This window comes from Myzus persicae, unplaced genomic scaffold (assembly GCF_001856785.1).
Source record: "Myzus persicae strain clone G006 unplaced genomic scaffold, MPER_G0061.0, whole genome shotgun sequence".
Taxonomy (NCBI): domain Eukaryota; kingdom Metazoa; phylum Arthropoda; class Insecta; order Hemiptera; family Aphididae; genus Myzus; species Myzus persicae.
Window position 1 is genome coordinate 5,229 of NW_019104074.1, and position 72,089 is coordinate 77,317.

The 72,089-nt window shown below is 33.2% G+C and overlaps 1 protein-coding gene across 1 annotated transcript; it reads left to right on the forward strand.

Annotated features, from left to right (window-relative positions):
• The first annotated feature begins 4,589 nt into the window (after window positions 1–4,589).
• LOC111038365 (protein doublesex-like) lies at window positions 4,590–21,437 on the forward strand. The gene is made up of 3 exons (XM_022321431.1): window positions 4,590–5,053; window positions 14,454–14,531; window positions 19,084–21,437. The coding sequence occupies exons 2-3, from the start codon at window positions 14,454–14,456 to the stop codon at window positions 20,467–20,469; spliced, it is 1,464 nt and encodes a 487-aa protein (XP_022177123.1). The 5' UTR covers window positions 4,590–5,053; the 3' UTR covers window positions 20,470–21,437.
• The last annotated feature ends 50,652 nt before the right edge of the window (window positions 21,438–72,089 follow it).

Below are 72,089 nucleotides of genomic sequence, written 5' to 3' on the forward strand. Positions count from 1 at the left end.
ATTAAATAAATAGTATTGGTAGGTAGTTCAAATCGGCAAGTGCTTACTATAAAGTATAATTTAGAAAAGTATTTCAAATCTATAGGTGAAAGATTTGCATTAATTGTATTACTGGAATATTTTATTATATTATAGTACAGGTACATATAATTATACCTAGTGTGATATCAATATATGTGCAACATGAGTATAATATGATGGAAGATTTATTAATAGACATAGTAGTATAATATACTATACTCATCTACATACATAGTATGACGCTGCTTACAACTCTGAATTAGATTGGTAATGACTAATGATATAATATAGGACATGAATAGTAAATCTAAAATATTTTTGACAATTTGTTTAAAAATGATTATAATTTAAACGAGTTCGTAAATTATTTTAATTTAATTTTACCCTGGTACTGGTAGCTGGTATATTATTAGTGTTACGACTTTGTGTATGATATGATAATTTAAAAAAAAACTCGTTAAAATATATAAATTTTACGATTTTAAAATGTAAATAATAACCATTATTTAGAATGGAATAATAGAATTCTCATTTATCATTACCTGTTACGACCTCCCAAAATAAGAATAATATGCCAAGATAAATAGATTTAAGGCTTTGGTTTAATCTTTTAATCTAGAATAATGTATAATCTCGTTGACTTGCAAACTAGATTCGTGTAGTTCCATTTTTTTTTGCAAACACGATTTTAACAACCGCAGACAGTAATAATATTTTATATTGATAATAATAATTCGTATATATACTTACTAACGGTAAACAAACTCATCAGGCAGAATCCAATTAACCGGGCTAATAACATTGTGTACGTCGATTAGGCTCTACAGGGCAAGAACAATGTAAGTCAATTATAATCTGAAATTAGAGTGGGAAAACGCAACATTATAAATCGATTTTTACTTTACGTCGTTGACTGTATATTTATGTGGTTCAAGACAAAAAAGTAATCAATGGGTTTTCATTTTAAATTACAATAATAATGTTTATATTTGTGCAGTAGATGCACATTATAAAATAAACGAAACCAATGCATACAAAATTAAGCGTAAGGCATAAAATATTTACAGCTGTACCTACAAGATACCTACCTAAACATTTTCCATAAGTCATTAGGTACATATATATACGTGCGCATATTATATACTCTTCACCAGTTTGGAGTCACCAAACGGCTGACCGTGAACAATTTTTTTACGGACCCTGATGGTAACCTCTAAATACAATTTAAACGCTGCATATGTTCGAAAACCATTCTGTCATTTTTTCGTATTTATTATAAGATAAGTAAAAAATAAAACGATTTGGTCTGCCATTTGGCGACCCACGCACCTGCTTTACACCAATATAATACACCGCATGTCTGTATAGTTTAGTTCTATATCATGACGTTCTAAATGGTAAATTTATTTTATACACCTCTATTCCATGTATATTGTATACTATATGAATATAATATAGTATAATATTATAAGCCTACCTATATAAAATAGTTATGGTTTAAAATTTTAAATATTACTTGTATACCTATATACCTATATGTATGTAGGTACTACACTCGAAGGTTAACCTTTAAACGACAATAATGCCTTTTTATTAACATGCTCGCTCTAGAAATGACGGTAGGGTAAAAGCGTCGAGAACTTCTTTCGGTTCGAGACTAATCTAGTTAATGTGGACCATAATTTATATTGTCCCACTATATAGGTATAACCCAGTATACACCTATTCAATTTATTTATAACAACATCCACATTTTATGTATAACGCACACACCATATTTTTACAGATTAAACAAGACTGTCAAGTATATGAAAATAAAAATAATAAAAAGTCTGTATATACAGGCATAATCGAATGCAAATGTATCCATTTGTACATGACAATAATTTAATCTATATTATTATGTTGTCCAATAAACATGAAAAAAAAATACACCTCTGCACAATAATCGTATTAAGAATATATTGTACATAATAATGCGTGAAATATTATAAAATAATGGTAGGTACTTACATTAGGCCATCAGGGAATCTATATATTCTTCTTTTCTTTTTTTAGTAGCTAATTCATACTTATACAAATGCAAAGAAATCGGTTTTCATAAATAAGATCCAGTACCGGAATAGTTTTAGTTTTCAGGTGTGGTTTTTTAAATTAGAACTGCGATCAAAACATAGAGGTATTGTTACATAATAATCATAATATTATTTGGGGGACATGTCATTTGTTAGTAATTTGGGACAATGCTATTAATTTTTAAACTTGCCTACAACTTTTAAGAGTGTTTACATCACTTGCTTACGAATATTGTAATAATTTCCAAGTTGAATTCGGGTACATGACTTAATTTCAAATTAACTAAATTGCCGTAACACAATTTTAGGTAGTTACGTACGTATAGACTTAATATACCTAGCTATACTCAATGATGATTAAAATAACGGTTCACGAAAAGGTTAAGTTTGGTATATACATAGGTAGGTACATATTATAGTTACATTCAACATAAACGTTTAAATCGTGTACAACGACTACAGCGTAACATATACACACGTATACAAATATATTTATAGATAAATATAAATATATATATATTATATAGCTCTATTAGAATTGCAGTCGTCGTTATTGCTAATAGTGTACATGCGCGTCTACCTACATCTCTCATTAAATTGTTTTGCTCGAAAATGTCCTCGAAAAAAACATTAAAATTAGTTCTACTTGTATTTTTATTACAAATAGCGACGTTGAGACCGAATATATGTTATTAATAAAATAATAGAAGGTACCTACCTAAATGGAATTAAAGTAAGATAATATAAATAGTTTTTATTGTGTCCACAGCGGTCAAATTGAAATACTCGTTACCGTTAAAGCTATACGTGTTCATCGAAGCATAATCCAAAAGTTTCGGTAAGTTTGAATCTTAGGTTGTGGGTAGACTGAATGACTGATATAATAAAATGCCACATTTGGTTTTACATCTGCATGGTTTAAAATGAATGAATATCAACATAATTTCGACAAGAACTAGATTGAAATATTTATAGTAACATATAATTAGGTACAAATTAATCATACTATTTTGCTGTTTTTAATAACTTTATTATGTACTTATATTTAACACAATAATGTTGATGAATAATCTAATATTACTTACACCTCCACACTGACCGCACCTACACCAGAGGAAATCTATCACTATATATTGTGTCTATATAGTATGAGATGAGATAAGTGCCAACCTGCCTACGACTTTCAAGTAATATTTTAAGACAGATATAACCATACTTAAATTATAATTATTGTTCTTTCAGTTATACTATGTGATTGAATAATTGTGTACAATATGTATTTTTAGGTACGTTTAATTTGATCTATGCAACCTTCGGGTATAATACCTATATTATATTATTATTATTCATTACATATGTATATATTATTATGTTTCAAAAATGTATATTATGCCACATGCGTTGTTAATAAAAAAAATTACTCGCAATAATAACAATTTTCCAACGGAGTTTAAGATATAATATAAATCCATATATTATCTATTATAATTTATACATAATATACCTACCTAGATATATTTTCGTACACGTTTAACTACACGCAAAAAACATTACTCGCATATACACCTATAATTATCAATCCGACTGCGCGCGCGCACACACACAACCACACACATATACATGCAACGCCTTAACGTAATAAATGTCTACATATAAACCTATATAACCGATACAAATGCAAACCGATTGGTTTTGCGTTGATTGGTTTCTTATATTATATTATATAGGTACATATATAAACATAATATGTTATATCTGTATACCGCGGTAAACACGGTAATTTGACGGCCGCGTTTGCGTTTTGGCTCGACGGATAATAATTAGTCCGGTGATAAATTCGTGGGAAAATCGTAAGCCATTAGCCGCGGGTATACCTAAATACACCTATTATACAGGTATATATTATTAGGTATATCACGGTATAGGTACCTTATTAGTATTCTTATATAATAGCAACGATAATAATATTATATCGTACTCGGACAATATTTTGGCGATTTTTAGTATTTTTTTTTTTTACAGTTTCCGGTCCAAAACCCGGCGATCGATATTATGCTTATCGAACCTAGGTATATATATTTATGATTACAATTATTTGTATTATAATTCGGGGACCACGATAACGATGACGTTTAATAATATTACACTCGAATATCATAACATAATTAAAAAACAGAGGGCGGCGGCGATTATCAAAGACGTTATAAAAAAACGAAAATTTCGGACGACGGTAAGCCACCGCAGCCGCCGCGCGCATCAGTCCGACGCGCGCGCCGTACAGCAGGTGTGAACCGTCGAGCTGATGTGTCGGCTAGACGGGCGGCGGCGGTGAAAAAAGGGGCGAGTTTCGCGCGACGGCCCGGGCGGTGGGGCCGACACGGCATTGGTGCATTTCGGGCACGCCCCGCGCTGCTCCCACCGCGGCCACGACGCCGGCCCGGTACCCCCACCGCGGAGCCGGTGCGGCCACGTCGCGGCCCCCCGGAACGAGACCACGGCCCGGGCCAGTACAAGCCGGCAGGCGATCCGGACCAGTTCGTGTTTTCCCGTCGTACCGCGAATCGCCGTGGCCCGTCGTGGTCGTCAATCGTCACTCGTCGTCGTCGTCGTCGTAGTTACTAGTTATTGCGCCGCTGCGACAGCGTCGTCATCGCCGCGAAACGATATTGTCATATCATTTACACGTAAATAATCGCATCACGCCGCCAACGATATTACTTTTGCTATTTTGTATTTTATTTCGCGTTCGCCAATCGTATGTTTTGATTTTTTTTTCCGAGTTTTTGGTGATTTTTCGTCGAATAGTTAAGACCGTTTTTTTATCTTTAAACTCTTTCCTGTGCGCCATGAAAACCAGACGGTGACACTGAAAAAAGCCGAGAGCGACCGAAAAGTATATTTCGGCAGATTTCCATTGGATATGCTGCTCGCCTACTCGTCGATTTAAAATTATAAACGTAAGTAAATCAACATTTGTATTAATGTTATTATCATTTACGATTTACGATGAACAATATTTCTCAGTAATAGCTTTTTTCCCCATTTAATAATTATTAAGGTTAAAATAAACTCATACAATCCACATATATATCATAGCCATTTATAATAATTGCATATAGGTATCTATACGTTTTCCAATCGTAATAAAATGATTTATCTTTGCAATTATTATTATAATATTATTTATGGTAATTGAAAAACTATAGGAGACTTCAACGCCTGAACAGGTATGTTAATCCGAGATTTGTAGGTTTTGCCGTTTTCGATATAAAACTAATTACTTTATACATACATTTTACCATACAAAATAACATACTTATGTAGCATATAATATTATCTATGCATGGTTTATAATACGATAAATTGATAAATATTCATCATCTCAAAAAAACATTTTTTTATCTAATAAGTTATTATATTTTTTTTCAATTTTTAAATTACGAAATAGGTATTTATAGATTATAAATGAGATTTTTATTATGTATTGACGTTAAGGTTACCTATACATATATATAGGTACATATACTTACAGCTGAAATCATGCGTATAGTTAAAAATCTCTTCCATATTGAAAAAAAAAATAATAATAGACATAATTATCGACGTACATTTTGTTGTTATTGTAACTGGCTTATTTTGCAACGATTGGAACGGACTCATCGGAAATGTACGTGAATAATCGCCGGGTGATCTGGTGTGGGCGAATGGGTCACGAAAAGTCCGTGCGAACACGGAATGGGCGTAAAGTGTTTTTTTTCTATGAACGGAAAGTAATAGACTAATAACAATATATCGATTCATAGGCTCGATAGCGGCAATAATAACGATTATATATTAATATCGGTTTTTTTTTTAATTAATTTAGTTATAAACCCGCGTTGCGTTTGTACCGAGCACGACCCAAGAGACGGACGAGACGGGTATATAGAATATACCTATATATTCGTACACGCCCACGCTCGATCATCGATTAATCGGTTTAAAATGAAAACACAAATCCTATATACATATAATGTATACATACATAGGTAGTATAATATTTATATATATTATACACATATGTTTACGTATTACCTGTACATAACGAACACATCGATTATTAATTAATTATTTATTAAATTATAGAGTATTATATGCCCCGTCCCCTAAATTCCAAAATCGGTGTCCGACGCATCGTGTGAGGTTTCTCATGAACTTTCTCCGGTATGTCTCGCAGATATTAATTAATCTAATTGTAACAAGCAATATTATAATTATTGTCCACAATTTAGTCGAAAAAAAAAATGAATATACGTACAAAAAAATGTGTTTATTAATAGTCAACCACACTTCCTTACCTACCACCATTACAACTATATATGTAGCCATTACATAATTTAAACGTTCAATTTTTGAAAAAAAATCTATAAGCTAAAAGATTTATAAAATACAAATGTTTTATTGGGTATACCTCTATATATACCCACCTATTTACACAGTGTATAATGTTTAATTTTAAGGTAATTTGAACATAAATTTACTATATAGTAAACAAAAATAAAGGCATATGAACATCATGATATTACGTATAATATGTTAAATAATAATTAATAACTACGAACACACGCGGTATTCTTACTTGCCTTTTTTATAATATATTGTAGTCTAAATTAAAACCTTGTCAGTTGTGTATATTATGTTTATGTTGATGTGTACATAACATTCAACTTGGTATATTTCCCATGGTTCAATGTAGATATATAATGCTAATTTGTCGACTGAGTACAAAATCACTACTAATTATTTAATACACGTTGTTACAAGAAACCAAACCGCCTTTATTATAATTTAATTTACAACTTTTAAATTTATAATTGCTATTAGTATTATTCGCTATTATATTAGAGATTTATTTTTAATCTCAAAAGAATGAAATGATCATGTGTGAGAGCTACGAGCGATTATAAATAAACTCATTCATTAGAATAATTATTATCTGCGAATTGTTGTTCTAGGTTGCGATACTCTAATCAAATGAGTCGAGAAAAATAATGATCGAAATCTTTTTTTTTGCTTTGCAATTTTCATTTCGCAGGAGTTGCACGACGTGTTCGTTAAAATTCTAGTTAAAATCATGTTTTTTAAACATGTTATACAGTTGCAGTCGAGATTCCTATGCATATATGCCTTAATATCGTCTTCCAGTGATGACTATTATTATTTATAGACATGCGTAATATATAATTCACACGATAGTAGTCCTGTATTAATACAATTTACGTTTGGGAATCTAGTTGTTTGTATTTAACATTAATTCCTTCTTTAATCTTCGGCCGGAGCGGTCCATTTGATGACACATGAAGACGCGGAAGAGAGATCTCGTACTGCCACCGAAAGAGGAGCAGCTGACTACAAAAAATATACTAGTAGAAAAAAAATTATGTGTAGCGTATACACACTCTAATAATAATAGTCAAGTCTAATGAATACCGGATATTTCACAATTACTCGCTAATGGACATCACGATATCCGACCATTAGACCCCGACACTATCACACCCACTTTTGCTGTGCCGTCAGTGCACATATATATATATAGCAGCAGTGGTGGTAGTGGTACTATATAGTAGCAGTTGTAGCAGTGTGTTTCAAGGTGACCCACATTGATGATGATCCGCGATGAGCGAATACCTAATGTGTGTGAAAAAAATGATAAAATCACGAAAGAAACAAAAAAAATTGCATAACTTTATTCATATAATATACAACGATCGCAATAATATTCGGTTTTCCCGGACATCAGCTGAGCAAAATAACCAGTTTTACCAAGTACATCATCGTATAGGTGCATGCATATGTAGATTTTTTTTATAATTTCCCAATATAATAATGAACGAAAATTACATAGTCACGGACTCGCGGACAAGGAAAAAAACAAATCAATGAGAGTATATAATAAGATAATATATAATATGCATAATATTCCTTCTCAGCGCACAAAATGCTTGTATAATATAGGTAATACAATATATGAGTGTGTGTGTGTGTGTGCATTACTTATACTTATCTGACAAACAAGCTGTATTTTGTTATTTTAGAGCCGTTTAGAAAAAATAAACCACTGATTTGCATAAACGGCACGGTCCGTATACGATCAGTTTAACGTCACAATGCTCCATTGATATGGCTGTTGGCACAATAGGCAAGTTTCATTAACAGGCTTGTTTTATGTAGACCATCAGAACGGCATTGTTTCCCGTGAACGTCCTCTAGTTTGCTTTCGGTACATATTGTGTCATTTATATTTTATGTGTAAATATATGGTATATAATACACATGGATTATATATACATGTGTTTATACTATACAATGAAGCTTTTACATAAAAAAAATGAAACACAGGCTCGTTATGACCGGAGCGCCGTGAGCCGTAAACCGACGCCCATCATACATATAGACATATTAAAGTACATCCATATCATATATTGCCGTGTAAATGTGGATTCTGAAGCGAGCCAAGTATAAAAAGACAAAAAAAAAAAATGTCGGAAATTTGTTTGTTAAATTTTTTTTGTTTTGTGATTTGTAGTCGCTGCAAAAACAAGAGACGAGAATTAGCGACAACGTTGTTAGCACGTGTATATACGCGCGGGCTATTAATTTAATTATATCTATCTAATCTAAAACATGCAACAATTTTAGCCAGTATTACGTATCCGCGAGTATATACCTATATATTGCAGTATATAATATGTATTATATATGTTTTTATTTTAATCTTAAAATTTATTTTCATTTTTTTTCCTTATTCATATTTTATCTAACGTCAACAACGACTATATATGATTTTTTTGTTGGGATGGTTAGAAAAAAACACGATCCTTTCGTCGTGTTAAATACATAATGTGCGCGTTCCGATGTTTATCTGTTTCTGTCGACGGTCGTCGTCGTCGTTGGCAGCAGCATTTTCTACACGCATATAGTTACTTATGTGATATATATAATAAAAAGTGCTTGGGAGTTGCGGTGGTTCCCGATGCACTTATATACATATATATTTGCGCATATTATGTATACGTTTATAGGTATAGGTATATAATATTATCTATCTGTATAATATGTAGGTACTTATATATGCTTACAGCATTATTGTATATAATATGAATAATAATATTAAATAATATATTGTATTATAAGCGTATACATCCTGCGCGCACTTACCCTAAATATGTTTTGAAACGTTATATCCATTTATATCTCGAGGTGTCTAATTTAAATGCGACACGGTAGACGGTCCCGGAGCGACCCCCAAAAAGGAGAACAAAATACATCAAATCATTAATCACCGAGCGGCATTTCACGGTATATTGGTAGGTACGATAGATATATTTTTTTATACGTCCTTATTCTTATAATATAAATGCGTGTACCGGAGCTACCGCCGTTTTGACGGAAATCTAAATGCTCCGCGTGGCTATTGTGCTCTCCGCGCAGCGCCTAATGATGCAAAAGAATAATACACTTCTGAATATAATCGGCCTCGTTATATATATTATGTGTATATATCCTTTTCATGATTTTAAAACCGTTTATCGCGAGTATACACGCGACGTATAATGCGTATGATAGGTATAGGTAGGTATAATCCGAAAAGGGATTTTTTTTTCCCAAAACGTTTAAATGATCTACACCGTCGTCGTGCATTCACCATCGATCATCGTCATACACAGAATCGATTTTGACGATCGTCGACTGCAGTGACAGAACCCATGTGCACAGACGACGCTGTCACAATACGACTTTACTGCATATAATATTATACTACACACGCGTACACCGTTATTTTTTTACTAGGAAACTTAAAAACGCACAATATAATCGATTCAGTCGCTAAACGCTTAGTCATCTCGGATTTCGTTTGTTTATATAAAATATCAAATCGCATGATTGATCCATCACGTCTGCTGCAGTGTATGCACATAATATGTTTCCTTATATCTACTATTCGACTGTCGCATGCACTACAGATAGAATCACACTAACATAACTCACGCGAGTACGTGACAAATTATATTAACGGATATTCAGCTACGACGACTGCTGACTTTCGTGTATATACGTATTATTATATTTAATGACCGATATAAAATATAATGAGTAATAGCCAATTCAAGCATAATTTGATTTTAAAGAGCGTGCGAGGTTCCCGGTATACTGCATAATAGTGCGAGTTTAGATGTATGAAATAAAAAACACACAGGTTGACAAAATTGATAAAAAAATAAATAAATGTACTAAAAAATTCTCAAATTACTTTTTTACTTTGCAAAAAAAACGAACAATCATCAATTTGTTCAATTTGTTCGTGGTACGTACTAGTTTTATTTTCTCTGGGAAATATAATTTACAACACGATGACGAAGAGTAATGGATAATATATTACTTATATATATATATATATATTATGCGTGATCGCCTCTTGACGGCCTTCGGTTGATATTTTTCACCGACCATCATCGTCAAAAGCTGTATAGAACAACGATGGCGGTCTTTTTTTCTATGTGAGCAGTTCTCTCGGTATAGAACTCTATGCCACTATAATAGTATATACATAAGTATGGAGGTGCATATTATGTGGACAACGCTTGAGTGTTTAATGGACGAACAAAAATAGAAAAAAACAAACACGTAGATCCTATGTGTACGCACATAACGGTTTTGTCGAGGCGATAACAACGACACTGCAGAATAGCATAGTATTATATTATTATGTACCGTTCACAAGGATAATATTATAACGTTCTCACCGGTCACGGGCGCTTAGGATAATAATATTATTAATAACAATAATAATCATAAAAGCCGAGACTGGCCGACGACGACACTTTATATCCCTTCGTATTTTCTTCTCGCCGCTAGTGACAGATTGTTTATGTACACGCACTGCAATATAGGTACCTATACCGTAGCTCTTTCGCACATTCGAGTACCGTAATTTTTTTTTGTATACACATAACAATAATAATAATATGGTCCGTGTTACCTTATATATACGCGTCGGAGAACAATAGACGGGCGACACGCATCCCTTTCACACTCGAAAAAAATAATAATAATAAAGAAGAAGAAGAATGAAGAATATAAACGACGACGATGACGACTGAAGTGGTTTTGCAAAACACGTCTACAATATTAATGATGATCGGGTGCTCATAATAATATGTATATAGGGGACGGCGGTGGCAAAGGAGTTTCGAGGATCTCGCGGTATAGGGTCAACTCGCGTATATATTTACGGTTAATTTGTCAATGACAAAAAGACGCGATGCATCGAAAAAAAAACAGAAGACCGAGAGAGAAAGAGCGAGTTAATATTGTTCCGGGGGATTAGGCGGATGACTTTGATTAAGTTTCGGCAGCTGCCGTTCGAGAAAACCGTTTGGTATGTTGCCAAATCACGCGCTCGTGTGTTTTGATAATGCCAAAAACCACTGTTTGCAGCAAGGAAGAGCCTCCGTCTGCGCTGGCTTGCTCTCATTTTTATCGCGTTGTGCAATAGTCGGAATCTGATCGTTGGCCAAAACTCATAATATACCGTGGTCATCATCAATGTATGCTGCAGAATGGGTACCCGTGTATTATATTTTATTTTATTACAACTGCAGCGTGGAATATAGGTTAAAATAATAATAATATGTGAAAATCGCTTTCACAGAAAAAAAATAATCAATAATCGTCGTCGTCGTCGTTGAATAATATTCAAGAGGGATGTACATACTGCAGTTTCATTTGACATTGTCCATTATAATGTTTGGTTCTATATAAATGGGGAGAAACGATTTCCCCCAAACCGACTGCAATAGTGGTTTTACAGAGAAAAACTACACAAGATTTTGGAGTTGGATAATATTTAAATAACTATTTGGGTGTGTGTATCTAATATATTATACTTATGAGAAATATTCTTAAACGATTGAAGATGAGTCTCCGTCCCCTAGGAATAATAGAAGTAGATATACACTTATTAGATTTGCCATATTATATATTATATATAAAAAAATAAAAAATAGAACACGTTATATTAATATTGTGTTGGTCGAACGATAGTTTTTATCTCAGATCCGATCTGCCAGTGACTGCATACATATGAGTATTATATCATTTAATATTATATGTGTATTGAATAGGTAGGTACCTTGCGTGTGGCCCGACTATGCGTTAAGTAAAAATAGCGTAGTTCGTTGTTCCGAAAGAAAAACGCACACGCGGCAAATAAATAATTAATTGATCTACTATTTGAATAATAATAATATGAACGTTGGACAACGATATAATAATATTATGTGCGCAGGCGATTAATAATAAAAAAAATAAGTATAAATAAGCGTCTCCGAGACCACCGCTGCCGTTGACGTTGTCGTCGTTGTGCGAGCTGTAGAGACGCGCAAGAGATTGTCGTGTCGAAGACGGCATTCGGGCGAGGGTGTGTGTGTGTGTGTGTGTGTGTGTGTGGAGTATTATATACGCATATATACTTATATATATTATATATATATATGTTATATGTATATAATATCGTAAGCCCGCTTCTGAATTAGGAAGCCGGCCAATTCGTGCGACGAACGAAACCGGTCGCGGCCGGTGTCATCTTTTTAAACGTGTGTAATATATAATAATATAATATACATAAAAATTCACTGTCCGCGCGGTAAATGATCTTATACGCGTGTATATTATACAATAGAACCTGAGAGCAACCGAATTAATATCACAACGATAATAATATTGTATTATGTAGGACCTAATATATATACAATATACATTATATATACTCTGTTATATAGCTACAAATATATATATATATATATAGGGGAAGGGGAGCCGGATAACTGGCTTGATATTTTTATAATATATTATTATTGTCCTCTGCACCCGCTCCGATTTCTTTTCCATGTTATGAACGCATTGGATAGCGATCGATGATGACGACCGTTAATTTAACACAATTTATATATCTGTCCGGAGCAAGTCTTCCGTTCCAGTAGCGTCTCGAGAACACTGTCTTGGGTGGGCTGGTGTGTCTTTCGAGAAAAATAATCTCAGGAGAATACGACGACCCACGATATCGCCTACGCCCACTAGATGCCGCCGTTGAGATATTTCACCGTCGCTTATTCGCGCAGCCATATAAAATTTAATTAACCGCCGTCCCCGGCCGACGACACTGCTTCTGCAGCTCGCATGCATAAACAGTATAAACTTCGTTATTCGTTAAAGACCGCATAGACGGATTACCTCATTTTCCGACCAAACCCTCGCAAAATCATATCGATATTTATAGATCATAGTATAGAGAATATATAGAGATGTATAGGTATACTGTATATGAATGATGCGACTATTAAACCTACCTAAAAATCATCAAATAAATCTTAATAACTGCTCACAGCTCTTGTCGTCATGAGCGAAAGTCATCTGATTATGGCTCTACCAATATCGTGGCAGCTAGTAGATCAGTTGCTGATAATAAGACACACGTATACAGTCAATTCCGTCAACGATGACTATACGGATTTTACAAGAACAACGGGTATCTATATAATATACAATTGGTGTTTAAGCCGAAGGTTAGGTTATGGGAGCTCCAGTAGCAGTTCTAAAATAATAATACCTAATTATTTCGTGACTCGGAGCAATTGCACACGTATTATAATAATTAATAACGCTATTAATTATTACTCGCCTCCTTAACACGCACATGAACACAAACGCATGCGTGTATGCATAATACTCGTGTATGAAACGGCGAAAATCGATTTGGTATAAAGTGCTTACGCGGAAGAAACACTCGACCGATATACTGCGTGTCTGCGTGTACCCTACACTGCGACGTGTATATTAATCTCAATTAGTTAGCGTGACAAAAAAGTATTGACTGTTGCTAGACGTACTGTACGTACTGTGTGCCTCTATCTTGTACCGGAGATAATATATATGAAATATCGAAAACCATTTGTTCTCTATAATGACGCGTCCGTGTGTAAAATAATATTCATTGAGACAGAAAAGACAGTATATAGTAATAAGAGTAATAGTTTGTGATTCGAGCAAAACGCTCGTGTAACCATCATGTTGAATATGGAAGGTATATTATACGAGTACATGCAGTAGTATTAATAACAATAATATGTTAATGCCAACCCAATATTTTTAGTAGGTTTCCTTGACCAGATCTATTTAGCATATATAATATATATTGTTCAGCGATATAATACGAAATGTACGCATCATTCGAGGATAAGCCAACTGCACCACCTCCTTGTTTGGAGATGATTTATCTACCGTTTAAAAAAAAAAATTGTTTTTTTTTTTTTACAGATGAACCAACAGTGCAAAGTTTGCGGGGAACCAGCCGCCGGTTTCCACTTCGGAGCTTTTACTTGCGAAGGCTGCAAAGTGAGTATCACAAGCGTAATGCTCGCATCAGAAATATAATATATTATAATACCTACATTAATATGATAGCATTGAAAATAATAAATGAGACGCCAATATAGTATTTATGAAAATCGTATACAATATTATTATTTTGAACTATACAATAATATTATAGTAATATACGCTCTACGCGGGTAGTAAATCGTTTAACAATGTCGAACGTGCGGAGTACCGATATACAAATGCGAACAAGTTTTATTGTCGTGACGACGAACTTAATCTTTTTTCCCGCTGTCACGACGGCTGGTATTGGCTTTCAAAAATAAAATAATTAATACTTCTCCGTCGATCGCACTTCTTCGAACCGATATAATAATATGAGGATAATACATAAAAAGAAGAAAGTGTAATCTCCATTGTCGCTCCATCCCACCTTTTTGTTGACTTATAATAATAAAAATTATTATTATTACTAATGGTAAATATAGGACGAAAAGTATAGAAGTACCCAGCTATGTAAGTAAATAATGATGAATTAAAAAAAACTTTATTTTCTTAACTCGGAATATAATTATTGTTTATCGTCAAACGCGCCGTCCGTGATGTCCTTAATTATATTACGTCGAGACATAAACCGACCGCGTGCTTAGTGTTAATAAATTATTTCGACGTGCTAAAAACAATCGCCGTCCATTATTGTGATCTAAAATCGTTATCAACGTGCCAACACGTATATTATTGTTAGAGGAGTATGCGTTACAGTGGAATGTTGTGTGCGCGAGTTGTCAACCGACATTCACGACATCAAAGGGGAAAATGTATGTAATATACTGTTTTGTGGACACGGATTCAATCGACCAAAAAAAAAAAACCGCGTGCCGAATACCGATCACTGGCACGAATCACAAACATGTATACATATATTATTCTAATAAAATTGCGCAATAATATACAAAGATTATTATTATTACTATTTCGGATAAAATAACGTTTGTTACGCAATACCCGCCGGATAAAAGTCTCTCTCCCTCCCACATTGGTAGCTCTTCGTCCCGATATATTATAGAAGATGCAGTGGCCGATCGTTAGATAACGCATTCACTTGCTCACGTGGATGAACATGTATTATACGTATCTATGTACGTTTTATAAGATCGAGTTAATTTCGTGACACGATTTATTTGACCAATGTAATATTATTATCACCATATCATGAGCCGGGCCATGTGACTTTCTATTTTTTTTTTTCATTATTATCACCATTGAGATGATATGTATTATAAGGGGGACCGAAAAGAAGAGTAGGGAAAGAGTTATAAAAAAAACAACAATTTAATAATAATAAAATGTCAACTGCGAGCGTCTTTATATGCGTATATGTATACGTATGTCGTATATATACCGGTTGGTTTTCATCGGCGATGGTCCAGTTGTGGTGCGGTCAGGCCGACGCGGAATGCGGCATCTTCGCCTACATCTAGTCTATGGTATATACGTATTATATATTATACACACACGTGAGACAAATGTCAAACCGATTGAAAATAATAATAATGCGGATGAAAAAAAAATATAAATAAAATGAAACCTCTCGCGCATTTTATAACCTACCTATATAGTAGCAGGATATAATAATAATATTATGGTATATTATTGTATTTCTCTTGTCTCTCTTTCTCTCTGCAGCCATCCCAGCAACCTAACTAATTCACCATTATTTACAAATTGCTTTTATGTGCAAATGGAGTTGTAAGGACTGAGTTGACTCTCATCTTGCTCTCTATCTCTGTCTTCGAGATATTCCCGGAACCAACTGCAGCATCCACACTCCATGGCAGTATAATAATATAATCTAATGCCAGTGTTTCCCGTCGGATCGGCCTCTGGCGAGCGCGAATAACGTTTATTTTTTTTTTTCATATTCCTATACAACTGTAGCCGCCCGTGTGATTTAATATAACCTATGCTGAATAAATAAAACGCTAGAACTATTATGGTCAAAAGAGTAATATAATTACGCACCGATCGGAAATATTTAAAATTGTTCAAACACAATGAACATATTTAATTCTATTTTGTACCGTTGCGCCAGCTCCATATGCTATGTGTGGACCCACAAGAATTTTATAGTCTTCGTTCACTCTCGTTTTTCTCCGTCGTTTCTACCATACGCTCACTATTCTCGTCGACCGCACAGACACGAAATAAAAGTGATATTTATTTTCAAAACCATTATAATATACGTGTATACGTCGTATTATATGGACAAACCACATACGCGCGCGTCTCACCCGAGATAATAAAAATATTTATTACATAAATATCGATTTCACAACAAATACCTCTTGCTCTTCATATTTATATAAATATGGTGACACAAATTTACTTCCCGGAACGTGTTTGATGACTTCCAATAGAACATATAGTTATTTAACGACTGTAGTCACAACCATCGTTCTCCTAGAATTATTTGAAGGTACCTAACCCTAATAATAAAATAATAACTCTAAACCCTGTAATTTTCGTATATATAAAATGTGCACAGAAGCTTTCGATTGCAATACAATATTTACTAGTGTCACACCTGGGAACATTGTCAGGGGGGGGGGATAGCGAATACATTATTAAGAAATTATAAGATAAAATCCAATAGCAAGCCTAGCAACACAATATTTCTTGAGGAAAAAGCTTAAAGCACTAAACAAATACAATAGATAGAAACTTGGTCGTATCACAAATATAGATATTTCAACTGAGATTATTAGATTACTGGCACGATGTAGGGAAGTCAGACTCAAGACTACATCGCGTCATTCGCTGTAATTTTAAATACACCTTGACTACGTCGTGATTACGGATTGCAATGATTCACTTATCGAAGTTGATAAGTAATATAAAATTTTTTAAAAATGTGTAGCTGATGTAACGTCGAAGAATGAAAACGAACAGTTTTACATTGAACATTAATTAATCATTATACTATAAATAAAGTTATAGGGGGGGGGGGATGCAGTTTACCCTCTCAGTTGTACGCATTATGTTTTCCCAACACGTCATGCCTACCGTAACAAAACGAAAGAACCATTCCCAAAGTGGCGGTGGTGGCGGCCACTGATATTTTACAAATTACAAATTGTTTTTCGTTAGTATATACATATAATAAGTAATAACTAATATACGTTTTAGCCGTACAACGGTATTTCACGTACGGAACAAACCCTCGAGGTACATTTAATATGAGTGTGTATAATATGTATATTACTTATATTAAGTGTGTATAAAGTTATAATTGCGCAGTTTTCATCAGCCATTCAGTATAAAATGTGAGCACGTAAACCATAAGCGCATTTCGATCCAAACACACACACGTTATATTAAAGTTGTATGGGCTGTAATGCCTGTAATAACATTCATTCATTCATTCATTCGATCGCGATACGAAGATTTATGATTAATACCGATTCGTATTTAGTACGAGCGCACACTCACACATTTATAAATATATATTATAAACGTATATAGATGTGACTCATTAGTCTTTAGATGCCTATCGCGGTCGGGTTAAGTCTCCGTGCCTATATCGTTTTGGCGCACGAAGACACACGCACACACACACACACACAGACAATATTATATTATATCGACCGTGTGATCTATCGTTTTTAATAACGTTCGACACACACACACACACACAGACAATATTATATTATATCGACCGTGTGATCTATCGTTTTTAATAACGTTCGCCGCCGTCGGTCGAAATAATATTATAATATTATATACATACATATAGGTCTACATGTATTCGTGGGAATAATGTCAGCAAAGTATCTGCTGTGTGGAACGGACTCATATAGCTCGGAGCCACAGCGGACACGCCCTCTCCGCGTTTATTACATATATTATTATTTTCCGGTCAAAACGCTTTAAACACATAGCTGGTACCCATTCATATAACAATATATCGCGCGCTCACTTTTTATTTGGTAATATAATATCTTTACTAACGAAATCACAAAAAGATCATCCCAATACGAAAATACGACTTGTTATCTTAATAACCCCGTGTATTTAGGTACACGCCTAATCATTTGATGTTTTCACTAAATTGCTTTTCGATACTCGCTATTATATAGCCTCTAGACAAAATAATAGTACAGGCGTGGATCGAAACGCACTAAAAAGTACGAAAGACGGCTGACAAGTTTCGAATAAATTGTTTTAATTTATCAAACATATGTCTTTTCTTAAATTATATGGAATCAATCAAAAATTAAAAACTTCTGTACACTGATATTAAGATTGTTAAGTGTTAAAATGTATTATTTAAATATTGAATACACAGCTTCACAACTTGTGGAGGGTCCATCACATATATTTTAAACGCTATAAAAGTGCATTACAGGAATTTAAAAAAGCTAAACAAATGTAAAAATAAAATCACAAACAAATTATGCCCTATTGATTTTAAATAATAATGGTTAATGACATAATATTATATTAATTCTATACCTCTGCTAATTGTATTGTCTATAATTATCTAAACGGAAAATTCTTTTTTTATTCACAGTCGTTTTTCGGACGGACCTACAACAACCTGAGTTCGATATCGGAATGCAAGAACAACGGCGAGTGCGTGATCAACAAGAAGAACAGGACGTCATGCAAGGCGTGCAGGCTGCGCAAATGTCTGTTGGTGGGCATGTCTAAGAGCGGATCGCGGTACGGCCGCCGGTCCAACTGGTTCAAGATACACTGTCTGTTACAAGACCAAAACGCGGCTGCTGCAGCTGCGGCCGTCGGCCACCATCCACCACACCATCACCACCAGCACCACAACGGCAGCAGTCGGTCGTCACCGCACCACCAACAGCAGCAGCCGCCTCACCACCAGTCGCAACCGTCGCCGTTCGGTTCGCCTCTGTATCCAGCCGGTCTGGTGCACCCCGGCCACCATTTCCTGGCCACCGACAAGTTCCTGCAAGCCCGACTCAACGGTTACGGGGCCGCCGCTGCTCTGATGACCGCTGCCGTCCAGGACGACGCGTCCTGCCGGCGCCAGGCAGCCGCCGATGCGATCATCAGTGGGCATCACCAACACCATCACCGTAACCGCCATCATCACAACAACAACAACAACAACAACAGCATTGACCGACGGCATCGTCATCGTTACGACGACGAAGACGATGACGACGACGATTGCGGTGGCCGCCGTCGCCGTGACGGTGATGATGATGACGATGATGACGACAACGGCGAGCGTAACGACAACAACAACGGCGGTGACGACCATTCGCCAAAGGGTGGACACCGTCGCCGGCGCCGGCCGTCTGCCTCCGACGATTCGGGCGGCTCGTCTATGCCCGACGACGAGGACAACCGCGGCAATAGTCGCCGCAAGACCGCCAGTCCTGTGCTCCGGCACCACCACCGCAGCCCGTCCTGCACCACCGGTGGTACACCGCCCGCGTTCCGTCAGCTGTCATCGTCGCCTTCCGCGTCGTCCACCGGTTCAGGGGACGTCAAACGCATCCGGCTGTCCGTCAGTCCGTCGTCGGCCACCGTCGGCTTGTCGCCCATCTCCGGTTTCCACTCGCCTTACTACCCGCTGTCCGTCACCCGACCCGGACTGACGCCGTTTGTGGGCGGCGGCCTCACGCTGTCCATGGCGGCGGCCGGCTGGCACGCGGCCGTGGCCGCTGGGCGCACGGCCGCCGGTGGCGATCTGTTACTATCCAGCCCGGCTCCGGGCGGCGTGGCCGTCGAACAGGAATACCCCATCGACCTGTCACTGAAGACTACGGCCGCCAAGTACAACAGGTCGCCGCTGCCGCACGCGCCCCAATCTGCCGGCGGCCGGCACTCGGCCACCGACGACCCGGAGACCGCTATCACGGCCACCGCGCTGCCGCCTTCGCCGTTGGACCTCACCAAACGGACGGCTGAAGTTTAGTTCGACTGACCACCCCACCTGCAGCAGACGACAGCCCGCGGTATCGCTCCGGAGAGGAGAAACCTTGCTACTACTACCTATTCCACTACTACTACTACTACTACTACTACTACTACTACTACTATTACTACCACCTATACCACTACCACGTTGTACCGTACGAGTTGTGTACACTCACGTATTCGTCGTCGTGTCAAAAAGTCGGAAGAAATTTTTTTTGCTGAATTTTTTATCTTTTTTTCGGCATCGTCCTAGTCATTGTATACAGAAAAAAAAACGATCGTTCTCAATTTCGTACACAGAGGTGTACCTATATTAATTGAACAACGCGACCCGAATGATGCGGTGTGTCATGTGCGCACGCGCACTTAGGCGCGCATTAATATCTCCCGGTGAAGGGTTGGGAGGGGACTGGGGGGTAGAAGAGCACGCGTACCTCGGTCGTCGTAGGTATAATACATATTATTATTATACCGGTTATACGGTTACTATATAATATGACGTGGTGCGGTGTGCGTGTTTACATTGCGGTAACCCCGTTGTCCATTTCGGGCTTAGAAGACGAAAACAAAACGGAAAAAAAATAGGTACTGCAGTGGGCACATCACAGTGTCAAAGACAATAGGAGTTTGTCACACTCAGTAACAATGCCGGTGGGCGGCTGTCTTCGCGACAGCGCATATTGTGCATATTATAATACACATATAATACACGTGTGTACACCCTAGGCCCACACCCGTAATTTATTACCCGTATTTTCATGTTACATATTATAATACACGTGTGGTCAACAAAGCAGTAATTTATTTTTTTAAGACGGAATAAGACAAACTGCATACATTATTTTATTATTATTATCATCATTATTATTATTTTTTTTTTTATTATTATTATTAATATTATTATCATTATTATTATTATTAGATACGTCATGTTGTACATACATACGTTAGATAAAGCCGATTTTAAAGTTATTTTACTATTTCGATTATAATTTAAAAACTGAATAATAAACGAACGGGTCTCGTGTATTATTGTAGTTAGTTCATTGTCCATTAACAAAATATTTGATATGGATATTATATTTTATGTAGCTACATAATATTTTGTAAGATTTAATATTATTACATTTTTAATTAATAAATTGTTATTATTTTTATTTTCATTCTTTAAGTTATAGGGATTCGGCCAGTAATAGCATTGTACATACTGTATTTAATTTAATATTATAATATAACTTTATTTATAGTAAGACGTAATTGTAATTTTATTTTATTTTTCGTTATCTATGTATATGTAAAAATAAATTGTATAAATTATTAAAATTAAGAACTAGTTAAAAATGAAGAAAAGTAGAAATAAAAAAAATTTAGATTTTAAATACATTATTATGTTTTAGTTATTCTTTTTTACACATTATACTCTAATATAAATACTATGTTTTTTTTCAACAGTCTAGGTATAAATGGTATAATAATAAAATTATATCGCCTTAGCCTCGTTCCAATTCGGTCGAGCGCATACCGTACTTGAGCAATAAATAGCTCTTATATTATACTGCGCATACAATACTGCAGTGGACTCTATAGGCGTACTGTTGAAGAAAATAAAAAATGTTGGAATTATTGAAAAATTAAAAACTAGGAGGCAAAAGTTGCATAATAATACACATATTGGTACAATGGTACGCGCGGTGATACAATAATAATTAGTAATTATTATCAACTGTAAGATAACGACGTACAACAACAACACTCAGTCAGTACTCAGTTGCCGCTCGATTAAAAATGCCGCAACGAAAACGCATATAATATATATAGGTAAACTGGCATAAGTACTACTGCGTAAGTTGCACGGACGACTGTCGAGGAAGTCACGACTTTTACGTTGTTCGTGTACAAAATAAAATAATAATATACATGGTTTATTATTGTAATTTTTTTTTTCAAAGGTCAGTATATGGTTTTCTTGTCAAAAATAAAATCGCGATCGGTCGGGAGGACTGATCCGATGAGAGACATCGGAAAAAAAATGAAAAATTGTGCCTAGAACGTTTAATGCCACCGTCGTGCCCATTATATTGCACACACACATACACACTGCAAATGCAACTAAAGCACCGTAGCCGTGTAATTATTATTATTACCACCGCCGACCTTGATAAATAGTGCACGACGACCGGCAGAGGCTGTCCAAGACAGACCGCGTCATCGTCTCCGTCTTAATAGTATGCGATTAGTAAACTAGGAGGAAAAAATTACACCGACTAAATCTATAGTTACTTTAACAATCCTGTACAAATAATATGAATTCGTCCACGTGCGATATGCGTAGGTACATCGGTCAACGTACAATACGCATATCCGTATAGCGTAATGATATAATTATGATACCTAATGCCAATCACCTTTATAATATAATAATTTAATACTATAAATAATCGTCAAGTGGGGTTTTAGATTTAGACGATTGACGAAACGCGCTTATATAGTAGGTATATAAAATCTAAACAACAATCTATTTCCGAGTTAATTTTTCCGTTTCGATAATATCAAATCCTGAAAGTCGATCGGTTCATTTTTGACCAGCAAGAAAATAAGGTATCCGTAAATACTATTCCGTCCACTAACCTAATATAGTTACTTGCGTTCTATAATGTAACACCAGTACACCACTATTAATAACCACATAATAATATTATAGTCAATACCACTAACTTTTCCGTTAAATGTCGATCTACTTTTGCCGTTTATGTAAAACTGTAGTTATTACTTATTAGTTATTACCTTGCCTAATCGAACAAAGAATTCGAACATTTTATCAACGACTGTGTGACACATAATTATTTCCGTTAGGCGATTATCCGTTTAGTTTTTAAATCCAAGTGGTTCAATATTGCGATACCGTTGTACTGACAAACCTCGCCTACGTTTGTAGATACGTATTATATAGGTACATTTAGTATAATATATATGACCGCTTTTAAATTCGTTTAAATTGATACACGGTCAAAATATATTTATAATATTTACCTTAGTACCATACTAGGAGTTCTCAAGAATATTATCGTTTAAAATAGAATTACGAAAGCTAATACTAAGAAATATTATTATTTATGCCTTGGACACATTTTATTTTTAAATAATACACCGCAGTTTAATAATAAGTACAAATTATTATTTAAGCTCAATAATATATTATAAATAGGCATATCAAATAGTTTGTCAGCATGAAACGAATTAGCATGTCATTTGGACGTTTGGTAATAATAATTTTATTATTGCACCTAGCCACCTAGATATCGGTTTTGTTTTTTACTCGATTTTCAAGTAAAAAATTTGTACATTTATACCTTCAACGTCCTCGTTCTAAATACAAATATTATAACCAGTCTTAACTTACTGTTGATTATGTATATAATATTGTATCATAATTTATATTACGAATAAGAATTATGGCCATCTTCAAAACGTGTTCAACACAGCTTCCGGTGGGCAAATCGAGTGAGTCCAAAATCGAAGAGATTTTTAGACATTAAAGCCAGGGTGTGTATAATATTATGTCTAATACGCTTTTGCGATCGACCGACCGACCGACTGACGTCTCTCTGACCGTTCTCTCGATAGTCCTTCGATGCCATTTTCGTATATGCGTACGCAATAAATATTGTCCAAGTACGTTTTATAGATCCACTTTTGCGTATTCAGGCCGACTTCCGAAATTAACAACAATAAAAATGTTAATGCACCGCACGTTGGTAAAATGATAAGTCGTCGACGTCAAATCTCGTCCTCCAAAAGCAACCGATCCGGCGGCGGTCGGCATCCGCTCCTCGCTCGCGAGATGACACATTTTCACTTTCTTCCATTTTTATACGCCGGTGCTATAAACATTAATCGTTGCCCCATAAACACGTGCGACGGAGGTCCAGCTTCCATCGTTTCGTAAGATTTCCACCGTTAAGATCGTTTATGATATTTATTATTACAATCATTCTATATAATATCGAAACTCGAAACTCCGTAAAAAGCGTTGGGTTTCCGATACGACACGACGACACTATTACAATGCACGTACATGGGTATTATATCGTGGTATATAAGTACAGAATAATATAATAATTACGGTGGTTTTGAAGCAGATTGCGATGTCGGACTATAAATATAATAATTCTCATAGTAATATAAATAATAATATCTGATGTTGAACTCGTTTCGGGGACTTGACACAATGACACACGTCGTTTCGTCATTGATTTACTCATAATATAATAGAATAGTATACCCATAGGCAGCGTCTTATTTTTGGATCGCGTAATCGTATGAATGTGATCGCCTCGGGTGGCACATTTCGATAGGTATGCACATTTTTTCGTTAATAATTATATTATTGATACAATGCAATTATAATTTAACCATTGATAATGTTATACTGGGTCCACACACAGTGCAGAGCGATATCGGTAAAATGTTATAATATTGTCTTGGTGATGTCGCCACGGTAGCCGTAACCTAAATCCAATCCGGCTGTATTTTACGGTTATCTCCGCAGAGTGTGTCTTCCCTTTATCTTAATTTTATTTCCTCTAGTCTTATGATCCAAGTGTATTTTCTAACCGTAAGAGAGCGATAAAACGCGATTATTTTACTATTTAAATACGATAAATTTTAAATAACGTTTGTAGAATTGTATAAACAAACTCTACTTACCTGGAACCTGTGAATAATATAGGTTAGACCTATGTCGTACCTACTATCATTCCGGACGGCTCGAAATTCTCGGGAAACGCGTTTCGTCGTCGGACTGGAAAAGACGATTCTCGCGGCAAACATACTCTTAGGTACAACAACTCGTTTCACTGGAATTTCGTTGCACTGTGACTTGTACACAATCTATTATAGTTAATGCACTCGAGGACGACGAAGAAGATTCGATGGCGGTTTGAATGTTTGAACTCGAACGGCACGACGAGCGTGGTAAAAAAAGGCCTTACGCGATGATTACGTTTTCCTGGAATTGGCTGACGAACAACGGAAAATATCGTGCTAGTACCCGGTCAAGAGTTTACCGCATATAATTTGGACCACGGTCGAGGTAACCAGACAACCCTTATCCATATTAATATGGTTAACCACGATTTTAATTACCGCTAGTGAGTCTAATTCTCTTCCTCCAAGAAAACGGTGACAGATGTCTGTTTTCTCTACGTAGCCACACTGTAGTGCTCAGTTTGCTGTTTTCCGGAATAGCTGTTGTCGCCGGCCATTTTTTTCCGTGTTTGTCGAGTTTTCCAATCGATTCTCATTTCTCAATCAAACCATGTAACTATTTAACGTTAAAAATAACCACCTCTCAGTATATACATGCAATCCAAACTCTAAAGTGTAATAAAATTTATTTCAAAAAATGACGTGTATCTACAAAATACCATGTTATTTTTACATCATTTTTGACATTTGATGTCATTTTTTTTTTGAGGTATTTCTTTTAGAGTCGGTCTAAATTTCTATCTCCATCATTCTACTGTGTTTTAGTAAGTACTGCAATGCTATAGATTCAATAATTGTATATAGTTAGTAATTTGTAGTTATTTAGACCAAAAATAATATATTATCTATTGGCACCTACTTAAATATTAAACTAGTAAATAGTAGGTTCTCTCAAATGAGTGGTTAAGTGTTCATTTTTTGTACTTCACTAGCTAAGTAGAGGTTTTAAAATTGTTCACTATATGTTATTAAATAATTACTTAGTCAAAAGTACGATTGTCAGAATAATTATGTAATCCTTTTATAATGTTAATGCCTAAAAGCAAAGTTATTTATTGATCATTACCAATTTGGTATTATGTTCAACATTTTTAAATGATTTTATTATTCTACGCCTTTATTCAATGATAAAATGTTTGTATGGTGCAAAATTATAATTCATGAACAAAATACTTAACTTTAATTGCGTATAACCTATTAAATTTGAAAAAAAGGTTTTATTTCTTAACGATAATGTAGTAATATGATGTTTATTTAAATGTTTTGCCATTTACAGTTTTTATCGAAAACAATACTATTTAATATATATATATATATATATATATTCATATTACATGGAATAGTGTTTTTATACGTCTATATAGTTTTATCGTAATGTCTGACATTTTTAAATGTATTGATATATTAAACGGGTTGGGTGGGCTTGGGTTTGGTTTGATTTTTTACGACTTATAGTTTAATTTGATCAGTTTAGTATTAAATATTATAAAGTGGTCAATAAAATTTACATTTTATCAAATACTACTATTTTAATACATTTAAATTAAATCGACCACCAATAACTTGTATAGTAATTTTAAATAATAAATTCTAACTAATACATTTAGTAAGCTTTTACACACAAGACATAACTATAGTTTTTATTATTCACGAATGCTTGTATTTGTTACTTCAGTATGCAGTGAATAACATTGCCAATGATGCATGTATTTTTAATACTTAAATTTAAATCCAAAAAAAAAAATCAATTTAAAATCATCTTCATAATTTATATAATTTATTTATTTTAATTCAAATATAATCTGTATATATACCTATAGGTATACATTATACATATGTATAAAAATGAATGTTTATTTGTTTGTCCTATATGGCTAATAAATAATAATAGACTCAAAAACTACTAGACCATTTTTATTGAAAGTTATATCAATCAATTCCTTGAGACTCAGTGGGTGTTATGGTTTATCTTTTCAACTCGTATAGGTTTCTATGGAGGTTTCAGTGTTTCTTTAAGTGTTTCAGTATGTCTATAGGATAGTAGCTACGCATGAATTTAGTTTTTTTTAAATCTTAAAGATTTTGGTTTACGCCGGCTTTTAAGCATTATAATAGTTGAACCCATTTTTTTGCTTACATCAAAAGTACGTCCAGAATTAAAAATTGGAGAGTCATAAAATTAACTTTCGTAATATTTATTTTGTGCAATAGTACAAGTTTCAGTTTTAACTGAAGTAAAACGGAAAAATTTTTTATGCCGTGAAAAGTTGGGTAATACTTTACTAGTATGCTTTAGAATTATATTTGTAATATGCCTATACGTATATACTATTATGAACAGTTTTTACTTTTCGATGTATTTTTTTTATAAAACATCATATTTAATTAAACATTATATGATGTATTATACATATAGGTACCTAGGTTTATTGATGAAATTGAATACCTAGTAAACTTATCCTTAATTCTGACAATCTCCTAATTATTATTAGGAGATAATAATAATAATAATATTATTAATAATAATTATTATTATTACGTTAGAATTTTTAAAATAGAAGGACTACAATACTATAAGTAAGTACTGCACGGTGTCATGAAATAGGTTAGCACCTACTTTCTTTTACTGCAAAATTGACTTGAAAATAGTCAACTTACCAATAAATAGCTATCTTACAAATGTAGTTTCGAACTTATATTTAATGCTTACTAAACACTAAACACTAAAGTAATTAATATCATACCTAATATTATACATTTATATACATTATAATTTATACTTTTATTGTTGATGATATTTATTTACTATACATACTATACAAACAAATTTGTGCCTAAAATCATATTGCTATTTTAATTTAGATAAGTACATAAATTATCAGTAGGAAATATTTAGTTTAGGTAGTATTATAGTAGGTACCTATATAGGCATATAGCTAAATAGTAATAATATAATTTATTATTTGGTATTTACAAATTATTGTTTGTTTCTTAATTATCTACCAAGTTGAGAGTTTTTTTTTTATAATGATTATTTTTCAAAACTCAAGTTTACATAATTAAAATAAATATAACATATTATAATACATCATGATAAACTGAAACGTGCATCAACCATATTTCTTATATTATGTAAAATATATGCATACTATAATTGAATGAATTATTGAAATGGCGTAATGCAATACACTTGTTTAAAACCATTAAGAGGACGTGATACCTGCATGTGTTGTCTCCGTCTTACAAGTGCGTAACATAGCAAATTTTACGCTCAGCANTACGTATTATTTTTATTTGAATACCATTGTATATTATATTTTTTGTTTCGTATAAATATATAATGAAAAAAAAACTTATGCCTATTGCATACCTTATAGAATACTTGATTTTATGATATATCATATCATTTTTTACCAACAACTTATTATTGTATTATTATGTAGACATTTTTTGGATCCTAGTATAAATATGGATAGTCAACCAGGACCATCACGAGAGAGGTCTCCAGTAGTAACGAGGGGTAAGACGTTGACTGACGAACAATTATTGGCATTATTACAAGAGTCAGATGTAGATGATGGAGATAGTGATTTTGAAGTAGATACAGAGGAAAGCGATTCTGAAGATAATTTATTGACGGAGGCAGACATACCCGAAATAAGACATAGCATATCGGCTGAGCATTGGAGTTCTAATCCAGTACAGGTCCCATTAATTCCGTTTATAGGAAATGCAGGGTTGAGAGTACAGCCGAAAGGGCATGAGCCTATCGATTATTTTGATTTGCTAGTATCTGATGATTTTTATAATTTTATAGTAGAAGAAACTAATTTGTATGCCGTTGAAGTTCTTAGTCTTTCGTCTGACAAATCTAGGATAACTCATTGGAAAGATTTAACTACCACTGAACTGAAAGTATTTTTGGGACTACTTTATCATACTGGAACAATACGTTTAAATAAACTAGAGGACTATTGGAAACAAGATGAACTATTTAATATTCCATGTTTCAAAAAACATATGAGTAGAAATCGTTTTTTATTAATTCTTCGAGTGTTACATTTTAGCCATGACGCTGTTGACCCCAATGATAGACTTTTTAAAATTAAATCAATTGTGGAATATTTTAATAATAAAATGGATGAGGTGTATTATCCCGGTAAAAATTTATCTATAGACGAGTCAATGATATTATGGCGTGGTAGATTGATTTTTCGACAGTATATACAGGGAAAAAGACATAAATTTGGGATCAAATTATATATGTTAGCTGAGCCAAATGGCCTGAATTTAAAAATTATGATTTATACTGGACAAAAACTGTCACAGCTTGAACAACCGCATTCTAATAGTCATACGGAAAACGTAGTTATAAACCTTATGGAAGGAAAATTGTTCAAAGGTCATTCGCTTTACATGGACAATTACTATAATAGCATTAATTTAGCTCAGACACTAATTTCAAAAAATACTTATTGTACCGGCACATTGCGTTCAAATAGGAAAAAAAATCCAAGCGACATTATTAAAAAAAAATTAAAAAAAGGAGAAAATATATCGAAGTACTCATATAACGGGATCTGTGTATTCAAGTGGAAGGACAAAAGGGATGTTTTGGGCATATCAACAGAATGGACTGCAGATATGGTAGATACACAAAAAAAACGGGGAGACAAAAAAAAAAAACCATTGCCAATAATAAAATATAATGATTATATGTCAGGTGTAGATCGTCAAGAACAACTGCTGTCCTACTACCCGTGTGAACGAAAAACTCTTCGATGGTACAAGAAAGTTGGTATTCACATTTTACAACAGCTACTTCTCAATTCTTATCTTTTATATTGTCAAAATGAACGTAAAATACCTTTTTATAATTTTCGGCTGAATATAATACGTTCATTGTTAAAAAAAAATGATAAAACTGGTGAACTTGGAGAAAAACAATATGAAATTCTAACTAAATTACCGACTACAGTTCCAAATGTACATACTCTACAACTCTTACCAAAAAGCGAAAAAACGACAAGAGTTCAACGCAAACGATGTAGTTACTGTAAAGAAATTGGTAAACGCAAAGATACATCATACTACTGTTCTCTCTGTCCACATAATCCACCTCTATGTTTAGGATCCTGTTTCGAAAATTATCACGCAAAATAATATGTTTTTTTAAATTTTGTAATTTTTAATGATTTATATATTTATTTATTTTTTAAAACATTTTACAAAGATTGTAAATCATTAGTTTTATGATATAATTATGATAAACAAATTTTTATTTTATTTTATTACACATTTTTCAATTTATTTTATGGTTATTATTTTGTATTCGGAAATTTTATATTCATATATTATATGTCATATAACACGTGTATGTACTGTCTAAGTATTTTATACATAAAAGGTAACAATAAAGCTGTTAAAAAGTAATATTAAAATGTTTTTCAATTTTACGAATTAATAGAGTTATGCTTCTAATGCCATTGACGCGTAAACGCGTCACGGGATAAACAACGCGGCGTCGCAGTATAATTGCCGAAATCACACGCGGCGTTGAAAGTGTTAATGGTAACTATAATTAAATTATAAATAACAATGTTATTAAAGTATAACATATGTCTAACGCAACTATAAACATAACACATACAATATAATAAATCATACATTTTAGGTATAACTTTAATACAATAAAATGTATATTTTATAATACGTTTATACTTTACCAATTTATAACATAATATTATGATGTTCCGATTTTTAAAATTAAATATTCAAATAATTATACAACGTAGAAATGTGAAGAATAATTCAAGTTAATAATTGGTCGAATTAGTTCTTCTTAGTCGATTATACATTTATATTCTTAACACCATATTGAATTAATATTGAATTTATTCAACTAGTAAACTGCTTAGATAGGTATATTATGATTAGACAATTCCGAGCTTATGAGTCGATTACTTATTTCACAATAACCGCTGAAGCTGTTTATCAAAATACATCAAATCAGAAAAAGACATTTCGTATTTCCTTCAAAACTTTTGTTGATTAAAAGTTCTCCAGTGATTACTTCTATAAGTTAAATTAATAATACCAATAACAAGTATATGTATAAGTTTTTTTTTATATTAATAGACAATTTACAATCTGTATTACATAACACAATAAGTAAAAAAGATGACTGACATAACACTATTTGCATAATAAAAATAACACATGAAGCGCAAGATGAGGGAAATCATCGCGGCAATGGTACCCTCCAGTAATTTTTTTTTTATTCATTAATTTAATAGGTCACAGTACCAATTTCTTTTGAGTCCGGATCGGTGGGTTGTCAGGAAGAGTACGTGATGCTATGATGTGAGAGACTAAAGGATTGGGATGGTGTTGCAGTTTAGAGTGAAATCTGTTATAGTACAATTTAGCTAGTTGGCCAACAGTTGGAATTCATAGGTCTTTGTGTAGGTTTTCATTTGTTACGTACCAAAGGGCCGAGGCTATTAGCCGGAGATTGATGGACTGAGAAGCTTGGATAGTGCGGACTCGAGAAGGTTTAGCACACCCCCAGATTTGCATACCGTACGCCCAAATGGGTCCGAGTAGAGATTTGTACAATGTGGACTTTGTGTGTATTGTTAGTTTAGATTTGAGAATCGGCCAAAGTATAGATGAAGGCGGTTGTTAAGGATTTTANGCTGAGCGTAAAATTTGCTATGTTACGCACTTGTAAGACGGAGACAACACATGCAGGTATCACGTCCTCTTAAGAGAATAGTAAAATAAATTACAATGTGTGTGTGGATAATGGATACATAAAGTGACTTATGGAAGTGTTTTACAAAATGTAAGTTATATTATAATAATGATCATATGTCATTCCATGTATCAGAGTAGTACATTATGAATTGAATTATAGGTACGATTATTGTAAGTGTCACACTTTTTTAAGGATACCAGTACATCACTAGGGTAACATACTATCACCTCTGTATATTAAAGCTTGAGAAAATGAAAATCCAAACAAGGTTTTACAAAAACTAATTTAATTAGAATACACGGTCAATTTCCATACCCTCTAGCAACTTTTAATAACACATATTTGGTATATACTACTTAAACAGTGTTATTAAAATGATGTTGTACTAATACCTCATAATTAACTCGTTATTGCTATTGACTACTCTGCCATTAAATGTGTTTTAACGAAACGTTGAAAAAAATTATCTCATTCTGTGTGGTAGCATATTATTATACGAGGTACCCAATAAAGAAGGGAAAAAGAATAATTTTTTAAGCGAGAATATAAGTTTATATTATAATATTATACATGTTATATACTGTCTTATGACGCAACATTCGATTTACGTTTCTGAAGTACGAAATTGAACTAGTTTTCACCTTGTAAAAAAATAGTATTAATAATAATAACATGTATATTTGGAGACTAATTTATTTAAATCAATCGAATGGCATTGATAGAAAATAAAAAATATATTTGCAAAACCTAAGGATCATCCTTAAAGTAAGTCAATAAAATCGTGACGAATTTTCGTGTTAAGACACAATGTACCCAGTAAGACGCCTTGGGGTATTAGTATTACTACTGTATAAACACCTGTGCATGTTTGAATAATTTCATTCGTATTTCGTCCAACCACTGAAAATCGCAGAACTCGTGTAATATTAATGGTAACTATAATTAAATTATAAATAACAATGTTATTAAAGTATAACATATGTCTAACGCAACTATAAACATAACACATACAATATAATAAATCATACATTTTAGGTATAACTTTAATACAATAAAATGTATATTTTATAATACGTTTATACTTTACCAATTTATAACATAATATTATGATGTTCCGATTTTTAAAATTAAATATTCAAATAATTATACAACGTAGAAATGTGAAGAATAATTCAAGTTAATAATTGGTCGAATTAGTTCTTCTTAGTCGATTATACATTTATATTCTTAACACCATATTGAATTAATATTGAATTTATTCAACTAGTAAACTGCTTAGATAGGTATATTATGATTAGACAATTCCGAGCTTATGAGTCGATTACTTATTTCACAATAACCGCTGAAGCTGTTTATCAAAATACATCAAATCAGAAAAAGACATTTCGTATTTCCTTCAAAACTTTTGTTGATTAAAAGTTCTCCAGTGATTACTTCTATAAGTTAAATTAATAATACCAATAACAAGTATATGTATAAGTTTTTTTTTATATTAATAGACAATTTACAATCTGTATTACATAACACAATAAGTAAAAAAGATGACTGACATAACACTATTTGCATAATAAAAATAACACATGAAGCGCAAGATGAGGGAAATCATCGCGGCAATGGTACCCTCCAGTAATTTTTTTTTTATTCATTAATTTAATAGGTCACAGTACCAATTTCTTTTGAGTCCGGATCGGTGGGTTGTCAGGAAGAGTACGTGATGCTATGATGTGAGAGACTAAAGGATTGGGATGGTGTTGCAGTTTAGAGTGAAATCTGTTATAGTACAATTTAGCTAGTTGGCCAACAGTTGGAATTCATAGGTCTTTGTGTAGGTTTTCATTTGTTACGTACCAAAGGGCCGAGGCTATTAGCCGGAGATTGATGGACTGAGAAGCTTGGATAGTGCGGACTCGAGAAGGTTTAGCACACCCCCAGATTTGCATACCGTACGCCCAAATGGGTCCGAGTAGAGATTTGTACAATGTGGACTTTGTGTGTATTGTTAGTTTAGATTTGAGAATCGGCCAAAGTATAGATGAAGGCGGTTGTTAAGGATTTTACGTTTGGACTTTAAATGCGGTCCCCATGTAAATCTTTTGTCTATAGTAAAATTCCCAAATATTTTACCTAATTCTGTATATAAGTTAGATGTAAATTCTGATATTGTCAACAATTACTATGTAATTATTAATTTATTTGCCAGAACGTTTACATACAGTGTAGATATATCTACAAGATAATGAATATAGGTAATAATCTAATATATAAAAATATCATCACGGAATTGTTAGATATTATTTAAAATGGTTAAGAAATATCATTAAAAAAAATAGTTATTGTCATTATTGGCTGGAAATTCTTTAAAATAACTAAACAGGAAAATTGTCGCTAACATAATATAATATATATTATTAATTTCTATTAAAATTTAATAAAATTGTTTTAAAGAAGTGTTGAGATCAATATATAGTACAACCTCGAACCTGTCAAATAATTGTTATAAAATTGCTATATATATTTGTCGTTCATTTTATTCATTATTTACAGAAGGGATTCACCCAACCTCCATCCTCACTCTTGCTATTTATCTTCTAATAAAATCGCGCACTACAATGATTAATCGAATTGCAAATGATGTGAACGTCAGCCATGATAGAGGCATCTAAAAAAATGTTGATACCGGTTTACAGAACATAATATCGTCTAATAAAAATAACGTTCCGAAATCTATAAAGATGCGTGTAACTTTTTAACGATTGACTTTCACATTGTGCATACCTATAGATAGAAGGTACGCTGATGTCTACTAAAAGTAAACTTCCGTTCATATTTTATATACAACATTTCAATTTTTGTTTACAAACAAATTACCAACATATGAGAGGCATACAAACGTTGATCGAACGTCGTGTGAAATAAGCAGATAAACGATAATTATAATAATTGTTAGAAAAATGTCAGATGAGTAACTGTTTGAAAAAAAACGCTTTCGGGGGAAATCGTCCACACGATGTGGTCTGAAAATAGGCGATGGAAGGATGGGGCGTAGAAGTTCCTACCACTGGGTACATATACACACACATATACACACATACACACACACACACACACACACACACATGCGTTGTGTACATAGAGCATAAAAAAGAGTACCTTAACTCGTACTATCCATTAGCGTTAACACGATATCCCGATAATTGCCATGTCAGAGTCAAGGGCACACATCATCATCATCATCGTCAAAGTCGTCGACGAATAGTCGTATATAAGATAGAGTGTATAATATATAGAGAGCATTGAGTTTTGGACAAATACAATATAATATCATTTGGACCGGTCGAAGACAAAACGAGCTTAGTGTATACACACACACAATCATACATATTATATGCGTATTTCACCTCTATAGTGTATTAGTCTATATATATTAGGTACATATAATATTTACTGTCTTGAATTTTTTTTATGGTGTCATTATTTGTTCTTTTAATAGTCAAACGTTTTCGCCTTCATCATCGCTCGCGCGCGCCCGTGGCCCGGACAAGGTCGCGCGTTCATAAATCGACGTTTACAGGCACGAGTCGTAAACCGATCGTTTTCCGAGTAAAAGCGTTTGGAAACTGTGATAAGTACGCAATCCGTATAAAATTCTGTTCCTATATACCAGATAGGTACTCGTAGGTACACATATTATATTATATTGACACGCGGATCGATACCTTTGATCGATGACGGTGTGTTAATCCGTACACGTGTGGAAAATGTTGTGCGGTCCTACATTGCGACATTGGGTCGTACAACGATATAGTCATAATGATGTGCACTTAAATCGCGAGCTCCGGAAAACGTCGTCCAAGGTTGATATACCTATATTATTATCATTATTATTATTTATTCGCGCATCACCGCCAAATGTAGTGGTATACATAATATTATATTATATAGTGGGTACTGGGTACATGGTTATATTATACCGTCTGCTGGTTCATTATACACACGTACGTACATATGTATATAGTATTAAACATTAAAATATAATATATTATGTTCCCTAACCTTTCGCTTTCCACCGTGTATGCGCACGGGACCCGGCCGAATTACTAGAGCGAAACGGCGTAGTGCGAGCGTTGCACACAGGCAACGACCTTGAAACGGTTTTTTATTTTTTTTTCTTCTCAAAACCAAAACAAAATAATAAATAGGTACATTGGGCTATAATATGGCTGTATATATACATGCATGTCGATTTCGTAACCGAAACAAAATCGTTGAATTAACATACTTGTGCCAGATCAAATTGTCTAATTAATTATTATAATATCCCTACGTATAGAATAATATGCCAATCGTCGTCGATCCGCGGTGACATTTCCGACGACGACGACGTGCACCGCAACTCTTGCGGCGCGTTATTATATTTTACTCGCGACGACGACGACAATGTTGTGAAACGGTTAATTATTTCGAACCGCGTCGCCCTTCCCTGCCCCACAGTCACCAACGACTTCAAACCGGTTGTCTCATTTTGACAAATCGTTCGGCCTTCATGGCATCGGAAATTGACATGTCCGCCAATAATCAACTGCAGCATAATCAACTGCAGCATAGTATACGCACAGCACAATACCGGACAGATCGGTAGTATACGATTTTTCGTTCGGGTTGTCACGTGAAAGTGATAATTAAGATAAAGATTGTCTTCCAATTTTCCGGGTTTTCGCATTTTTCGTTACAATTTACTCGAAAAAGTAGGTATTCACTTCCAAAAAAAAATCATTTCAGACAATTTTTTTTATTGTAGTAATAATATTATTTGCACTCTTTTGAAAATTATGTTCTGTAAAAACTAGAAGGTAAAAAATACTAAAAAAAATTTGTAAAAATCCCTCGGTACTTTTGAGACACACATAATGATCACCTATCAGTATAATATGTAAACATAATAATAAACGGGTATCCAAATAAGTATCCAAGTTGAATTATAAATCATACTCATGATCGAATAAGTAATGGTATACCTAGTCACCTACCTAGGTATTTGAATATAGTTTACGAATATAAGATATTGTACATTTGTATATAAAGTATACATTTTCTGTAGGCAGTCAGTCGTTAAAAATATAATACATTTCTGAATAAAAACCCCTATAAATCTAAAATACATTTTCGATACTATAATTTATAGTTAATTATGAATTATTGCAAGATGCATTATTATTATCTCTGTTGTAAGCGGTGGTACTCCCCTTCAATACACTCACCAGTTTACTAATATGCATGGAAATAAATATAGTATTGATAGTTAAAATTCTTTATTTATAAATGTCTCGATTATGTATTATTATTTAGTATTTACTTTGAAAAGAATACACCACAGTTCTGTCCAAATACAAAACGCTTTATTAGCAGGCCGATTCGCCGAATGTCATAAATAAATATTCTACGCAAATATTATTCTTTTAATGAAAAAAATATATTAACTTCTCATTGTTCTTTTAACACACGTGCTAACTTTAAAGACATCAAAAAACATATAAAAAAAATACTAGGATTTATATCAACATTTAATGTAGTATTCTAATTTGTATTGCTCTTGAAGTATTATACCGTTGTTGCGACTATTATTATTATAGGTCACATACTCGTTTTTATTATTGTGCCCACTCTTAATAGGTATCTTTTTTGAATGAATTTGTTTTAACCATCATACGATACCCGCATAATATACTTACAAAACTATCTTTAAAACGCCCTATGCTGAAATGAAACATTGTTGGCAGTAAATACTAAATTCTAAACCTAATCTATTTAACTATAGTATACACTTTCACAATGATTAAACAATACATAATGTCATAAATAATATTATAATAATTCCTATATAGATAATAGATATACTACAAAACCTTAGAAGTATGTACATAGGTGCTCATCATTTGAAAAACATTTAGTATTTTTTTTTTTAACCTTATACTTTATTAGTTATTATATTTTATGTAAATACTTATCACTTATGTTTTCATAAGAAAAAAATAATGATAATTCAATAGTTAACCCTTAATGGACCCAACTTATGGTCTTTAATGTACTTTTCTTAGTTGTATTTTCAGTTTTTAGGTATGGAGCGAACAGCGAAGTGCTTCATTATATAATATAGTTATAACTTTAAGTGTGATATAGTAGTTATGCAATTTTGTTATTTATATATTTTTGTTTGAACTCAGTGTCAGAATTATGTTCTGTTTTTAGAATTTTCGAGAATATCAAAAGTACCTATTGGCAATATACATATTACATATACATAAATACATTTAATGTTTCATGGATTTTCTTTTCGTCGATTTATTAAATCCAGACGAATAGAAAATAACTCGATGTCAAGTCAATTCTCTTAAGCCTATAATTATATTTATTCAATCTGTCATGTTAATGCAATTTATATTTTGTATTAAGTATAATAGGTGAGTAATGAGTAATAAATAATAATCAAAATTCCTTCTGTAATGGAGAGCTGCAGTAAAAGAACATTGCAAATGTCTACGGGATTGATTCGGTATGAATTATGTTGCGTGAAATATACGTGTCGATGTTAGTGATATTCATCGGATGTGTAGTAGTTTTGCATGCCAGCTGACAATGACGGAGTCGTTGTTTTCCACAGGGGTTCCGCTCTGTTTGTCGGTTTACTACATTCGGAAAGTGAAAAGACCTTCCCGCTGGTTGATTAGTGCAATAATAATGATAATAAATAATAATGGGCAGAGTGAGTGAGAGAGAGTGATAGAGAAAAATTCCATCCAAGGCCACGTGTTTGTAAACTCCTTCCGGACAAACTGAACCGGAACATCAGTGTCAAACGACCAAACGTCACCCGTTGCCGCCACCGACGAACCGTACCGTTACGGATTGTGTAAATAAAATTGTTGGCCAACCAATACAAAACACCGTGCCTACACTACAATATAATTATATCCAAATGATATCGCAAATACTTATTGTATTGTAACAGAAAATGTGTACATCATAACTAGAACAACGGTGAGCATATTTTCATTCAAGAACCTTTCATAATTTTTAACAAAATTAAACATTTTCGAATACCAACACAAATACACGATGGTCCAAGTGACCAATGCATTAGACATAAATTTTAGGGTCAGATAGGAAAGGAAGGTCAGTTTGGTCTATCAAGGAAGCTATTTCTAACCATTTACTAGAAGTAACTAGTAGTAAACCTTTATATTCTTATTCTTATTTTAGAAAACAATAAACATATTCAACGGTACAAAACCACGTAAGTAAATTATTTCTCCGTTTGTTACAATAACATTTAAATAGATTTTGAATAAATACTACTTCATATAATTATTATCATATTATATCTAATAAGCGTTTTGACGTGTGTGATGTCTTTATTATATATCTTTATTATTATTAATATTCATTAATCATTGTATTCATCTATACATTTTTTTATATCTTATTTTTTCGCTGATATCTACCTACCATTTACCAGGTCGACGTTCAAATAGATTTTAGTGGGTGTCTAAAGGTGTAAATATGCTTTACCTGCTTTATGCAACATAAATTATTTTAGGTATAAACTAGCTGAATTACCCGTCGTTGCTGGTTTTAAGTATAACAAATGTATAAATAGAGTTAATAGTCAAAACTTAATGTATAAAAAAACCTATACATTAAACTAAAATAACGAGATCAACAAAGTGGTTTCCATGTAACCATTGACATGAAAAAAATAATTCAACAAATTATAAAAAGTTAATAATAAATACAAAAAAGAATTATTTTTAAACTAAAACGTGTAGTGACAATTTTAAAAATTCTCAACATTTAAAAGAAATTGGCACATTAACAGAAAATATCAAAGATATGAATAGTCCTGGTATGTAACATTAAATTATTAGATATATATTTAGTACCTGCATTCAGATGCTTAGAATTCATCGTAAGAATAATGATAACCACCTTATACCTAATAATTTAATACTGATATTTGTAATTGAAGGGCAATCGGATAAGAACTCTAAAATATGTGACAAAGTGCAGGAAAATCATCAATGCAAGAGTCAATGTTGTGTAAAATCTTTGGAAAGTCTTGAATCGAACAATTGTGGTGTTTGTTGTAAATCCAAAAATAGTAAACCGTACTGCTGCAAAAAACAATGTAAAACGATTGACATTTGCTCATCAAACGATTGCGAACGACCTGGAATTAGTGATACTGATACAATATGTGGTAAACTTTCTTGTATTATCAAGAAATTGGATCGTCTTATAGACATATGTCCTAATCAGAATGAATCACTAAATGGTCGTTCGGCGATGAACCAGCCTGGCGAAACTGACACAAACCCTAAAATTGAACATGAGAAGCCACCACAAGAAACCGTCATTCCAGTGAACAACAGTGAAATGCCTGCTAAAAGTCTACCAGAAACCAAAGTTCAACCAATACAATCTAAGACACCATGTCCATTGGATATTCCTTCTAAACAAAATCTAATTACAGCAACGGTCGATAAATCATGTTGTGAATTGCAATCGACAAATTCATGCACAGAGGTGAAGGATGAAAATCAAAAAGAGGATTGCCGCACTATTGATAATCGTATTAAAAGTGACGAAACAAATAAAAACATCTACCCAGAAAAAGAACCCACCAAACCACGGGTACCTGTTAAAATAATTAAAAACACAACCAAACCAAAACCTGTACAGAACATGATGTGTTTTGATCAGATTAAAGTTAAACAAAATGTATATAAAAATACTCAGTTAAGCAGTTCAGAAAAGAAAATTTTAAATAAACGGTGATTGATGCAGCAATATTTTATTGGGGAAAAAATGTTTGAAATATTTGGTTTAGTTATGTTTTTAATGCATATTTTAATAGGCACGGGTGGCTTACGCTTGGTAGGTGGGAGCTTCGCTGCAGATGCTTTTATTTGTTTCATCATCTTTAATAATATTATAAATTACCATCAACGGTGCATAAGTCCTCATTTTTATGTTTACTATGCTCCACCTGTTTGCTTAAATCGACTGACTGAAACTCACAATATGATTGCTTGTTGTAGTCTACTATACTGGTGTAATTCAATTTATTTACTAGGAATATCCACTGGACATAGTGCATTGGTGTCTTAGATTTTATTGATTGAACCTTAGTTTCTGGTAGACTTTTAACAGGCATTTCACGGGTATTCACCGGAATGACGGTTTCTTGTGATGGTTTACATATGGTAACCTACAATAAGAGAGTTTACCATTTATGTATCACTAGTTTCAGGTCTTCTTAATCGTTTGTCGCTTCAGATGTTTTGATTTGTTTAAGCTATTTAATAGCTTTAAATTTACTGATTTTAAAAATTATAAATTAAAATATTTTGAAATAAATCATCGTTTCTGTTTTTTTTTCCATAAAACATATGCACTTGTGAAGAATAGTAATTGCCGGTATTATAAGTACTTTCGTAGGTATAGGTGAAAAGATTAATTAAAATTTATTACTTTTGAATCTGTGTCCAATTCTAAAATCAATAGTAAGTTTCATTTTAAAATGAATTTTAGTAATATAAATTAAAACGTATATTAACCCATATTATGTTAATATTTAAAATCGATGATCAATATTCTGTTTTCAGTATTTTATTGTTAATATACGATTATATATCATTATAGATGTGAAATGGTGAACTTATGAACAATTGGTATGCAATAATGTTTGTATTTGTAAAACCACGAAGTGTCCGTTAGTTTTTCCACCCTGATTCATTGTTCTAGGCTGAGATGAAAGTATAAAATATAAACTCGTTTTTTACCGTATAAAATACGATTTATCTCGTAGACAGGATTCAGGTGTCTCAAACTGACTTGGACATCGTAAATGCAGATGGAACAATGAATGAATCTCATTGTAGACTCACGTAATATCCAATGACGGGGAACATAAGAGTATTTTTTTTCTGCTATAAATGGTTAATGTTAAATGTAGTACCATCTGGTCTTTTATGAGGCATTTAAAAAATATAAAAATTATTTAAAAGTATTGTATAATAGGGTCATATATCAATAATAAGTTTAAAATACTATAAAACAAATAATATTACCTTTTTTTTTAACTACATTTTTTTATAAACATACTTATGTTAATAAATCCACATATTTATTGTTTTCTCAGACTATTGTAATAATTTTAAAAGTGAAATATTAGGCACAAGTGTACAACTATATAATGCCTAATCTAATATAATTGGTTATTATTTATTAAACATTGTTAGTTTCATGACTACGATTTTGTGTTATTTTCATAATATGTAGATGATAACTAAATAAATCACTAAATTTAATTCAGATATTTAAAAAGTAATAACAATTATTATTATTTAATGTTGGCCCTTGCGGAACGAAAATAGACCCGTCTCATAAATTCATCGTTTTATAATAGCCCAGTTCAGGTTACAAGTTTGGTTGAGCTAGCACGTCCGATCGACTCCACCTCTTACCACACGCTCTTATTGTACATAACATATAGCAATATAAGTAAGTAAATAGTAAATTTTGTTTTGGTTTTGAAACTATAATAATGGTAATTTTTACAATAAATAGAAAATAAAAATGAACAAATTAAGACAAGCCGTCGTTTCAATAGACATTTGGCGTTGCCCATAACCATCTCTCACATATTTACGTTGTGGAAATTGTCTGCTAGAAAAGTCTCTCACAATGCCAAGTAGATTTATTTCTGGTATTCATTTCGGTTTAATGATGACAGATTTCCTGGTACACGGGTATTGCACCAGTCGTATGCACAGCACTGTTAATGTGAATCTTGTTGGTATAGAATAGAACACAGTATATGTGCCACCCATAATTAATATTTTTAACTATGGTCCCTACGGATAAAATTACCTTATTGGAGCTCAACTTTCTAAATTGTAGTGTAAATTTAATAATTTTATGATTCATATTTTCATACATAATATAAGGTACACGCGTGATGATAGTATAGCTGCTCTGCAGCGCACGAGATCTGATAGGGTAAAACAAATACCGGGGTTCGGGACATTAAACTCAACTCATATACATTAGATAGATTGTATCCCAAAAAGGTATGTAAAGTTGGGGGAAATCGAGTCCTTACAGTATACAAGTAAATACTATGTAAATATAATTTTTTTAATCTACAATTTTGAAATTAAACCCAATACAAATGATTGAAGGTATTTGAGTATTTCTGATAGATTATGACATCCTCAAATGATAAGAACATTACTGTAGTTTTCCGTAGAAAATGTGCTGATTATAGAGATTAATATGACCGGACCATATAATATTTTAGTACATTTATAAACTATCGTGTATATTTGTCAGCTAATCCGTTTATATTTATTCAGATATTATAAATATATATTAAATGTAAATGATTTAATTTAGGTATTTATGAAAATAATAAATTGTTTTTGTATATCTATAACTATACTTAAAAGATTTGGGAGCTGAGCGCGAAGCATTTTTAAAATTAAAACTAGGGGATTTAGGAGACAACAAGTTGGAGATTTCTGTCTATGCTCATTTATAATGTCCCGTTTTCGTTTACCTATGACTTGCTGTGGTCTACATCAATAATTGATGTACAATTTTAATCATTTGGGCGATAGCTCGTTTAGCATTGTCACCATTCAACTATAACGATGATAATATTACATACCTAAGTCAAAACAATTGTTTCAAAAATATCGTATTTTATATCGATATAACCGCAGATACCATTGCAGAATCGTGAACAATGTTTGTTGTAGCTTTGTGTATAGATACATTCTGTTTTAAGTTTTTGTAAAATTTAATTTAATTATAGTTTTTAAAATGTGCAATTTTAAAATAAAATAAAAATCTTGGTTTTACTACACACTATGTTTGATATTTCTTCGTCATTGATTATACCACTGTAAAGTAAATGTATAAAATGTCAGTATTATATTAGATAAAACTATAAAAGTGAATATACAAGACAATCAAATTTAAATCTTATATGCCTAACCTACTATAACCTCTGATTAGGTATGTTGTAAATTGCTTTATTTGAACATAGTTAATGTGTTAATTTAAATTTAAAGATAAATCATAGTATGCAAAACACTCTAAATAAAAGAGATGTGTGGATCAGCTTCTATTTTAAAGAACAGTTTTCATTAAATATTGTTAATTCTATTATTAGTATTATTTTCATTCGTTAGAAATTAATATTTGCCGAGCAAATAAATTTGTAAAAAAAGTAGGAAAAAATACTAATTAGCATGTATTAATACAGAGAACTATCGACAGACATTTATAATTGTGTGAAAAGGTTCCTGTCAATCGTCAAATAAAATATACATGGAAATTATTTTAAAATTTGAATATTTAGAAAATGGTAATAGCGGAAAGTGTAAAGTCTCTTAGTTTAATATTTTTAGAATTACAACAAATTATCTAACTAAGATCGTTTGATAAAAAATCATCTGCCACTACTTGCTTAAACCAAAAATATTTATTTTTTTATTAAGAAAAGTTTATGGGTAGCCGTATATAAAATGTCAATCATTTCTATGAATTCTATGCAATTTTAACTAAAAATAATTTTAAAATATAAAATGTTTAAACATTTTAATTTAAATTCTAAGTTTTACATTTCATATGATGATAAATACTTTTTACGTATAATATAATATGTAATTAGGTTTGTTTTTGAAATTCGCAATATTATTATCGAGATATATATCTTTGGAGTTTGAAAATTTAAAGTTTCATGTTATAAAATTATAGCACAAGGGACACTAAATAATAGGACAACGCAATGTCGCGGGCGGCATATTATTATGTATTATAATATCCTCACATGTTATACCTATGTATCGGTAGACTGAGAGGGAATAAGGACGGGACGATAAGATCTATATAAGAGTTCCAAGAGGCCGTGGATGATAAATAACGTCGGTAAGTCCAATTTGAGTCGCTCGCAACAACAATTGATGGCCTGCCTACGTTTTATGTAACAATACACTTTGTATGTACCGTTTTAAATGCCCATCTTATTTCCAGAGTCCAGAGAGATAAAAAGAAAGAGAGAGATATACTCCGCGGCGCGAGCGTTCGTGTGTAATATCGTCGTTGTTGGCGTCCGGTCGTCCCACTACCATATCTATCGGATTTATGCGATTTCTGTCTTGGGCGAATCTCGATCCGATAGAGTCGACCGTCGTATAACACGCGCACAATACACATGCATATTATTAAATATTATTATATGATATTAAATTATATAAATAATTATAAGCCCAACCATAATATTTGTGTCGTACTTATTATTTCGTCGGCCGCGGTCGTGGCAGCGCCTTATCCCTGACACTTATATTAATATTGTGTTATTACTTATTAGTATATTATGATATGATAATAATAATATTATATATTCTGGACCGCGTATATATAATATCACATAATACAATATAATATACATACCATTATAAGGATCGTAAAAACAAACGACAGTGTATCTATAATATTATTACGTGTGGATATGCGTATACTGCAAGACGAAAACAACCGGATTTCGGAATGGGCCTCCAAACGAACTATAACTAACTGCTATGTTTGCTTTTCGGTGACCAGTCGGTCCGTTAAATACGTCCGTCTGTATAATATAAACGATCGTGTCGTCTGTCGACGCCACCGCGGCAGATTATTATTATCAGGTATATATTATATATATATGTATATATTCTTATTATAAACAGCGATGAAACTCGTGCGGCGGTTGCCGATCGGGCCAACTCGTTATGGCGCATTTTATTATATATAAGTTTTCGATTAGAAGTACACATCTCGGGCTATGATATTATATATTATTATATTGTTATATTGCTGCTCTCGGACCGCGGGTGCTCTCCGTGACAGACGCGGTGTTGAAATCGGAGTCGATTTCCTTTTATACTGCAATAATATCATACCGTCGACGCAGCAGCCGCAGTTATATATGTATATATACTGGAGCTAGTATTATACGCTGTGTGACCGTTCACGCGGAAACGTTCGGCGCGTAGCCGACGGTATGATAATTAAAAAAATCGAAAATTCGACAGACAATATATTATAATATTATATATTATAATTTATAACTGATAATCCGAAACAATATTATGAATTACTGCTGCAGCAGTTTGGCCAGACGCGTGCAGTGCAAACGATATTTAACTATCGTACGATTACAATCGCTGTCCGCAGAACTATACACACTATTTGTTTAGCGCAATTTCGTCTCCCACAGTCTTATATTTTTACTATTGTTAGTATCCGAATCCGATTAAAGCGTGTATACGTCCTATGCTAACCCGACCGCGCACGCGCACTACTATACTGCCACCACTAGAATAGTATACGTTCCGCATGTATACAGAAAACTAATTACTTTACGGGTTAATGTGTTTACTATAATTTATATGTGAGTAAAAAAAAACAATGCAACGCATTAAAATACAATGTTTGCGGTCAAGGTTGTTTCTGTACCGTAAAAACTGTGCGAATCTTGCGTCTGCCCTAGATATTTTTCTAGATTATTATATGTACGATGTATATAATACGAATCGCTGTAGATGAGTTATTATTATTATTGTAATCGTCAACAAAAAAGCAGTAAAAGATGAGTGTGTACATGGATCACAAATTACAAATATTTCAGCTGGTTTTTAACGTCAGACCACATTTATACACGTATAATAATTATGCAAAATAATAATACCTTCGAATTTTAATCAACGCGTATATTTTATAGATAAATGATTAGACGTACCTATAATATAATATATGAACAAGCATACTAAATGATTATTACTAATGTACTATAATTTTCTAAAGACTAGTAAATTAGCATAATATGTTGAATGCGTAGATGCTGCAGGTATCTTAGTAGGCATTCTGATATTTGATATGGTTTAATCTAAAAGTTAAGTATTTAATCTTTGACAAAAAATGTACTTAAAATACCTAAAAATGAATAGCTCTATAAAATTGACATGTTATGTATTATTTTAACTATTAATTCATAATATAAGTGTTAGAATACATTTTCCTTAAATAAGGTTACTGGTTAGAAAAAATATATATTTATTTAAATTTCTTTTAAACTATTAACCGTTATTGAACATAATGATATCTATAAAATGCCTGCTACATCTGTATATAAATGAAGAGACTTAAATAGTCGGTTTATTTTCTGAAGTATCAGATAAGCTACGTTTACAAATTAAACTAAATACCCGTCAAGCTACTAAATAAAAATCATCTGAAATACCTTTACATTTACGAGAAACAATATCCGATTGACAACTATTATAAGTACCTACCTAGTACAATCGTCTATAAGATTAATATAATATTTCAAATGGTAATCGTTTGAATGCATTTGAATATCAAAGTTCCTACGGAGAATTAAATTGAATGGAATTCATTCAAATGGCACTTGAATATGGTCGAGTGACATTTGTACGTAATACTGTTTGTCTTGCAATAAGTATTTAATAGAAATTACTTGAATGGCGTTTGTTTTAACAGCAATATTGTAAACCGATATATGATGTACATTTGAATTGTAAATGATTTGTGGACGGAATTTGTAGGGGCATCACATTCTTTTGTAGAAAGCAAACAGAATTTTCTTGGACAAATAAATATTGTGTTTGATTTTCTTATAATATAATATTATATGCCTGCAGAGTTCGCTCATCGTGGTTCATCAATATATTAGGTACGTATGGCGGCAGATCGCAGATGGATGATATTTTGATTAATGCGTTGAATGTTTAATAGAAATAGAAATTAACAGACAAACAATATTATAGAACGCGTTGACACGATGGCGTGATGCGTTAAATTGTTTTCGGATAGGTCACATTGCTCAGGTTGTTTATGCTCAGATGCCGCAGATGAAAGAAAACCTGAACTATGTCCGACGTGCGACGTGTTCATTAGAGTCAAACATCTGAAACGTGTATACGTTTAGCCGCTGACTGCTGTGGAACTTATGGAAACCATAAAGACGTAATCGAAAGCACTGAACACCGTGTGCTGCCGGACGAAATCGCAATACAAAACCTATAGTCAGACCATAGCGGTAGCTGTTTTGGAATTCTTCAAGGAGACAAACGTACGTACCCATATATATATATCTATATAAATAAAACTGCCACCTGCCAGTATCTCTAAAGTCACAGCAAATAATTTAATTAAAAACACAACAATATGACAATATAGATTTCTCGTGATGGTGCTAAAAATTGAATATAAAAAAAAAACAAAAAACAATTAGGTTGAATAATGTAATAATATAGCATTATACTCGTTCGACACCATCGCGCGCGCGTGCGGTGTTTCTAGCTTATTATATAATATATGAGCGAATGATTAAGGATCGAATTCACCGACTCTTCCAAACTCCAGTTGCCGAATCCAATTTTCAAAAGAGACAATAAAATACATATTTTTTAATTATAGAAACAATGAATTAAGGTCATGTAGATGGTTTTTGAATCTTTCTACGCAGAGATAGTAGCGGTGTATTTGTTCGTTTTTAGAAAGCACTTAATAGTAAATTAGTTTGACTGTTTGGGTAAACACTTTTATAAATAATGAATGGGTTTCGGGCAAACCACAAATTTGCATGGCGATATAATATTTTATGTAACCTGACCATATGTACACCTAATTAATCATGGTAATCGTGATTTTATTTGTGACTCATAGTTCATACCGTATCAAAACGGTAAAGTTTTTTTTTGGTGGTTATAATTTTTAAACAAGAACGCACACCTATTTTGGATAGTTAATTAATTTACGTACTATGCATTATTATTTGATTTATTTTACCTCTATTTTATTATTGCCCCGTAGATTATTATAAATTTTGTATTTACATATTATTGAATTTCAACATTTTAATGTGGTTTGACGATAAAAACTTATTAGGTAATCGTTACATTTTTTAACAATATGTTGAATGTTGATTGTCATATTTTATGCGATTTATGGGGTAATCAAGAATTTATGATTGTATAACGCACGTATAACCATCATTGATGTTCATTATTGTCGTAAATCAATCTAGCCATATTTTAATAATTTATTATTTAATACTTCACAGAATTATAACGTTACAACATTGCGTGACTAAATATATTATACATTCAATCAATTCAGTCGTGGTTTCAAACGTAATTGGAGAATTAACGAACAATAAATATACGTGTATAGTGTTATACAGCGTTATTGGTTTATTACTATTATTATACCGTTTTAAACCGCGCGCGGTATAACGATTAACGTGACACAAGCGCAGTGAAGGTTTCAAAAGCGATTTTTCACTGTTTCCTATGGTTTCCTATGTTTCCTATTATAATAGTATTGTGTATTACTGTATAATAGATAGCATATAATTTTGTTTGTGTCGAGAAAATGATATTTGATAAAATTTGATGCGGAGTGCGTGGTCTGGAAAATTATAAGTATCATTCGAGCTTTACCCTATACAGCAGTGTACATCTAGGTACCCCCGTATTATATTATGTAGGTATACCGCGAGCGGGACTTGTGCTTTGAAAACATTTCGATATATATTATTGTAATCGCGACGTGCAGATCGTTCACCGTCTTCGGCGCGTATTATTAAACGCATATACCTATCTCTGTATACCAGCTATATACCTATTCCACCTACCGCCCGCGCGGTTTATACCCATCCGAATAGCCGGTAGCCAAACGGCGACCGGAGCGGCGGCGGTGAAAGCCTGGGAGAGATGAGCGCGTATTTTATGGGCGACCGCGCGTCGGGTACCCGGCCAATATGTAAATTGACGTGTTCTACCGATTCGGTCGACCGGTTTTGTCGCGCATTCGTCTCCGCGGCGTACCCCCGTGCGTGCCGCACAGCATCCCGCGATATGATCTTCCACCGCGGCCGGAGACGACGAACACAATCGGCTGACGTTGACGTACGCGCACCGACATAATAACGGTAGAGGCGTGGGAGTATTATTCAGACCAGCGATTTTTTTCTCCGTTTCCTTCTCGTAATACATACACATATGTAAATATATAATATATACCTACACACAGCTACATCGCGTATATATACACTTGTATGTGTGTGTGTGTGTGTGTGTGTGTGTGTGTGTGTGTGTGTGTGTGTGTGTGTGTGTGTGTATATACATACGGGGTGATCCATGTATATTATTGTAATAATATACAGACTTTTTGTTTTAGAAAACTCAAACGCATTTTGAAAATATTTCTTTTACATAGTTCTATTTTCTTTACGTTTTACAACGGCATTTTTAGTAGAGAATTTATGTTTTTTTTTACTATTTTTCAAGTTTTTACTCTTTAGGATGGTAACTGTTAGGTAACATACATTTTTAATTTTATATTCCGAAGCAGAATGTTGTCTGGAGTATTCCGATCTATGGAAATCAAATTTTTGGATGAACGAATAGTTTATCAGTTAAAACTTTATACGTACCTAGATATATGTAAAGTATAGATGAGCTGAGATGAGTGGATTAATATTTTGTGGAATACTCCTGCTGCGTACTCCACTCCGCTCGTTATAACCTCAAATGCGTGTAATTCATAAGCTGCAACTGCTATACATAGATACTGGTCCAAAATTTATTTATCATAAATCAAAATTCTCCAAAAAATATTTTTCTTTTCGAAAAAAATTTAAAATTTGCTTTGTTATTATAAAAAGTAGCGATATAAAAATTCGAATTTTTTTGGTGTTGTTTTTTTAACGACTTGAAATTATGTAAGAAAAACAAATAAATCGTTAATGGTCAATGAAACAATGAGTGTCTCAAGTTAAATGGATCACCCGGTATAAGAATATTTGCGTAGGTATATATAATACACTCGGACTGTCCGCGGCTCTTCGCCGCGCGTCCTCGTCAACCGCGATCGCACCTGCGGGCGCTTATTTCTCCGCCGGCACATCACCTCCTTCCCGCTGTAGCGGAAAAGGAAGATCGGTATTCCGTCGCGATTTCCATACATACACGCTCGAGTCCGAGTCGTTTCTATACACACACACACATACACATGCGATATGTACCTATATATATATCCTTTTGGACTTCAGGTCATATTTATCGACCGAGACACCATTGCAGCTGTGTGTGCGTATAATGTACATCTTATATTGTACTATCGTATTGTGCAGCGAACGCGCAAACACTCTGCGGCAGAGATTTCTACGGGTTTTCCGCGAGCGCGATCCCCGAACGGAGATTGCGCGAGAGATCCGACACGGATAATATTCGAGCGAAAATCTTTGCACGCTCAGACGACGACGACGACGAAGCGCGTATAAGGTCATACGCCTTCGTTACAAACGAAATTCTCTTTTTATTAGTATTTATACGTATATGTTATTTTATATATAATATGTATATATTGTTTTTCACTGGTGAAGTGCGAGAACGAAATCTATCTATATATATGCATATGCGTGATATTTTTCTATGCCTACGTATAATCGGTGTTGCTACAGGTTTCCATGTTTTTGTACTGAAAAATTCGCGAACGTTTAATATGCGCGATTGATATCTCGGAGAATCGATTGTCTTGTGTAATATTATTACGGTATTGTTTTCTATTCCGCAGATAACACACGCTTAGAGGTACACTCGACATACTCGACCTAGAAAATCGAGTACCTAAACATAATATAGTATTATAAACTGATTTGATAATTATATTTTAATGGTTTACATATTATTATTATTATATTGTACCTACACTATATAAAGTCGACATTAGCGCGGTGCAGTTTGGACGCGTTTGGCGTTTCTCCAGCTGACGTATAAATGCCGTCCTCCGGCTAATTCGTACGAAACACTCTACAGGTACCTAACATAACATACAATATCATTATTATATACACACATTATATATACTTGTTCGACGACTATCTCGAAAATATAGTTCGTGAATCTTCATCAGCCGCAGCACAGTCCCCGTGTGCCCACGACGACGTATATCGCTCAGTAGTAGCGCTGCAGCAGTTCGCCAGTTCCATCACGCACTTGGTACATGTCCGACGTCCGCTTTTACAACCTTCTGAAATTATCTATACCTACTAGACTCGTGTATATATATGTTGATAATCACCGTATAAATCGTCGTCCCCACATCACCGCGACGATGGAAATTTAATCAAATTAGCGTTTGCAACAGCGCATATTATATGCACGCGCATGCATAATATATATACAACGAAGTACATAGATAATCGGGTTTTGACATTTTTATTCGAGAAACAATTTCTCCGACCGCAGGTTTACGCATATTATATTATATCCTATGCGGTCACCGTAGTAGTACTATTGTCGTTATTATTATTATTACTATTATTATTACTATTGTGCGCGATTATTATTTTTATTATTATTATTATTATTATTATAATAATACTCTCGGACCAAACCACTCGATAAATTGAACTACATATTGTATGATATCGCGTGTCAATTCGTTCAAAAGTTAACATCGGTATAAATCAGCTACTGCAGCGGTGTAGGTATACATACAATGAGACTATCGTCTACCAAGTTATTGACAAATATCGATTGTAACGAAAACAGCGCGGACACATACTAGGACAATAGACATGTTTTGCAAGTAGAAACTGGAACGCGAACGTTATATTAATCCGTGGGACTGTGGAGGATTTAATGCACATTAAATGTACACACACTGCACAAGAACAATTTCAAATCTTCCATAAATTCTTAGTATCGAGCAGCAAACTATTTTAATTGATTATATAGTTTGTATTTGTCGACAAACTCACAATAGTATGCGTTATTTCAATTGTTCAATTAAAAAATAAATAAACACTATTTGTGTTTTCCACATTGTATCTGATTTAAAGTAATGCTTAAAGGAATTACTAACAAAGTTTTGCTTATTTCAAAATCGTTTATTATATTCTATACTATCTACTAGAAGCAAAAAAATCCACATACCTATCTTGGCTATATATAGTACAGTGTGATATGTATGTATGGATATTTCGATTAGCCGACGCACCGAAATAATGTTGTACCTACTGCATTTATGAATGTATGCAAATACTTGTGGCCAAATCATTATAAACTATGATTATTAGTTATCAACAATAAATTTTGTTTGGAATGTAGATAATTATAATATATTATGTTTTATACGTGCAAAAGTAGTTTTTAAGTCAAATCACACAATTTATTGAAGTACCGACTCGCTAACCCAACCGTATCCTTTACCTGACTACTAACAAGAGCAATGGATTAAAATTAAAGCCAACGAATTATTGCAGAGAAGTGGGAAGAATTTATATAATTATAATGCCGTAGGTTTAATTAAGTTTCTATATTTATTTTATTTGTATACATAGGCAACTTAATAATTGCTAAAGAAATAATGATTGCAATCCATTTATTGAATTTGGTTGTACCGCTAAATTTCGATCCATATAAAATTATTGTATTTTGTTTTATTGAAACAATAAAGGAACATGACATAAGTGATATATATAGTTTAAGCATTTTAAAGTAGTGTTACTGGACACTTCCATAGTTCCATCACTTCATCCAGTTATTGTAATCCCACACATTTGCTCTTTAATTTTACAGATGGCAAATTTTCTTATTTAAATAGGAACAGAAAAAAAATTAAAACAGATTCATGCAGAAGGTACAACAGTAAATTTATATTTATAATTATTTATTACCGGATACATTTCTTATATGAAATATTTATATTATAATTGGACATTTGTACTGCAATAATACTTGTATTATTTAAGTTGTTATGATGTTAAGATGTGTGTATAATGTATATTATATATACGTTTCTAGCGTTTTAAAATCGCTTTAATTTTCAATTTTTTTTTCTTATGATATCCATATAACTTTATTTTTCTAGATCCTTTGTAGGTCAGTTTAGTCTTCAGACGTTGAGTGTAGTTTCATTCCCTGCCGTCTGCAGAGGATAGTGGGTATGTATATAAACATATACAAGTTGGGCGATGAAGAGTGGACTGCATATTATTATAACGGCCGTAGGTCACAATGCCACATTTTAGATTTAATTTGATATATTATGTACTTAAAATATTATGTTTAAACGTGGGTAAAATGATTTATTTCTGCAGTATAATTCGTTATATCCATACACGTAACCTAACCTAAGTTCTTAACCTGTACATCATCATATAATACAAATTGGGTGGACGAGACCAAGAGTAGTGTGATAAATTCTGGTCGCGACCTGTAATTATAGACGTGAAAACTCGGTGCTCGTAAATTGAACGAGAGCAGAATGCGTCTCCGCTAATTGTGTGTGACAATCGACAGGCGGTGGAGGTGATGACATTGTCGATTGCGTGTTGCATTTTGCGGCGGTGGTGACGGTTTTTTATTTTATTTTATTTTTCCTCCTTCTCCTCCTCCCACCCCTCCCCCAAATATAAACAATATACTGCAGTTTACCGTTATAATATGCTGTAGCACGTGCAATGTGTTTATTCATAAGGATGCGGAATGTAAAACCATGTATTACCACCTCCCACAAGATATTCAAGTATTGCCAATTTTTTTTCATATGCATATTTTACGTTAAACCATCAGAAATGGTTAATATGAATTATTAAATTATTATGCGGACATTTACATCGAATTCGGATGCCATTCAGTTTTTCGTTTATCCAAATTATAAAATAAAATATAGATTAACTGCGATGTGCTCGCAGATTGTGGATCGTAAGATATTCAATATTATAGATACATACATATTATATTCGTAAGAATTTGATTTTTTTTGTTTTAATGCGTACGACTTTAATGTGCATTAATTAAATAATGGATTAATTTATTTTGAAATAAATATTTTAAAAAGGCTGCGACTATACGTCATTATTATATTATGACGTAATACTTGAGTAAGTGCCTTTGTTTATAATTCGTCATCGATGCTGTGGACACTTAGAACCATGTACCACTGTTATGTCAAACAATGTCTAGTAATTCAAATATATATCGAAAACTCGACTTAAACGTTAAACCACGGTTTTCGTGGTTTTGGAATTATCAACGGTATTATAATATTTCAGGTGTAAGAATTGGCTCGTCAGAATTGAGTCATATTATGTACAACGCGTCAGGCCAATACGCATTGTACCAGCTATAATTGACCGAATGAAAAAGTGGATTTAATACGTGCACAGTCAATATAGTTTGACGGCGTCAATGAATATTTAACATAATATTGTACATAGTAATATTATACACACACGCAAGACTGACAGTGAGACAGACCTTCAAAACAATTTTCAATCGGTGGACGTTTATAGGAGCAAAAAAAAATAATAATAATAATGAATAAACGATTTGCGTAGAACGAAAACATTAAATCCGAATAGGTACAGTACACATAACAATGTATACCATATAATAATAAACGATTAGGTTATTACGAAACGTGTATAACTGGTCGGGTTCGGGACGGGTTTTTATTCCACGGTAGATGATACACTTTAATGCGAAGGCATTAGACGGGTACGCGTGTAGGAAAACGTCGTCGTCGTTGGCCGAATATGCGTTTTGTAGTTTGTATATTATTATAGTAAGTTGTAGTGACGAATAAAAAATAAATCTCGAGTATGCGTTTTTATGTTGTCCTATACTATTATTATTATTGTGTATAATATTAATACACCCCCAACCATACATCGAATGTCGAACTGTATAACTGTGTCAACGATGCAAGCGTATATACGAAATATTAAGATGCGAAGAGAGTATCGTACGTCATCTTATTTCCGTAAAACTATTAAATCCACAGAATGACCTGCAGTAGGAGGAAGTACTCTGTACTATAGGTATAGTTGATGTGTATAACCCATGAATTTTTATTCGGAAAAAAAATCAATCGAGTTCAGGTTCGACGAGAGCGGAATTTAATTCAAACTGATGCCGAAGGAAAACAATTTTATAGTTTTATTTTTTTTTAAATAGCCTCGTGACTGTTTTATAACCCCCGAGCGTGGGACAACTCGTTTATGCGAACACCCTAGAACAGAGTAATTATTAATATATTATTATTATATTCGCGGACTACAGGCGATATTGTATATAATTAATGATGCATTGATGCGCGTATATATTATATTTGTGTACAATTATTTCGACATTAATTTCTTAACATTTTTACGAGTGTGCACGCGCTGCAGATGAAAATTTACACCGAAACACTTTAATCAGAACGCATTAATAACACGGAGCGTCACTATAATATCTACTATAAAGTCGTTGTACTCGTATTATATTATATATAGCTCGCGGGGTCGGTAAAGTGGCTGCCCGCGAGTGAGGCTATAAATAGTTATAATAATATATAAGACTACTAGTTTTTTTCATAACACTTTTTTCCCGCACTATTATATGCATAAAATATAATATAATATACATACTACTTCGTCTAATCGGGATCGATCGTTACTGTTCATATCATGTAAATTAAATTTTCCGCATAATGTGCGAAAGTAAAGATGGAAAAGTTTCATGTTTAACAGTAAATGTATTATTATTTTGTATCGACGATGTGTTATAGGTTTCGACGAGCATGCCATAGCAATCCACCTCCGTTGCCTACATAATTTTATTGTGTTTTTCGATTATCGCGGTTTATGGAAATCATAAATCCACGCATACACGGTACCAATTTATTGTGAATAAGAAAAAAATGATACATGTATAAATCTTACGGTAAAATATTTTGTCAAATAATTTCCATACTTACAGGAATTTCTAAATTTGTTAAAATGTAACCCTAATTGGGTTCGATAAGATGCTATATCATTTGTTGTGTCGATGATCTTCGTATATCCCAGAAGAAGATGATAAAATAAGAAATCTTGCAGGAATACTTTTAGACCGTTTAATAAAAAAAAACTATTATCAAAATATTCAATTCAATAAATTAGGGTAAATAGCTTGAGAATGAGAATGGAATTTAAATAATTGTTTTCTATACTTGTTAATTTTCTTAGAGTTAACAAAGTGTATGATGACTTGGGCCATTAAGGTAGATTATCAACATTTATTAACTCTTGTTTTAGATACCACTTTCAAGTTTCGTAAATGTATAATGTTTATTGAATTTCAATTTGTAATAATTAAGGAATTACATGTTTTGCAAAATTTCCAATTTGTTTCCAATGATTTGTATTCAATTATTTTCTTTGTATGTTTTATAATATTAAATACTAAATATATATACCTTTTTTTATATCACAGTTTATTATGTATCCTCCTGGCTTCTACCTGCTTAAGAGGACGTGATACCCGCATGTGTTGTCTCCGTCTTACAAGTGCGTAACATAGAAAATTGTACACTCAGCAGAACACGTGTAGCTCCATTAATTTAAAAATTAAAGTGAATTGACCTCCTATAAAATCTAAAGGTAAGATTATTATCTAGGCAACCTCATAGGCTTTTTATTATTTTTTTATTTTAACGCGAGTTATAAGTATTTTAAGATGTATAAAAAAATTACAATTTTAAAATACTCATAACTCGCGTTAAAATTAAAATATAATAAAAAACCTATGAGGTTGCCTAGATAATAATCTTACCTTTAGATTTTATAAAAGGTCAATTCGCACTAATTTTTAAACTAACGGAGCTACACGTGTTCTGCTGAGCTTAAAATTTGCTATGTTACTCACTTGTAAGACAGAGACAACACATGCAGGTATCACGTCCTCTTAATATAGGATCAGTAGTGCGGAATTTCTTTCACTTAACCACCTACATGATCGAATATAATATGCCATTACTCATTATAAACGCTAAATGTCTATACAATACAGTGAACAAGAGGGTTACCTGAAAAATCGCATCACAAATTCAATCTTTTTCGAGTATGTCCATCGCAATGCACTTCGCTTACAACTTGATATATTTTATATTATTTTACAACGCGTATTCATTTTTACACATAATAATATTATAATCTTGAATCATATTTAAAATCCGTGTACCGGATCTTTAATATGCGTACTTATTGCGTTAGAATTTCTATACCAATATGCCAATCATTACAACATTACTAGCGCAGATCATTCATCACAGCTATAATATTATATATTATTTTTAAGTATAGTACCTTCTACATGTTTGCATGGTCCGAAGATTTTTTAGATCGCATGCCAACAAGCTATACCAGGAAAAAAACCCATCTCCGTCGTGTTACAGTTGCAGGTGAGTTTATAATATTATATATTATATTAGCCGATAAACTCGTTTTATCTACCATTTTTTCGGTTTTTAAATTCCAGTAAGATTTCTTGCGTTCAAACCTCCGTCAAGCATCATACAAAATGCAAGTACATAGTCAAATTTTTGGCCGAGACAATGATGACGACGATGAACCATTTCTGATTCGCGTCATAACTATCAACGCATATTATTATGCCATTTATATGCGTTTCGGTGCAGTTTCTACAAGCACCTATATTATATTGTTATTGTTATGTCTTCGGGTCTATGGATGCGGTGGCGGTGTGATGCACTTTGGACGTCGTTATAAAAAACGACCGGCGGAGGTGGCATGCGTATAATATATTTCACGTTATATATATAATATGTACACGTTATATGCCTGATGTACAATAGAAGACGGTCGAGATGAGATTATTGACACGGTTTCGCGCGGGTCAGTAGACATCACCGGAGCAAAACTATATACAGACGTTCGACGCGCGCGCTCGCGTTTTCAAATGGTTTTTTATTTCCAGATCGTTATTTCTATTTAGTCGCCGCCGATCACCATCATCATCATCATCAACATCAACAGCACCATAGATCCACCGCTCGACCAGAGAAGGAGGTGGAGGCACGCGCAGCTCTATAATAATAATAATATCCACAAACACACTACACACTCACACACTCACATGTATAAAAAACACATAATAAACACTCGTATACCCGTATACACGTACGTATATGTATCGCAAACACTATAATACGTCTCCTGATGTGTGTGTGTGTGTGTGTGTGTGTGTGTGCGTATAATATATATATATATTGTGCGCGGCGAACGTGTGTGTCTTTTGTGCGCTGCAAATGGTCCGTCGGCTAATAACATTGTTGTTGGTCCAATAATAATACGCCCGAGCAAGTTTCCTTTTAGACGTCGTATAGTCGTCGCGCGCGCACTTATTTGTAACCAAGTTGCAGCACACAGTCTCCGCCGCCGCCGCCACCAATCGTGTTTGCCATTAATACCTAACCACTGCGGCGTGGTCGCATATCGTATATAATGCTCACTCGTCATTATTATAGAGTTTATAGTTTATATATATATATATAATGCATCGTGTCATATGTGGACTGCATCGCGTTCATTAAACGCGCTAGTGTGATTCGTATCCCATATTTTGTTTGCCGCCGCTCCTCAGCCGACCGGACCGCGATCGCGTCGAACTCGTGAATGTATTATACGCGCGGCTAATTCGTTCCCCATAGACTTCGGTTCGTACCTTTTTAACATTTTAAGTTTGGGATTCCCAATGGTTGTGTATACCGAGTGATCCGTTTTACGTAAGACATTCACTATACACATGAGCTGGGTAATTAATTCCTAATTTTAAATGGTAAAAAACCAAAATTTTTACTAATTTGTATCGTTATAGTGTTTTGAATTTTCAAACCATAGAAGCATAGTTTTTGGGTTACAAGTTATTGGTTTTTAATTTTTATAGATCGAAATATTCCAAATAATATTTTGTTTCGGAATAAAGGAATAAAATTGTATGCTGTCATTCAAAAGAGTAAAAAAACTTAAAAACAATAACTGTGAAAGATAGTTAGCATAATAAATCAGCTTTTAATCTAGTTTCAAATTTTAATTTTTCCGTTCTTAAAAGCCATTATATTGTCGCTAAATCTAATAAATAAATTTAATATTTTTCCGAAAATGTTGTCTCGTAATAACTTACGTAGTTATGTAATAGAATATTAGAATGATTTAGCATTCTAAAATGTTAGTGTTTTCTGAAATAATAAATGCCTTGCAATGGATCATCTCGTATTTCCACTCCTATTTCGATTACCACCAGAACCAATAATTCACAAACTCTCAGTATGTATACATGTAGTCACTACCGTTGTGCCTTCATCGATGCCAGACCACAAACTCTCTGCAAAATATCGTTTAGTGTTTATTTCAGTATCAATTATGTTACGATTGAGATTCGATACCTATGTTAGTAAGTTATAAATAATATGTAGGAGCACATTTCTGTATATAAATATAGGCTTACTCTTTATTATTATATAATATTATAAATTAATAGGGATATAATATATGAATTCGTCTAATACTGATGTTTACCAATACAATTCATAAAATTTTTAAGTAGTTACACATAGTATTCGATTAGTCAGATATTTAATTTACATTTTACATGGTTGTCTGCCTTGTACAATATTTCAGTTTTAATTTGTAACGTAAAATATTAATAAGATTGAAAAAACAGATTACCTGTAGGTATATAACTATATAAAACGTATATATTAATATAATTTATATTATGTTCATAGAGAAATTAAAATATTATAGTAGGTATTGACATACCGGACCGACATGATCAGCGATAATATTATATATTTCGAATTTTGAAACAACATGTTAATTTAATAAGTGATACTCTCGATTTTGGACGTTGTTTATAAACAAATTAGCAGTATAAAATGTTACCGTTTGACGTTTCGTTATAATATATAGGTATATTTTATGTATATTCGCTTCCGGTGCATGAAATTAGATTATAATATATTATATATCTGGACGACGTACAATGAACGAACTGGTTACTGATATGCCATTAAGATTCTGTAAATTGATTTGGTTTTTATGACACGGGCATGTCAGTAAATACTCGATCATTTTTTTTCCTCGATCGTAGCCGATCATTTTGCGCGTCATCGAGAGATCGTTGATCGTTAAAATAGTATGTGTCTTTGAATGCTTTTACAAAAACAACGTGTTATCGCTTCGAAAAGACTTTTTGTTGTAGTTGGACCAAAATACACCGGGGAACTCGGTTCCGCTGCATAGCATGTAGCGTATATTGAGTATAAGTATACCTCGCGATCATTGCAGAGTAAGGTAATGGAAGTGCTGAATTTGAATTTGTGGTTAACTCATAAGTCATTGTATATTTATGAAAAACGATTTTGAATGGAGACCGCGATAAGTCATTAGCCTCTATTTTTAAGGATATATTTTTATAAAACTACTATAGTTTTTAATATATATTATTGTTTTACTATATTGTAATACAGCAGACTCAACTATTTTTTTTTGCCAAAACTGTCACATATTTATTATATCAGTACTATTAAGTAACATATTAAAATGAATATGGGGATGAATATATAAAACGTGTTTTTCATGTGCTTACGGTAAGTGGTATACACGATCGTATAGATTAATAGATATAGTGTAGATATCGTTTTTTTTCTATCCTAAAAATTGATTGAGTGTGAGTTAAAGTTTCGCTTTATTAATATATTTATCTTTTTTGTTAACAGTCAACCTACGGTTTTACAAATTTCCATAAACGATTTCATATAATTCGTTGAAACATTAATTCGCACTCAATCAGTCACTTTTTAAGAAAGAAAAAAAACTTTACAAGACAACCGAGTTGAAAAAAAACTTTTGTTATCCCTACATGTTTTTACCAGTACTATTTACATACGTCTTGTATGGAAGTGATGAATTGTGGCAAAAAACGATCATCTGCCCGAAAAATAAATGGCGTTTCAAGATTTTTATAATGCCTAATAAAAAAGCTGGTTATTATGAAGTTCATAAAAAAATAATTTTAGGGAAGATTTAAGTCCCTCAAATCCACTTAAACTATTGCGCGATAGCTCTATCACGAGAATGTGACAAGAACTATATCATTATTGTAGTCCTCGCAATGTGTAACAGTCTCTTTAAACTATCATGGTAATAACTGTTATCTGTTGTACAATTGCAAATATCGAGTTGTATTATCCTAGGTTTAACAGGTGAGATTAGATCTCAAATATTTATATATTTCCGATATGAATTGTAGATAATATGTAAGATATCTGTTACCTATATTAAATACTAAAATTACATTAAAAAAAAAAAAGAATGGAAGAGATGAATTACGTATACTTTAATGATTATAATATAATGACCATCATATTTTAATGTATTACCATGAAAAGTCTTTAGTGTTCCAGAATAAAAAATACAGAATCCTTCTTGGTAATTTATTTTCTTTTTCAATTCATAATTATAGAAGGTCGAGTGTGCAGATTTTGATCAAAATTTTTTTTGACTAACCGGTCGTGTAAGCAAATACCACAGCATTAGCAAGATCATCTGAAAAAAATATATAAATATAATATAATATAATAATATAAGATATAAATATATTATTTACTATTAATTTTGATAAAAAAGAACATACTTGATCCTCAACATAATTAATGGTTATTATTTAATGACTAAGAAGGATTATTATGATGCTCTGTATCCAGTTAACTACTGTCTACTATGATCAATGTCAGAGAGAGTCGAATTGAGTGATTTATTTAGAACTTATAATATGTCTTAACCTAACCTTGACTTGGAATAATATTATTATAATTTTTTAGTGCTTAGAGTCAGAGACGGATATCCATAACACTATTCAGATTGTTATTCATCTTTATATGTTTAAATAAAAAAAATGTCCAGAACTAAGAAAGTAAATCTTAAATGAAAATCATAAAAGTATAATCATTGTAATATTGTGTTCGTAAGTATTAAATTTTTTTTTTTCAATGTTCATTTGTAAACAATTTAACATACCATATTTCAACTAATTATTTAATAGTTATTATTAATCTGTAACCAATGGCAACCATTTAAATAAACAAAAGAATATTCGATTTTCATGAGCCAAAACTAAATTCATGTGCGGGCGCCACCTAATAGCAATATATTATACGTACTAGTATGTATACAGGGGTTGAAAAATAAGCTGTAAGCACCCCTGATAGTCTCAATAAGGATAATCTATTTATAAATATCATGTATATTACTTTTATTGATAACGGCTCAAAAGTATTAGTTTTTCGAGGACAAACAAACAAACATTAATTTTGACATTATATACATACCATGTAACTTAAACATGTCCTATATATTAATTTATATTAATATTATATTACCTATATTATAAATTTACCTTCCAATTGATAATTTAAGTCACCTTCAAAATTATTTTATCATTATACAAACAATGAGACAAAAAAAATGTCAGTAAGAAATAAAAATGTTACGGGTTTCATGGAATTTTGAGACAGTTAACTCCATTTGTGCGCTGGATGTGATTCATCTGTGTCGGTTTGTGAGTTGCTCTACTCATTTCCAGTTGGTTCCAGAACTTCAAGTTTTCAACTTTACTTATCGAAGAAGTAAGGGGGGGGCCTTGGGACGTGGTGCTTAATTTTTGGCGATTCTTAAAAATTGAAAGACCTATTTAATATCCACTCTTATGGAGATGCGCTCCTTACTGGAACATAATAATTTATAGTAAAACATATTATTCTTAAGCCATATAATACGAGTGAGACGATTAATTCGGAGGCTTGAGATGTTTGTATAATAATATAGTATACGTGCGTATCATTATAGTTCGATTGCGTTTTTCAACGACCGGCTCTCAATCTTCGCGTCGTTTTATATGGCGATGAAATGTGTTTTAGTGCTACTCGATGCACCTTTTAAAATACCTTCTACGCGCACAAACACTCGCCAGTCACCGGGATGATAATAAAGCATAAATGATGTGGAGCGCACACATAGATTTGCGGAAAGACGTCGGAACAATAAAAAACAACAACAAATTTACTACTTTCGTGAAGAGAAAAAAAAATCGGTATTCAATTTTTTTTCTTTTATCTTTTTATTGTCATGCATGGTCGAGAGAAGAAGCGCGTCTCGTGATGAAACGAGTTATTGCCTTTGCAGCCAGTATTAGTTATAAGTTATAGTGTGTCTGCCTACAATACCTACACGCCGACTAGCGTTTCGAACGTGTGGCAGGTTGAGTTTTGCACTAATTAAAAATAATGTCGAAATCGCTTTACGTTGTTAAGACGACAATAGCTTTCTTCGTCGTGTGTTCAATGCTAATTATTGTACAGGGAAAAAGAACAAATAGCTATAAAATAATATAGTATAAAATCATTGGCCTCTTTAAAATTTCGTAAAATTTTAGATAATTAATCCCTGCACATACATATACCCCTTAAAATTGTATTGAACCTGCAAGCTTCCTTTCCAAACTTTAAATATCAGTATTTTATCAGGTGAATAAGACTATTCACTAATGATAAAATTAAAATTAATTTACATAAATATTTTTCAAAAAAATGTTGGATTCTTTCGATTACGAATCAAATATATTATGCCTAGTTTTTTATTTACGTCCTTAAAAACCGTAAAAATCATTGATAAAAAAATTAATTTTATAATTTGTTTATGTATATGTAATATAGTGTTGAAAATACTTAAGACCAGACTCAATAAAAGTTTTTTCTTAAGTGTTGATTTGAATATTATTATAGTACTTGTAATAAAATGGAGCGCATCATATTATTATGTATTTGGAGAGAGTGGACAGATTTATCGATGTATCGAATAATTATTTATAATATTAGATTGATTTTTATGACGTGTCGAGCCTATTGTAAGATAAAAAATGTTTGGATTTCTGCAGCTTACTCGTAGACCGTCATACACCGAATACGAAAAAAGGCCTTTTGAAATCGATCGCGACAACAATGCTCCATGAATGATCTCTCAAACTAGGGTTATGTTACCAATCCGTGTTCGAGACGACGGGAGTTAAACAGAATGTACAAATAATAAAAATAGTATTAATAATGCACAAGACGCACGCGAGCCATATCATTATATATTATGATGCTGGTGATAGAACTTTCACCCATCCGACAGAATGATGCGAAAACTTGTTTCCCAAGCACGCAAGCCGGGCCCAGTCGTAAAGTCAGTGATGACACCACGAAGACGATCGCAGTATGGTATATATACCTATACCTACTGCTGGTTTTCTCACATTTTTGTGTTGTTTATATATATATATATATGTGTGTACTTATGACAGTATTTACTAACTATTTATATACATATATATAGGTGTATAAAGGTAGCCTATATGGCCCGACGTCGCGTCCATATATTATTATGCTCGTCACTGCAGGAGACAAACTATAAGTATAATAATAATTGTTGTTCCCAGACAACTACATTTTTATATACCTACTTTTGTGATGGAGATGTTTTGCAAGCGTATTGAATCGAGTGAGTGTCGACCTGTTGATAATATTTTTGTATGTTTAAAATTTAAATTACTTGCCTATGCTATTATTACTCGTTATTAAAATACCTACATCGTTTTGGTTTTAACTAGAGATTCAGCCTCGTACTATACTGAGGTCTAATTATTATTTTTTTTAAACATATACATATGATTATACACAGGTTTATAATAAATTAATGTCTGTTCTAGTCAATGCCTACACAAAACGAACAAAAACACAGACTAAACCACGAAATACGCACCTAAGGCTTGTTGAGCTCAAATCAATTGTTTGTAAATCGAAAATTAAATATTTGATAACATACCTGTCATTTTATCCGATAAAATATTATCTAGGAATAAGTTGTCAAAATATATAGTAGTAAATTAGTCTAAATAATTCTCAAAAGAGTCTAAATATGTGAGAGTAAAAAAGGAATTATTGTAAAATATTTAAAAAATTTTGAAATTGAATGTAGCTCATTTAATTGAAAATCTGGTGAAACGAATTTATTATATTGTGAAAATAAGTATTTACATATAAATCAATGCAATTCAGTTACTTTTTGTGAATTAAATATTGGTGTGTTGCTTAAAATTTTTCCAAATATTATTAATTAAGACAATAACGACGACTCCATAATAATATAACATTGAAGATATATTATATTGCATATTTTAACATTTTTTAACTGTTGCTTTTTTCATCCCAGTATTATATGTCTATCAAAACCCAGTGTCAGAAATTAGGTATGTACATTGAACTCCATTATTGAAAAACGTTAAAAATAGCCAAAAACAATGTGTGTTCTGTACAAATATTTCATAAAAATATAAAATTTATATTTTTTAAATAACTATACACATATATACACCTATATAGATTCTAACTTTTCCATAGAATTCGAGGTCATCCGGCTTAGAAATAATGTATTACTTGTATAATTGTTACCTTAAAGTTAAAGTTATTTAGCTAATAGCTATATAATATAGTGTACACAACTGCAGTAGGTATTCACGTGTATATTTTCTATATAAAATAGGCAGTTTGAATGTTTTAATGATATGCAAATCGTGATATTGCGTACCTATATAATAATACTATTATCATATTATATTCATTAGCAATAAAATGCAAACGTTAGGTTAGTCGTCATTTGACGAAGACGTTATTATAATAACTATTACAGAGGGGGCAAAGAATCAGAATAGCAGTAGAAAAAAAACACATTTTCCAGAGCCGACGACTAAATCGTGCCACCTGTTGGATTAGGTAGGTATTATTATTAACTATACAATATATAGCGCAATGGTGACGTGCATAATAATGCACCCCGGCAAATTGCAGTTTTCTACCAGATTACGTTATTATGTGATGACGGCGACGACTGCATATGAAGGTACATTATTGTTGCGCAAACAACATATTTTATATAAATTATTTTAATTTAGTATTTATGCAGTGCTTGACTTGGAAAAAAATAGTAGAGATACTCTGAATGACACATATGCAATTTTGCAAATTATTTGCGTTCCATCCTTATTAAAATAACGAATAGTAATAATAACCTTATAACCATAATATCTTAATATATACATGTGTGATATATATTTTATGATACTATAATAATATCTAAAAAATAATCAAATTTTTTGCCCAAGTCACTAAAATTCTAAGAGATACTTTTTCATGAGAAGCTTAATAACCTATCAACGGAATTAACAAAATTAATTTATCAAGTATTGCTGTAACAGACATAAAAATAAATAATTACACACATGTTGTTAACAGTTTTTATTTCTTATAAATAATAATAAAAAAAAATTATATTCATAAAATAACCTAAACAAAGTAGGTACTCACGCGTCCCATATATATACTAGTTTGAAAAAAATATTAAGGGTACCTACGCTAGAATATCATACACAATGAAGTCGGGGTAGGTACTCAGCCTTCCTCAACTCGAGCACCGGAAATAAAATTTAAGATAATATGATATGTATAATATTGAGGCAATATACATACCTATTGTGATTTGTGTTACAAAACATTGATATATTATATTGGCATTTTGACGTTTGGTAATAGGTTTTTTCTCCTTTGCAAAGTCGCATTAATAAATCCGCTACTTATCATCTGTTATCATCTTTATTCGTGTGTGTGATATAAGTTGTACTAAAGCACTTACATTGGCTACATTGCACTGCAAAATAAAAACCTCAATATCATTCCATTTCAAGCTCGCAGCAGTATATTATACAGACGGTTATTCTTCAAACATTTTACGTGGTTTATAATTTTATACAAATTGAGTTGTTTGTTCTGTCTTGCGACTACATATTTTATCTCGCGCGGTAGTAATAGTTCACGAATCGTCGTGACCTTTTATGCGTATTTGACCAAAAAACATAATTTATATTTAAAAGAGAGATCAGCGCGAAATACATATTTATGTTTCGAGTGTAATAATATTCAAACTCGTTTTGAAAACCGATTCTAGATGAAATTTTATTTATTATGTCGTTACGCGTTGTTTTCACCTTTTTATATTATCGTTATAGATGAGACGCAAAAAGAGTAATTCGCATTGTTACTTATTCGAAATCGGCGTGGCGGAGGTACCTATAAAATAAAATATATTGCGTTATTGTTTAAAAAAACAGCTTTTGTGCATGACGTGTCAGCGCTCATATCTTATGTCGATGTATCCTCAACTGGTACGCGTATGTAGTGTGACAGGGGTGGCCAATGAATATTATTTAAATATTTCTGACATCGGTACAAATCAACGGAGAAAAATGATACAATACAACGCGTACATAATGCATTATCAGTTTTTACTTGTTTTTCTTGTCCGCGGGTCGCCATGCCATCTGGCGACCTGTTGTACTTGATATATTCGTAGATTTTTTTTGTTTTAGATACGCTCAGAGACATTGGCGCTCGTAAATCGTGACGACTACGCCAAACGTCCGTTTCGTAAATACGCAAAGGCCCGATTGTGGCCGCTATTGGAAAACGCGGCACATTAGGTGCACAATAATATAATATGCAATTACATGTGAGACTATCGGCGTGTCGATCACCGCGTGCAGTGCAGAGCAAAGGCACTGTGGCAGTAAAAAATCAAAACACTCAAAACATATTATTATAATATCAAATCTGAACGAGATCGCCGCCGCGAACTGCAGCAGTCGCTACACATGCACACGCGGCAAGCATTATTTATTATATTCAGCCGACGGTGACAAACTTATTTATCTACCCATATTATATGATTGTAATACGCGTGTACCTACCAGCTATAACAGTATTATTGTAAACCCGGGTATAATATGTTCCGGCGAGAGAGAGGTGAGCTTTCTTCGCGCGCGTCGCGTATAGTTATCCCCCCGCCCACACGGTCGCCTATATATATTATATACTATTGCAGTACAAAGAAAGCTGTCGGCGGAGCTGTGACAAATAACCGCGACGTTATTCCTCCTATTCGTATACGGAATAATATATGTTATTATTATTATTATTATTATTAATACCACGTGTACCTACGCTCAGCTATAGTGCGTATATAGATTTATCGCGACGGCCGATAGGTTCTCACGGCAGACTGCAGCACGTCACTCGCGACCTGCAGCTAAATAATATACCTTTATACGTATCTACCTATAGATACACGATAATATGATATGTAAACATATATATATATATATATATATATATATATATATATATAAATAAACGTATGCGCGTTGAATCGATTAATTTTAATTCGCATCGCGTGCGACGAAAAAAATATTATGAAAAAAAAATCGCGCTCGTTATAGCGCTGATTCCGCTGCCGCTGCTGCTGCTGCCACCGCTGCTGCTACCCTCTGTGGATATTTCTTTTTTTTTTTGCCGTGGCCGAGGATCGATCAAAATTGAGTGATCACGTTCAGAGACGCACCGGCGCGCGGCGTTATGCGATGATTGACGCGCGCTCGCTGTAGAGATTGGATCTTCTATATAGGTATTATATATTACTATTATTATTATTATTATTATTATATGGACACGACGTGCGCCGTTTTCTCCACGCGCGAAACAATAGCTCCGGCGGCTAATCGTCGGAGAGGACTGCTGTGGCTATATAATGCGCGCGGTCCGAGCTATCTGTAGGTACACTATTATCTCGAATGGCACTTGGAATATTATTTTTTTTTCTTCCATTTCGACTGTCGTTTACGGGCTTTTTAGAAATTTCACCGAGTACCTACGTCTCTGCCGTAACCTCGATATAACTTTTCCCACACCGCTGCTGCAGTGATTTACCGCCGCCGCCACCGCCGAATCGGAAACGATATATGTTTATATATAGGTACTTATAATAATATACCGCACATGGCGCATCTATACCTATATGGCTTTATATATAGGTACAGGCTTCTATCCTTTTTACTTTGACAAAAGTTTCTTATCGTTTATATAATCCACGTGTGATGGAGTACCAGCTATATGTAATATATGTGAACGACCCCGTGAACTCGTTTGACTATAATGACGGATGATCATCAGCTATATATGACGTCGCAATGAGCGTACCTATAATATTGTCAAGTCTGCTAATGAAACGAAAACTGTTGTGTTAAAGCCTATATGAAATAATACAACTTAAAATAGAACGAACGCTAAAAAAAATCGAATTTAGATCGATAGAATTATTGAAATAATCAATCTTGTTTATGCTCGGCTACATTTTTCCTTTAATAATGAAATGTATTCAAATTTAAATTTTTGGAAATTTTAAATAACATATTTACACACCATATTTTTGAATACTTGATTTTTTTTTGCATTACTTTAGGAATGGTCTATGGTGAGATAGACTTCTGTTTTTAAAATTAGTTGAAATAGAGTGAAATGGTTTTAGAAAAATATACCCAAAATGTGTATTAATGTGTATATGTAATATTGAATCTAATATATTTTATTATTCCTACCTATTGTACCAACACAAAATTAAAAAACTCAAAAACAACTCATTCAAATTTTGATTTTGATCCAACAAACTTCAAAAAAAAAATTATCCACCAAATAATTTCCAGTAGAATGTAGAAAAGAGTGGCTTTCATTTGAAAAGCGGAATTCGTTTATTGTCCAAAATTCACAGTACACTCCTTAAGTATAGTATACAACAAATATTAATAATTTGAAAATATGGTCGATAAGTAGATTCGAAAATTCCAAATTCAGGTTTTGAATAACAGCTTTATTGAAGAAGAAAAAAAGAGACAGAGTACTGAGTACGCTTGATGAATCACCCTAAATACATTATAACAGTGTAATACGGCAGGTATTGTAATTGCACAGCCTGACATTAGTATATTTGGCGGAAATTGAGATGTATTACCATAGGTTCATATTTGAGTTTTTTTTTAAGACATCTTTAAGCAATCTTTATGCTATTTTATACTGTGTTATTCACAAGGTCAAATAGTTTTGCATACCGCGGGATAGTTTAAAAAAAATAAAATCATAAATTGTTCGGACAAGATAATATTGTGTATGTATTGTATTTGTGTGCAATTCACGATAGAAAAAAAAACATTCCACGGCCAGCACCTATACCTACCTACCTACGTGTATAATATGCTTGTGGTTATAGGTTACGAGGTGTCTAGATCTGCTGCAACAGCAGCATGAGCAGCAGGAGTGAATGCCATACATGATAGGCATCCGGGGAAGAAGAAGAGGACAAGGAAGGAGCATAAGAGATACAAGAGAGAGAAATATGAAATTCGCACACAAATAGCCGTCGTGCCAATTAAGCGGCGGGTGTGATTACGAATGAGAAATACTCGCGGGACCCGCTCGGTCTGAAAAACGCAGGACGTCGTACAATATAAGTTTCAGTTTATCTCTTTGCAATATATTTGTATGCACACATTATATATAACCTCCCGGTCGTCTGTACGCATTATAATAGTTCCCGCTAAACGGCGACGACGACGACGAAGACTCGCGCAGCAGCAACAGCAGCAGTTGTCGTGCACGTTCTGTCCAATAAGTAACGCCGCGGAGTCGCGCGAGTACAACTCAATTACCCGACCATAATATACATGTACCTATATAATCTGCGTGTGTGTGTGTGTAATATGTGCACTCGGATTTATATTATTATTATTTTTCAATCGATAACGCGCGGGCGAGAGAGACGGCAGCACACGCTAAATGCTCCTATCCATGCGAGAACGCTGCCGCCGCCGCCGCCGCGGTCGTTATCCCGTTTTCCGATCCAACGTCGTCGTCGTCGCATACTGGTGTACAATATTACTATGCGGTCTCTCGTGTATACACTTAATAATTACCCAGAGCGGTTGATTGTGTGTTTTTCTTTCTTCTGCGCGTTTTTTTTCCTTCCCCCGACTCTTTTTCCCCGATCTCGCTGCGCACAATAGAAACGCACGCGAATCGGCGACTTGCCCCCGAAAGAAAACCACCTCGTGTGGTAACGACTGCGGACACACACACACACACGGGTATACCCGTGTAAGTACTACACGAGCATATTTTAGTCGCGTATCGGTCCGACTCATCGTCGTCGT

Coding starts and splice junctions, on each gene's coding strand:
- LOC111038365 (XM_022321431.1), top strand. CDS start 14,454: ATGAACCAACAGTGCAAAGTTTGCGGGGAACCAGCCGCCGGTTTCCAC. Junction 14,532..19,083: donor TTACTTGCGAAGGCTGCAAA/GTGAGTATCACA, acceptor TTTTATTCACAG/TCGTTTTTCGGACGGACCTA.